This window comes from Thermobia domestica, chromosome 8 (genome assembly GCF_964235325.1).
Source record: "Thermobia domestica chromosome 8, izTheDome1.hap1.1, whole genome shotgun sequence".
NCBI classification, from domain to species: Eukaryota; Metazoa; Arthropoda; class Insecta; order Zygentoma; family Lepismatidae; genus Thermobia; species Thermobia domestica.
In genome coordinates, this window is record NC_137461.1 from 11,206,850 (window position 1) to 11,278,938 (window position 72,089).

General features: G+C 33.9%; 2 protein-coding genes and 1 long non-coding RNA gene across 3 annotated transcripts in view; all 3 read right to left on the reverse strand.

The window, feature by feature from the left end:
* Positions 1-1,964, reverse strand: part of LOC145691546 (uncharacterized) — an 8,354-nt gene extending 6,390 nt beyond the window's left edge. The window contains exon 1 of the long non-coding RNA XR_014132408.1: positions 1,520-1,964. This is a non-coding gene — a long non-coding RNA (uncharacterized LOC145691546). The remainder of the gene's footprint in view (positions 1-1,519) is intronic.
* Positions 1,965-17,883: 15,919 nt separating this feature from the next.
* Positions 17,884-32,462, reverse strand: LOC145691547 (phospholipid-transporting ATPase ABCA3-like). Its single transcript, XM_081766954.1, has 2 exons — positions 32,250-32,462; positions 17,884-18,086 (listed from the first exon to the last, which is right to left on the reverse strand). Exons 1-2 carry the CDS (start codon positions 32,424-32,426, stop codon positions 17,937-17,939), a joined length of 327 nt encoding a protein of 108 aa, XP_081623080.1. The 5' UTR covers positions 32,427-32,462; the 3' UTR covers positions 17,884-17,936.
* A 15,660-nt stretch (positions 32,463-48,122) lies between these two features.
* Positions 48,123-72,089, reverse strand: part of LOC145691585 (phospholipid-transporting ATPase ABCA3-like) — a 159,315-nt gene continuing 135,348 nt past the window's right edge. The window contains exons 15-18 of the mRNA XM_081766991.1: positions 63,160-63,426; positions 58,473-58,747; positions 51,832-51,979; positions 48,123-48,337 (exon numbers count right to left, since the gene is read on the reverse strand). Of these exons, the coding sequence (XP_081623117.1) occupies positions 48,123-48,337; positions 51,832-51,979; positions 58,473-58,747; positions 63,160-63,426 (905 nt within the window). The remainder of the gene's footprint in view (positions 48,338-51,831; positions 51,980-58,472; positions 58,748-63,159; positions 63,427-72,089) is intronic.

Here is a 72,089-nt window from a genome sequence, read left to right on the forward strand (position 1 = left end):
ACGCAGAAACATAGAACCCTTGAACACAAGTTAACAAACACCAAGAATGAAAGAAGAATTTTTCATCCAATACACTGGCAGATAATCAGTCCTTCCGCAGGTACGTGAATAGCAATACTCTAATGCCAAGTTGTAAATATTTATTTAATAAATATCGAAACGAAATGAGACATACAACTCTTTCTTTGCTCATTTATCAGCTGAATTCTCCGAAAATGTATCGTAAGTAGCAGTGAGAGAGATCTCAAATCGAGCAACTCCGTAACATGTGTTTGGAGTATTTACTTAAATCCATATCTTTTCTATAGTGTTGCCACCAACACCATAAATATACTTATAATAGAAGCAGTTTGCATTGGACATTGTACTAAAGGTTAGTTTTTGCTATTTTGCTGAAATCCATCCGTAATAAATTTTAAAAGTTCTACAAGTTATCCAGTTGAAGAACATATGTTGTTAAGTTCAACTTCGCCCCGTGTAGTGACTCCTTAATGAGGGAAATGAAATGAAATCAATAGTGCTGCAAACAGTTAGTTCTACAAATAACTATAGTTCAAGGAATTGAAGAATGTTGAGCGGACACGGATTGGTATTGTTCCAAAAGATCAGCTGCTTCATTATTTCTCTCCACGCGTTCTCCTTTGAGCTTTTAAAGTTATATTACAACAAGGAGAGTTCGTTTTCAAGCACTTGATAATAAATGACAGCAAGCAAGCGACCGTGCATCACACTATACAAGCAATAAAATTGACACGTGAAAAGTTTTCTTTAATCACAATGAAAATTAAACATAAACAGACGATCTAAAATTCAATCTCAGTAACAGAGTTGGTTTATTTTTCGGTAGGTCCCACAGAGGAACTTAGTGAACACATTTTTGACTGGCGATTCTTCATGGTTTCAGTTTCATCACGTAATGGTAAATACTAACAAGGCAATAGCATATCATTTCTCGGCCCGTTAATACTGCGCCTTAACCCAGTATCAATTTTTCTGTTCTATTTAAATCATGACGGAATAAATGTTTCCATATACTATCCTAGGGAAGAAAATATCCTATTAGCCCCAGTATCTGCGTGCAATAATAGTACTATTTCGTATAATGCAAGAAACTACTTTTGAGACATTACGCAGCCTTATGATGTTCTCTCGCAGTATGGGGAATTTTTTTTAATAACAAGAAATTCTTAAAGCTCACCTTGGGCTATTTATTAATAGTGTAGAGGGAAAATATACAAAACATAGATTTTAGGTATGTCTTCTCTTCGGTGTATTATCATTCTAAGACATATATTTCCTTCCTTTCTTTCCTTCTCTCTCTCTCTCTCTCTGTGTGTGTGTGTATTACACTTATGCACACTGTTATAATATCATTCATTCAGCTGCCCACAAAAGAATACGCAAACTGTTCCACTTCGAAGAACGAAAAAGAGGAAAAGGTACATTTTTCGCACAAAGTTAACATTGAAATGAGTGAAACATAAATAAAGACCTTATGAAGAAAATAACAAAAACTGACCTTTATTTGTGAACAGAAGAAACGAGTATTTCTGTTCACTGCATCTATGAAGGAAGTTCTCTTAATATTGTAAAACAGTCTAGGTAAGCTTGCTAACACCAGCACCGAAATTGGAACTGCATTTTCTCTTCGCACATTGTAAGAAACTTCAGACACAATCTCCTGATGGTTCCTCTTAATACAATAGACTCTTCTCTTATCGCATCACAAAGTATTTCATGTATTTCTGTAATATTGATAACTTGTATGCATTAAATAAAAATGCTTCTTACGTGATACATTACTTACAACATTTTTATTTAACAAGAACTACCCTATCAAAGGTGTCCTTACACACACACTTATGTTGGAATCATATAAATGAACAAAGAATTGAAACATCTTAGCGGAGGTTTAAATAACAAGATATAAATTGATAATTTCGGCATGCATTATCTTAGCTTCACCTATTGGTTTATAGTTATTAATGACTTACTATTATGTTATATCTTAGTAGATCAAACTGAAATATTATAAAACGCTAACACTATTTTAAAAACAATTAACTTAGTTTCAGTGTTGTACCAATAATAATATTACTCAAAGCTAAACATTTAATACGATTCTTTTCAATTGTTGCTTTTATTTTTCAACGTATGCGATAAACACGTTTGATATTTTTATGGTCCAATTGTCTTATTCAATGTTTTATAAATATGTTGTAACATTCAATCATTCTACAACGCATAAAGTACAATGGGTATAATATTACTGAATTTGTTAATAGTTGTTCAGTTCACACAAGTGCTGTTCATTTCATTTTTATTGTGTTTTTAATGTAGGTTCTGTTTCAGTACTTAATAAGAAAACATCTTGCGAAAACGTTGTAATAAGATGAATATGTGGATTTTACATTAAAATTTATTATTCTGTGCATAGAGAAAACAGTGGCATGTTAGTATCAGTTACAAATAAAATTACATGAAAATATTCCAAGGCGAATTATTTTAATTAAATAGTAGGTCTCACATGTTATGTGTTAAGTTCACTATGTATTGGTTAGTACTAATATGTGTAAAGAATTTGGATATTCTGCATAACGGGAAGCCTTACAGTTTTACTTTGTAGAGTTTCATGATGAAATTCATACTAAAATAATATACATTAATAAATTGCACAATATCACATTGTATTTTCTAAATTTCCCTTGCAATATATATTCGAAATAGAAAATCAGCCATGCCAGTCAAATAGAATTCGCAACATTCTGGTTTGAGGAGTATTATCTATTATATTTTCTCGTAAATATACTAGTATTAGGATGAGTTTAGAATTATACATGAATGAAGATTTATATTATATTCATTAAGAGATAATTCTCTTACTAGTGGCTTCGTTTCTCATGTTTCAGTGGCATCGTATTACTACAGTTTTGATTAAATAAAAACATTTTCAACTGTTTGGGTTGCTTATATTTATTACTCACGGTAACACAGAAATAATATATTGTAAGAGTATTCAACTAGCAAATGACATACATATATTTTCCTGGATTACTTCTCACATCAGGTTTTTAAATTGTCGATTATTCGAATGATGTGTATAATGTAGTTTTAAAACCAAAGTATAAGAAATTACTAACACACCCACATACTATATATATACTGAAAATACTTCATGATAGTAATTTATATCAGTTTAATAGAAAGGAACAAATTCGTCGCTTGTGGAACATTCTTCTCACAGTAAAGTACTTAGAAGTTTCCGTGATAATGTAAGAATTTATCGTTGCTGATGAAGATGATTGGAATTGAAGATAGATGTTATGTAAGATATCTTATTCTGATATTTATCAACCCTTACGAAGACACTTGTGTGCTGGTTACGAAGTACTGGTGCTTTAATTATTCTTAAAGCTACGTTAGTGATGGTTCACCGGAACGTCCAACCCTACTGAATTGGTCTAAGCGAAATAGCAAGGTGAACGGTCTCTTGGGAAGAAGCAAAAGTTCTCTAGTAGACATGTTTCCAGAAATCATAGTGATCGATACAGCAACTTGGATATTAATCACTGTTATTTTAATGATTCTGATACATCGGAATGGAAGGCATCGAGAAATCACCTTTATATGTTTCCATGATTTTCACACAGCAGGAAGAGATCACAGATACAATGGCCCTTCCCGGGTCAAACTATATAAGTTATTTAAAAAAATATTTTAAATGTAATAACAAGTAATGCTAAACAACAATAAAACACGTTACTATATTGGACTCATATGAAGTTATGTATGACGATTTAAGAGTATATAATTAGTGTGAAATCTTAGTTGCTGCTGTGTTCGACTTCTACATTTTCAGTTGAAACGTTTGGTCTTATTTTTACAGTAAGTGCATTTCATAAATTGTACACAAACATTCGTACGCTTTTAACCATCATTTCAATTTTAACCATACCCTTTATGAAATACAGGAATAACATATTTTTAATCTACGATTTGGGCAAACAACTAGTTGTCTGTGGTACTATCTGAGGGATACTCAATGAAAAGTAGTGTTACTACGCTACTAGTGCATTCTTGTGGTGACCTAGTACAGTTATATTCCTTCATTATGATATTTCTCTCCTTTTCTCTATTTCACCATTTTATTTATTATTATATTTCCATCATCTTATTACCAGCTCAGAAATGCAGATAATAGGCTAGATATTTCATTCTATTTATTCATTTCTGATTAATGCTAACGGAGTGAAGTTAATTTATAAATGTTTCTACAAATTATCTTTTTCTACTATCTTAAATTACGATAAATAGGATGATGCCTATTTTCTTACGATGGATATTTTTACTGATATATTTCCGGTTTCCTGATATCACTGGCATCTGAAGTTTTCTCAAATCACTTTCATTCGCTTTTTTTATGTTTATACACAATGGATAATAAGTTATTTCACATGAGTTAACGAAATTATTGTGCTTATTTCTCATTTTTAAATGAAGAAACTAACAGAAATGTTTACTTTAGTTTTGTTAAAACGCAGATTTAAATATATTATGAATTGTGACAGAAATATGAATAGTATTTTCCGATGTTTTGATTTGATATAATGGAATATTTGGTTTCAGTGATTTATATGTATTGTGCTAATTTTAAGCAAAATAACTGAAGTGAACTTAGTGTGTCCTTATTGACAAGTTACAATGATTATCCATTAGTCAACATTTCAATATAGGTTTTAATATTACATTCTGAAACGAAAAACACATTATTACACATTATTTAGAATGTAGTGGTATACACCTAAAATATACGAAAAGAGGAATTAAACCAAAAAATTTAGTTCATTGTAATTAATTAACCTTATCTTAAATGCACACTCCCCAAAATTGTCGAATATATATATAGTACCAACGTTTGTATCAAATATGTATTTAAAGTCACAATATGTTCGCAGAAGATAAAACTTTGTTTCCATTTATGTCTTTAAATGTATATACCTAGGTGTATAATGCTAATATTTATGTAACTAAGTATACACTGTCCCGATAAATATGTTATTATTGTCCGATTGTTTGCATAACAAATAAAAAATCATGATACATCAGATAATTGCTATAAATCCCATTAGGTCTCGTTAATGAATGAGCAATACATTTAAGCATATTTTTAACAAGTTTCTAAAATATTGAAACTATTATGATAACACTTATTATTTTTGCCCACAAGGAGATCAGAAACAATGCGCTCTTATACAGATATCATTATTTTCTCAAAAAATTGCTTTGTTTCTAAAGCTTTTCTTTGTTTCAAATATTGATATTAGTGTATTTTCTGCTTAAATGTTCCTTGGTTTTTATTTCAAACAACTTTATTTTTCAAAGCATACATTTTCCTGCGGTGTTTATACTCAAAAAAATTGGAAAATACAAGGTTTTAATTGATTATTAATGCTATGAAACACAAGACATCAAGATGATTCACGTGATACTTCTTTGTAATTAGCCAGTTGATATTATGGTAGAATATTTTGCAAATATTAGCAATGATATTAATTTAAATGAACGGAATAAAAACATATATACCTCCCCTCACCATGTTGCTACCTGGTTATGTCCCCCTGTAAGCGTGTCCCTTAATTCTCCTGAATTTACCATTAAAACACCCAAAGTCGTTTCTTTATTTTTAGGGACGAAAACCATATAACAGAAAGTAACTGTTTTAGGCATCCGCATAGAAGCTCCAACAGCTTCTTGTTCAAGTGTTTAATTATATATATATATATATATATATATATATATATATATATATATATATATATATATATATATATATATATATATGAGAGAAACAAATTTTGTGTATTGGTTGAAATAGAAGATCAGAGTTGTTGAACTTTTTATTCAGTGTTAATCAGAGAACGTTTTAATCAGTGAAAATATACATCAAACTATAATGTTTAATTTAATAAAAATCAGCGAATGTAAGATTTATCAAACCAGAAAAAAGCTGGCAAAAAATTTCAAATAAAAAATGTACACTAGTGATCAAAAATCTTATACCAAAATTTGAAAATAAAAATTTCAAACAAACTTTTCAAACTTAAAACGTAGAAAGAAAGTTTTCTAACTAGCAAATAAAAAAATAAACTTTCAAACTGGAAATTAAAGTTTCAAACAGGGATCGAAAAGTTAGAGCAAAAAATTGAAATCCTTTCAGAAAATCAAATAATGAATTGAAATTGATCAATGAATCACAATGTGTAAAAGTAACTTTCCATCACTGACTTTTGGCTGAGTTGTAACTTCATTACTACGGCTGAAATATTTTAAGATTTAAAGACAGATCTAAACAAAGATTTTAAACCGATAACCAATCAAATTGCATCGACAATAACATTCTTTCTATTATCTTTTATAATGATTTGTAAACACTGTTGGAAGTGTGAAATCATTTTTCTTGCATGTAATCGATTTTAGTAATTACCTACGAGGTAAACATTCAGTTTAAAAAAACAACCGCATTATTTCAAAACAAAGATCAGAAAATAAATGTTTCAAGCTAATCATCAAACTTGATCTGTTTTTGCACTACTGCACTAACAATTTAACGGTTTCCAATTATTGAACTCTATGTCTGACCTTTTGTTTATTTCATGACTTGCCTTGTATAACAATTTATTCTATTAAGTACTGTAAAGTTTCCACTACTATTTTTTTCATAAAAGACTTACACTTTAGTTATGATTATAATAGTAGGTTTCGATAATTTCCAAACAAAAAAGTATAGAAATAATTTTTAAAACTTCCATTGTTTTTAGTGTGACCAAATATTTGAACGCCATGAACGAATCACATTTTGCCAAGAATAACTTTTCCATGATGACCTTAGACCAGAAGTGGTCACTAAAATAAAATAAAAAAGTTAGAAATGTCTGAGGAATATTAATAGGTTTGACACCCAATAATTACATATCGGGTTTGAACACAAAATCTGATGTTACAGTTGGAATGCATCAATCAGAATTCAAGAAGATAACTTTGCAAAAGGACATTAAATTGTGCCCTGTTCTCATCCATATCATATGATGCAATAAAGTATTCCATCTTAAATAAAGTAAATTTCCCATTTAAATGTTGGTAATGTTTCGCCCATGCGATGAATCAATCAAATCATTCCAATTTACAAAAGAACCATGTAAGCTAAAGTCATAAAGACCATTTACCCATTGTTTCTTGACAATTTTTCAATTCTAAAGGGTGGTGCTATGTATCCCAAAACTATTTTGAAAAGGAGCCTCCATTTCAGTTTTCTTTAGTAGAATTGACGCCAGAGTGACATTTTTGGACTCTGTTTGACCCATAAAATGTGAAAACCTGTACCATTGAAATTGACAGAAATATATTCGAGTACTAAATATCATTTACCGTATTTTGTCTTCTCAGTATTTCTGAAATTAAACGTCAAACAACGTACACCTCCCGAACGATAACACGAATGTATCAACGTACCTATATTCTATGAAAGAGTATAGACGCCATGTACTTCACTATATAAAGGTAACGCTTCATCACAGATTGTAAATTAGGTCAATAATCAATCACGTGTCGATGAGACGGCAATTCTAATATTTGCTACCTTACTTTCAGAAGTGTTCTGCAGTAACTCCCATATTTTGAGAATTATATTTTCGTGAATTAGAGACCGTTTACCAAGTTTTAGTATTTCAGTATTTCGGAATTTAAGTGTGGGTTGTATCTAATCTACCAAGTCTTGGGAACCGTAATATATCAATGTCCCGTGAAACATAATAGAGCTTTGTGTACAATCATGTAACAACACTTTGTAATAAAAGTAATCAAGAATGATGTACCCCTTGATACGTCAAAACACATATACTTATATTGTGTTTAAATTTTTGTAGAGAGAATGGTACAAGCAGGCCAACAGAACATACATAAATGCTTATCTGGATCATAGAGAGCATATAAATATTTTTGCAACTACCAAACTTAAAGATGAGTCAACATATCCTCTTTAACTTTGAGAAGAAATCATCAATGTACCAATTTGTTATGAAGTACAATGGATAACTGTAGCAGAACATGTGAGTAAATAACTTGCTAAAGACTCATAAAAGAAGAGAAAGTATTTAAATAACAGACCACGTGGCGAACATGTGGGTATATTAATCCTTAAGTACTATGGACGAAAATAATCATATAAGTACTATGGAGCGGTCTGTCAGACCGCATCGTTGTTTTACATTTTCTGAAAAGTAGATTTATTATACAGTTTTAAAAATGCTATCCTACATATTTTAGTTGTTTATAGAAAAATAAAGCACAGTAATTTCACGACGTAAAATGAGCTTTATATTTTACAACAATGAGAAATAGAACATAGTCAAAATTTGCAACAATGCTTTCACTGTTATTCTACAATTTTAATTGTTGAAATATTTAATTTATTTCTTTGTTTCTTTGTAGTCAAAACAACACTAATCCAAAATATATTGTTCTTATAAATGCACTGATAATAAAAATATATTAAAAATAGAGCAAAGAACATGAAATTGTAGCTTTTTCAAACCTACAAGAAAGTATTGTTATATTTTTGCTTAGTGAAAAGGCAATGAATAAAACTAACTTTTCGTTTTTATGTGATAGCAAAAGTTAAGAAAATGCATTTTACCGGTAAAGAAAACACTGCACTAACATTTCTGACCTTATGCTCTTGCTTCGGTTAGCCATTTAAAACTTTTTTGTTGCACTGAAAGCTCATGTGCACCCCACACCGCTGACATGAAAATCTTGCTTTTCGCTTAAGACGCAGTGGACAGAAGACCATGATTTCCTCTAATTAAACTCCTCACTTGTTCGGGATGGTGGAAAGCTCATTTTCAATCTGCAGTATGCTCTTGATTGAAAAACTAAGCCTTTGTGGTAGATGTCCGATGGACAAATTTCATTCCATGAGATGCCTAAGAAGTCCTTTTGCCAATCTTTTCATGAAATCAAGTCTTGTCATCACTGTGGACTTAACCTAGGCTTGATGCAAAACATTCGCATTGATACCATACGCAACATCCAGCATACGCAGCATAAAGAAATTTGTCAATGACCATCGTCTTGTTCGACGACTTGACGTGTAATTTTTAGTTTACATTATCCACTCCGCCTTTAGTCATGTTATAAGATATGATTATTTCAGGTTTTCCAGTCTCTGGCTCATTATTTGATGTGTGGTGCCAAACGAGCCACACGGTAAGACACAACCTGCTAATAACGGGCAGATAACGAAAGACTGATAACCGTAAAATACTCACGTAACTACTATAGTACGTCTGTCAGACCGCGCGACCCCTCCAGCGCCGCGCACAGGGGATCAGCTATAACACAAACTTCACAATATGTGACTATTTGCTAGACAGGAAAGCAGACGAAAAGATCCATTTGTAGTGTTAAGGGTCTAGAAAATATAATGAGAACAAAAGTCGCAGCGGTCTGAAAGACGGTCCATATTACTTACGGGTTAAGATTTAACAAAGTTTTACCCACAGAAGAGGATAAGCTGGACCACCCAGAATTACAGATTTTATATATTACACTTCAAGACAATGTTTTCCGAATGTTTTCTTGAGGATTCCAAGATTTATGTTGAAAGCCAATGTACCCCTAACAAAAATTGATAGGGTAACTCAAAGTATCCATGTCTTATTAAAAAAGAAATACTCAATTATATAACAAAATATTATGACATATCCTCGTCAAGGAGAATAGGTGAAAAACCTCCCAATTTCATTTCCTTATTATTTCTGTACCTACGAAAGGTAATAAGATGGATACACAGTGGGTATATATTAGGACATTAGAGAACATTAGCCAGTGATTATTTCTTCACAATTAATACGTGGAAAGCATTATCCCAGATACTTCTTCTAAACGTTCTGAGGAGACCATACACTATATGAAATGGAATATACTCATATAACAACATAAGGTAATAAAGCTTCGTCAGAAATAAAATGGGTCAAAATGGTATTAGATTTTTTTTTGCTATTGTTCACACAAAAGAGAAAAAAAGGTGAACCATCTAAATATACAGATGTTCATACTTTATCTCATAATGCTAAACTAAATGTGTCGATTTTACAAGTTCCAAATTTAAAGTCGAGTGATCCTATGAGTCCCACCTGAACTTTAGAAGGTAAATCAACTTTAAGAGTTAGGTTGATTCTATTGCCAGAAATTAGAGAGAGATGTGTAATGAGTCGCCCTTGAGAACACCCCCCGGCTCGACGAATGGATGTACTCGTTCCAAGAGTTTGGCGTTGGAGAAGCAAAAATTGCTTTGTAAAAAGAGGAAAAAAGAAAGAATAAAAAAGTGAATAGATATTAGTAATATATCTAATTTTTTAGTTAAATTCATGTTAGTTCTTCTTAAGAACCCATATTTAATCTTTGTTTATTAGTTTATCTTTAGAAAAAGTTGAAAGAAAAATCGAGACTGCGCGAATGCAAGAATGAATATTATAACGTTGCATGCATACACGTACAACCGTGGTTCCGCGATCAACTTGTCTGCAGATAAAGCCAAACCTTACCTAACAACTAGACACAATTCCTGTACCTTTACCCGCATACAAATCAACCACAAGCACACTTAGACGTTAAGTAGACCCCCCGATTCTTGTTTTGGCAGCAGAGTAAATTCACTGAAATTACCCCCTTTTTCTCTAGTAGCAATCAAGATTAATTTTTAGCACTTCAGGAAATACAGGCAAAAGTCTTATTTCAAACTGTAACAATTTATTTTAAACCAAATAAATATATCCAACAACAACAATAAACGCCCAAAAAAAGAAGTAAATTTTTCGAATCAATTTTTCAACTTCTTCAAAAACACATGAACAAGAAATCAGTTGAAAAGTTAACATTAATTCCTTTCAGAACTTCTTCCTAGTATTTCATAAATTTCCAAATAAGTGAAGCATTAATTTTTGCCCGAAAAAGGTATTTTATCTTCCAAATATCCTAAATTTGACGGTGCACTTTTACCTTCCAATTTTCAATACTAATACGTGACTTATTTCTCTTCAAAATTTTACAATCCTTCCTTCCGGTAGACTAGGAATTACTAGTAATACGTCTACTCTATCCTTTACTCGTATGATCATTCCTGTGTAAATCCAAATATTAAAAGGTGCTAAGAAAACAATAAAGCTCTACCATACTCATAAGTTTATTGGGATCCGAACCCGTATTGGGATCCGAACCGAGGGAATTGTGAAGTTCACGCACTACGACGAAAAATATTGAGAGGTGGGATAAATTTCAAAACTCCTTCCACAGCCAGAAGCGGTTAAACAATTCGACATCCCTTCATTCCCCAACACAGTACTAGAATCATTCCCAATTCTTCCAACAGGTAGAAATTGCACTCTACTTACCAAGTACGAATATGGAAGCACAAATAAAAAATTAAATTTACTTATTCAATTAACATAATATTCTACAATCACTGAATTTTTATATCCTCAAACCAATAAGCAAGTAATTCCTAAAAACGTCTCCAAACTAGAATTTACAGGTTTCATCCTACCAAACGAAATTTTCTCATAATTTCATATTATGCCATCGACTACCGTCACCTACCAATTCAGGTCTTCAAGTGGGCGAGCTACGGATCGCTCGCACCTAGCAAGCAACAAACCTGCACCGCCACAAGTGCTGCCATCTATTATCATTCGAGGGAACTCCTCGTAGCCAACACCTATAACTGAACTGGAAGGGCATCTAGCGAGTAGAAGTCATATTACGTAAGCCCTACCTTTACATATAATGTACAATATTGCAATCCATCAATTTTTTTTTCGACGAAAACGCTAATATACGTTACAATATGGAAACAATTCGAACCTGCTTGCGCGTCACGTGGTAGCGATAGGCTGCTTCTTCAGCGTTCGTGCCCGCTGACTTTCACCTAGTGTCCATTATGGGACGGATCTTCTGCTCGAGTTGCTGCGTGTTGCTGTTTTACATATGTAGTTACGTGTGGATGTCAAACAGGTGCAGCGAGCAAATTAGGAATTGCGGCCGAGGTGAAGAAAAGTGTTGGTTACAGTGTTTTGTGGATCGCAATTTATCAAAGTTTTTCAGTAACAAGCTATTTTGTCAAGCTTCTTTTAAATTTGAAGTGTAACGATTCCAGGAGTCAAGGAGCCATGGCAGGATTTGCGGGGGCCAAAGGAGGTCAACTTTTATGCCCGCTTATATTTGGGATTTATACAAATAACCAGAGTAATCCTTTGATTACGGTGCTTTTAGTGTTATTTGTGGTTAATTTTTGGAGTTTTGTGGCTCTGAGGATAAATTATGAGCTTTGGCGGGACGTTCAATTTGAGGAAGAGAGAAGGTTATGGGAAACAGACGAGTTTCTTGCTTTATTTTTGATGCAGAAAGCCAGTTTAGAGCTAAACTGCTATGGCAAGAACTCGTATGAATGTCTAAATTTTATTTCTGTAAGATTTATTTCTTCCTTGAAAATTTAGGCAAAAAAACACTAAAAGGATCTATCCACTCAGTGCCCTTTTTGACCAAAATGTTCCATTGCTCCTTGTGACGTTTCTTTGGTCAGACGTTGAGACCCAGACCTATGCCAAGAGATTGAGAGCGAAAGGTATCAATAAGAAGAAAACGTTGGGTGTGTGTAACTTCATTATATTAAGTAGTAGAAGTGTCACGTTTTGAATGTTTCCTGTTTGGTTGTTTGTAGACTTTCCGCTTTGCTTAGCTTTTATTAAAATTTGATATCTTTTTTCATAGTAGAAAAATGTTCATTGTGTAAGACAATTCCTCCCCAGAAGAGAATTTAATTTGATGCAATGAGAATTCGGGAGAACAACTTCTTAGTTAGTGAATTGCAAAAAGACGATGCTTGACTATTATTCTTTGTGGATATGCTTTGGTGTTATAATTTTAGTACGATTTGCTGATTCGTGCTTGAATTCTCTTCAAGTTGATTGGTTTTGAGAAAAAATTCTTGCTTGTAGACTAAGGAGTAAAAAAATTGACAAGTATTAAATTAAAGGTTAATTGCAGATATATTTATTTCTTAGGTTTAAACGATGTATGTTGAAAGAAATATTAATTCTCACCTTTGAGAATATTGCATTCTTTAATGAAACTTGTACAGTAGGATCAAAGTGTAACTGGACTCGACTCACTTTCAGCAAGAATCGTGCCATATTATTTTATATTGAATTTGAAATTAATGAATCGCGTATTAACTATTTTGAGGGTTTCAGTGTTGCTAATGCAATTTAGGTACATTAGGTGCCAAAAGTATTTTGTACTATAGGTGTTGATGAACATTGTGAATTCTTATACGGAATTTAAGAGAAAATAGACAAATGTTATTTCAGATTAGGAAATATTATGTGAATGGTCTTAATAAAATATTTTTTCTAAATTCCCTAGAGATTTAGTGTAACTTCGAACATTATCATCGGTCGAGTTTTTTGACTCGAAAGACTTTGCGATACCGAGTTTGAATTTGAAATTGAGACAATATTGCGATTAAGTTTATCTGTTAAATGATTTTTTTAAAATCAGGGATTGAGATCAGTTAATTTGAATATTTATATTTGGAAATTGGATCAGATTAACTTGCGTGTTATTTTTATTATTTTAAAATATACATTGTTGTTGTTGTCTTGTATATATAGACTAATATAACGAATTAGTGTATATATACAACCGCTATTGTTATTATAATAGTTTGTTATTTAAAACATTGAAGTTTGGTATTTTTCTTTTTTTATTATTGAATATTTTTCCTGTTACATTTTTGTTGAGCTTATTCACAAGGAATATCGGTTCGGCTGAATTAACTTTAGTGACTTGAGTTGAGGTGTCTGCTCCATCAAGGCCCTTCTTCCGGGTCTTGCTGCGTGAGTTTAAATCGATTGTTATTATTATTGTTTTATTATATTTTTTTCTCTTTTAAGTCTTGATTTGGATTCGGTTGGCGGGATTAGTAGGAGAGGATCGTTACAGATGACACTAGATTTACGTTAACGAATAATCCTTCTTCAGCCAAAAAATGATTGCTGAGTCAGTAGTGTAAATGACTGTTCATACTACACAGCAAAAAATGGGGAGTTGAAATAACACAAAATGACTACCACTTTAGCGTGTTACTTGTGTGTTTTATGTAATTGGTCACAATAATATTTTTGTACACCTGTGAATCATCTGATAACAGTTACACAGATTGCTGTACTTCCATCTGTTTTCTTTATATGTTTTTCTTGTGTCTTATCATATATAAACATCATTTGGCAGAATTGTTGCCTATGTAAGAGTTGTTAGATGATTCATAGGTTTACAAAATATTATTGTGACCGATTACAGAAAACATAGAACATTATTCGTTACTTGGCATAAATGCCAAACATATTTCGCAAAGCTTTGCTCAAATTAAATGTTAAATACCAATGCAAATTCTCTCATTTAGTAACTAGTTATTTCTGGTATGCTTCGAAGGCGATGTCTTGCTGATGAATTAACACACAAATAACACGCTAAAGTGGTAGTCATTTTGTGATGTTTCAGCACCTCATTTTTAACAGTGTAATGTATTATTTTTCTCAGCTTATCTTCCAATCAAACCGAAAATTGTACAAAATAACCTTTTTCGGTCTGGAAGTTAATTACCGTGAAACACAATAGGTTAATAGAAATCGAATAATGTTTTTCTTGGAATCGATTCTGGGTCAAAAACGAACATAATGCTATTGCCCGCAATATCCAACAGAGAATGGAAGTTTTTAAATTTTACTATTAGTTCCTCTTTCTATATTGATTTCTAAATACTGAAAACTGTAAAAATATTGAGGTATGGAATACTTAGTATGATCATCTAACTTATTATTGCAGTATGCTAAAAGGGAAATGGGCTGGCGGAGTAAAATTGAACGGACGGAACTGTTGATAAGAGGGCATCACTTTTAGCAAGACATCAATAGCGGCGTTTGCAAGGGGCATGGGTAGCTGGACTTGAAAACTTATGAGTAGGGCTCGGAAGTTCAAGACCTAAAAGGCACCTATAAAAAGACCTAAAATATCTGAAAAGTGCCTAAAAATTGGAATAAATGACGTAAAAACAATACTAAATTTAATTAGACTTACATATTCAATGAATATAATGCTCAAGAAATTAACCCGCTTCTTGTAGGTTAACGTTCTGTCCTTCCACAAACTGAAGTACAACTAAAATAAGAAAACTTCCCCGCCCTCAGTCCCCTTGCTGGAGGACATTGTTACGCGCCTTTACCTGATTTGTTGCAGATCTGGTCTTATCAGTACGGTCGTTGAAGAATATGTTATCATTGGAATTTTATTTACTAACGAAAATATGTTTAAGAGGTTGTATAGATTCGAGTTAATATCTAGTAAATTTACTTTCCAAAGATGAAGTTCAACAAAAGACGTTAAGACCGGAAAAAATCTTCGAAAAGATCAATAAACAAAGAAACGCGAAAAAGGCAAAAAAATGACAAATAACATCCACCATTTTCTGGCCTACAATAACCCAAAACGAACATATATTATGTTAAACCTCATCTTCGGGCACTCGTAAAAAACAATATTCTTCCTCAACTTCCGGGTCCTACTTATGAGATAGAAGAATGGATAGCCTTCTTCATATCTTAAAACAAAGACTGAGTTCATAGATGGAATGTGCGAAAAAGGTTTGATCCAAACTGCCTCGTTCCACCCTTGAAACCTTTTACAATGTCTGTAATGGTCTCGGACACAGTATCTTAGTTCTCAATGGTTTATAAGGAGATCTTATCGACCGCAACTGGTAGTGATCACATCACTATTTCATGAGACAATATACATTACAAAAATCCATGATTATAATTAGCTCATTAACCCATGTTGTGTTGTTGTCATCTGGTGTAAGTAGGAGTGTTTTAAAATATTTCCTGTTCAGCCAATCTCCAGACATGAGTATACTAGAGCATCAAAGTTTTATTTTGTGAGCATTAATCCTGTATTGATTTCTGTCTCCATTCTCTCCCGTGGAACCCGTCATACGTTGTATACTAAAAGATAGATTATTCACCTTAATATTGCTCCATTCCTCGTTGGCTGAGTACTGTTCTTATATCGAAAGACGCTTTAGTAGAGAAAAAGTACAGATTGTTTTTTAAATTTTGCCTTTATTTTAACCCGGGAACGGTCGAAAGGTGAGCGCGGCCCTCACCCAGGTTGTTTTCGTTTCAAAGCCGCCCTAGTGCGGTCACAGACTTGAGGCGCCGTGTAGCTGACTTTTGATTTGTCTTGTGTGTGAGCGTCAAGTGTAACCTTTTCATTCTCTTCCGTTGGAGTAGCACTGGCCTTATAAATGTGACCATCCGTAATTTGTGATCGCCACGCTCACCTGTCGATGGACGGCGTGAGTGATTTTTCCGAGATCATGGAGAAGAACAAGGAGCAGATTCACGTATAGCTTACGAATAAAAAGAAAAAAAAACTGTACGAAATGCTGCCTGTGAAGTACAAATCTGCGGGGAATACACTGTTAACATCTGCTGGAATGTAATGGGCGATGAGACAGTGATGAGACATGGAGTAGGACATCTTATTGAAATACCTATTGTATGTATCAAGACACATATGTAGAATGTTTACATTAAAATATTTATATCTTTAATTTCGTTTGAAATTTCCATCTAGAAATATGAATAGTATGAACATGTGAAGAGCATATACTGAAAACTCGCTCTAATTGTGTAAATATTTTTTTTAGAAAATGTAATCCTTATGTGATAATGATAATAAAAATGTAATATTATGCGATAATGATAATCAAGTAATTGCATTGTTTAGGGGATAACAGAAATTGATTTCAGAAGAAACTTTGAATGCAAATATAATAAGATATTGTTTATAATAAGATATTGTTTTATATAAACGGATTATAATTTTATTTTATTTGTATTAATAATAATAATAATAACTAGGAATGCAATGTATATACCCGATTGCAATGAAATGAGCTGAGCGAGCTTAAACTACGTAATCACGAAGCGTGTTTCGGTGATTATTCCTCGATGGTACATCGGATTTTTGATTTCGACCTATGTTGTCACTCAGTACGACATACTCTATCAGCGTGCTAAGTTTGGTTGAGATCGGCCAAACGGTCTAGGAGTAAGCGTTTTTCGGTGATTATTCCTCGATGGTACATCGGATTTTTGGTTTCGACCCATGTTGTCACTCAGCACGACATACTCTATCAGCGTGCTAAGTTTGGTTGAGATCGGCCAAACGGTCTAGGTGGAGTTCGCGGACAACCAAACGGCTAACCCGAGTATAAGAGCTTCGCTTCGCTCAGCTCAATAATAATAATAATAAATCTCAAAATGTCAACATATAGAAATGTGTTCCAAATAAATCCATATAAAGCCATAAACAGCTATAGGAATGATTATATTTTCAGAAAGCGCCGCTCTTACCTGTCGACCGATCACATCACAAATTAACACTCGACCGTTTTCGTGTTAATGGGGATATCTTCTGTGTTTGATTATCCTTCTATTTTGAATATTAAATATTAATTATCTTTCCAACTATTTTACAACATTGAATACTCCTGTAACAAAATATGCAAAAAGGAGTAATGTAGTGTTTAAATTTATTCAAAGGTCATGGAAAAGAAATTAAAGCTATAGCCTTTTCAAAACATTTAATTGATTTGGACACTTATGAATTATCATGAAAGCAATTACACTTTTAATTTAAATATTAATGTATAATAGTAAAAATATGAAAAACCAAAGAACGTTATTGATTTAGATCTTTCGTTGCTTCATCCTTACGATTTTCGAAAACATTTTCTTTTCATTTAATTCTTTAAGACATTAATTCCTGGCAAGATACAAAAACATTTGTTCTAATGTAGCCTCTTCTATGGTATATTCAAATCCAAAGTCATCTTTTAAAGCCTCCATTTTGGAGAATAATTCATGCCAAAAATATTTCGAGCTTTGCACATGGTACTGCAGTATGCCCTATAAAATAGAAAATGTATGTGTTAAGAAGTGTGAATAAAATATATTATAAATAGGAATCAGTACAAGATATGTTATTAAGTTCCTTATATACAACTCCAAAATCCGTCAAATGAACGACCACGAGAATGTTAACAAACCATACACAGAAGCATTTTAGTAAATACTGGTTTTCGATTGGAGTACTTGAATTGACAATAGTGATTCGTTTTAAGTCTTAAGATCCTCTTTACGAGCTTGAAGAATAATATTAAATTAAGATAAAAATCTAGGCTAGAATAATCACTAGCTCATATCAAAACAGTTTGAGACGTTGGTTTTGGTAAGATGAGGAGAGATAAAATCGAGACTGTGCATACGTTTTTGTTTCTCGGGTTGTAAAGAAACATACATTTCAGTAGGTACGGAATGAAGGTTATTAAACGTAGGAACACCAAGGGGAATCTCCGAGGGCCACAAATTATTTTTGTTATATTTTGTAACATTTTTAATTGCATAAAAAATCTAAAAATATATATATATATATATATATTGCCAAGCTTGACCCCATTCATTATAAAACGCACTTGCTTAGTTTTAAGTGTTCTGTTTTCCTATTTATAAATAAAGAAAGTTTTGTGGGCCTCAGAGGACCCCCTTAGTAGTACTTAAGGCTTATTCACTAGATACGCTGTTATATTCCAGTGTTTGGCTATTTATTTCATTTTCGTTTGAAACAAATTTGGTATTACAACATGCAGGGTCACTTCGAGCTTTTATTCTGGTGGAGCGTTGCCAACTGTACATTATAAAAGTTTAGTGTATACATTTTTTCATTATTTGCCACATGAATATTTTAATTTTTATTAGTTTATTCCTTCAAGCCTGTAACAACTAAATATGTCACTTAACATTATACCCCCCCCACACACACACACATATATATATATATATATATATATATATATATATATATATATATATATATATATATATATATATATATATATATATATATACAAAGAAAGAGAGTCCCAATCGGTGTTATCAATTACTTTTAACCATATAATGTACAAGGAGCAGCCTGCAAAACTGACTGGAAACGCATCTTTCATAGGAAGTCGTCAGTTCGTTATTCTGTGACTGTGAGTGTATGTGGAAAAATGCAGCAGCATTGGAACATTGACAAGTCGTCAATTGAGAAACAACTTAAAGGTTTTTTTTTAAATGCTTCTGACATAGAAGTTACAGAGCTCGAACTTAGCAAGGTAGAAGTTACCCTGTCAGATTTCGATTCAAAGCGCAGTCATTTGAATATAGTATTTGATAATGCAAATGGAACAAATGGAAGCATTGGTACTTTTCTTTCAATGGATCCCCTCGTAATACTCATGATTTTGTAGTCGTGTTAGTTTACAAAACTGACAAACAAGTCGTAGCGTGTTTCCTTACGTTTTACATCTTCATTCCATAGATGCAAAAGCCTGACGTTGTGCTACTAGAAAAAATTGTAATTAATGTTATGTAGGCAAAACGGCTTCTCTGGTGACATCCCTTGTAGTACTGTATGAACGTCACTCACACTGTTTTTTTCGCGGAAACAAAATTTGAAAGAATTTCGCTATTCCTGAAATTATAAATGGAATTATAAAAGATTAATCCTGAATTCATTGGAAAACTGAAGCATACCCTACTGTTCCCTATTCTACTCCACTTTATTACCCCAGCACCAAATGCTTTTGTAAGCCGCCTTTCTACATATTCTACACTGTACTAAGTTTCTATTGATCTGTTTGGTAGTTTTTCTACACAAACAAATAAAATAAATAGATCATAGTTACTGACATAAACAAGAAATGGTAACATAAACAACTACACACTAGGGTTGAGCATTTTTCACTTTTGTTGGAAATACGATGACGGCTAATGCGAAAAAGGTGTCATTGCTGGGACCGACCTTACTGAATGTTTTTTTTTTATTTTTGGACAACCCCTTATCCTGCCCGAACCGACTTAAGATTTTTAAGTGTTTGGTTAGGCAACACGCACAACACCAATAACAGAAAAGCTACTTGTGGTCGTTTTTAGAATTAGCTGATGGTTATAATACAATTTTCGTTCGAATATGCGGATTTTCGTATGCTGTCATCACTATCAGCAGGTTTTCGTGCTGAGCGTACTATCAGTTTGTTTGTAGAACAGAATGAACTATGTGTTGTAGATTTTCTAGAAGAAAACGTGATAGCTCAATTATAATAAACCCACGCATGGCGCCCATTTCGAACCAAGGATTTCGCCGTATTGAACATCAGACGGGTTCTTATGCGTTAAACTTTAAAGTACTGGCAAAGTAGATACAAACATGAATTAGGTTTATCAGTACTGATGTGGTGGCGAAGAAACCTACAGGCCAATGTAAGTCATCGTGAATATGATAATGTTCCTGGTTTTCTGTTTGCTAGATCGGTAGTTCGCATTCCTGTAGCTACAGCCTTACAAATTTCAAAGAGATAATTCTGGTCGCTGCTTGAGCCATTTGGGTTTTCCATTTCAGATACCCATTCAACGGGAAAGGGCTTAAGTAGACTATCGGTAACAGTTCACAATCCTTTTATTTCTTTCCGATGGGGCCTGAAAAAGCATTGGGTCCGGTCGTCCCAACATCAAATTCGGTAACAAGGTATCGAAAGGCAAATCGTTGGTATGAAGAAGGCAAATGAGATGCTGTAGTTCCTTTCCTAAGGATCTTTGTGTCTGGCTTATCACACCATTATCCCATCATGTGTTCGTGGCTTGACCATCGCTGCCGACTGCCACAAGACTTCACATGTCGAACTGGTTCTTCTCTAAAAGCTCCAATATAGAGCCGGCAATATCCTTGCCAGTGCCTCAATTAGGTGTGACATGACCCAAGTACTCTGAAACGGGCTGCGATACAACTGTGATATGCTTTCCTGTAACCTCTCGTCATCGTAATTTGCCGTTAAATTTTTTCTTTCATAAGAGTTGCATCATTTTTTCCGTCGAAGTAGATACTTGTTATCGCCCGGCCTAGGTGAGCCTTTTCTTTCTGGATCTTATCACCCGGTTTATCTTTTCCTCTTCGTACCTTACATCTGTCAACAATAAGATTTTTGGCCTCTGGCGTTATGAGTCTTGCGAAATGAAATAAGGCAGAAGCGATCAAAGCAACCTCTCTTTTTTAAGTTCCAGTTCTAAACTGACTCCGGTGTATTTTGAAGATAAATGTGCATTATGCTATGTTACCTTCTTGTACTTGCTTCGATGTCAGATTCCGACGTGCTTTCCGATTGAACAGCTTCGCTGGATACCTTTGATTACGCCAGTATCTTTGACCTGTGCCTATGCCTAATCCCACTACTTGAGAGACTTGCGTCAACAATTCCTGTTTCTTTCTTAGTTGTCTGCCCCATAAATCTGCTCATCTTACGGGAAAACATCTTTGAGAGAGATTTGTTTGTTCGGACGTCAGTGTTACCAATGCTCATTTTCCGTGATGTTCTCTGGTCCAAAATAAACTTATATTCTCGTTTTGGTATGTTACGTGTCCTTTTACACCTGCAATCTTCGACGGTTTTACTTTTGGAAGATGCAATGTCAAAAATACACTTTTCCGCGTGTGCAACAAAAAACTGTACGAAGTGTTGCTTCTTGTAAGTACTTGTCGACTGAAATGCTTTTCCTTGGCGCCACACTTATTATAAGGAGTGCGATTTAAGTTAAGGGAACTTTGAATTTTTGTAATAACTTTTTTATTTTTTGACAAATCACATTTTAATATAATAAACAAATGATAACAAACAAACAAATAACAAACAAATCTGAAAAAAAGAAGTAGTTTACTATTTGGCATTGTAGACAGCCTTGCGGCCGATTTCTTGGAGCTTGAAAAGGAACTTCCGGAAAAGCGCTTGTCCACTACTTTTTGCCACTTCTTCTGATATATCCGACCACTTTGTTTTGCATATCTTTCACAATCTTGATGAAAGTAAGCTTTTTAGCCTTTTCGTGTTCAACTAGAGACCAAAAATGCTCAACGTTTTTAGCCTGAGGATGTTTTGGCGCGTTCTCGTTTTTACCGACCAATTCGGTACCAGCATCAGTAAGCGCGTCTCGCACTTTTTCAGATAATGCGAGGATGCCATATCGAGCCAAAATACAATGTCATGTCCGGTGAACTCTTTTTGTATCCATAGAAACAAAGCCTTTTCAATGGATTTTAAATACTGGTCACCGTTGATTGTCCCACTTCGAACAAGAGCAAACGAAATTTTACCTTTTGCCACGATCGCTTGCCAGATCAAAAACTTTTTCGTATACCTGTCTTTAGGTTTAAGGAACTTGCTAGGATTAACTTGACATTTACCAATGTACGATACATACTTGGAAACAGCTGTGAACGCTAAGTTTTGGTAACACTATGTTTCATCATTAATGATCACAATCTTGTTCACGAACTTCTTGTCGGAGAGTTTGCGGCAGTTGATCTTAGCGCGCTTCTTCTGTTTGTCTGTATTAAGTGGTGCACTTTTACATGTTTTAACCTTGAATCCGTATTCTTTCTTGATCTTACACTGAACTCAGAAATTTGATATTTTCGTCCTAACAAACGGCTTGACAAGTTAGGGTTCTTCAAGAGTTCTCGTTAATTGAACGTTTCACTTTTTGTATACATTTGGAAATTGAGCAAACAGATTTTTTCTTTCATGATGATTCACCAGTCTCCATATACTTTTATGCACTGCACTATAAGGATATTCACACTTAAAAAGGTTTAAAGCAGCCGTAAAATCACATGTGGACTGGTTCTCGTAAAATTGGATAAGCCGCTCGCGGACACCCTTGATTGTTCCGCTTTCATTCACTTCCCGTTTATGTTTACGCGCTCACACTTAGCATACACACGTGAGATACTATGGCAAGCAAAGGGCGAAACTTTCATTGAGATCAAACTAGTAGTTTTCATTTTATGCATGATTTTTGCCAGTAGCCTTAACTATTATCGCACTCCTTAAAATGTTTTCAGCATGTCAAAAACCCTCTTCTGAAAACCCAGGAATGCTTGCTTTACCCCAAATATGTACAAATCTTTGTCCTACTAGTTTACAAATGTCAGTCACTGTTAATTTAGTTACGCTTTCGTAAACACTTAAACCACTTCGAAACCAATGATAGTGTCGCATAACGTCAGAGTACGTGAGTAACTGCACTTCACTCATTTCACTTGGCGTGCCAAATAAGCCTCGTTTCACCCTTTCCCTCTTTGGTCTGCTATGAGGCGTTTTCTTCATCTTGCTTTGCATGGCTTCCGAACTTGGAAACCAAGGTATACAAAATGTCTCTGAATCGTATCGAACTAAGAAGACTGTAACTTTAAGGTAAAATGCATAAGTCCCTCTGTCTTAACAGAAATGAATAATTTTGGGTAGTCAAAAATTTTCAGTAAGTACTTTACATTATCTTTACTTATTTATGAATATAATACGTAAATCTAGAAAAGTTGCAAAGCTATGATAAAACTTCGTCTTAGTAATATTAAACTGTCGAAGTACAATTTTTTGAGATCAACGGTGGATTCTGAGGAAAGAACGCATTGAAGTTTTTAAACATTTTTGAAGAAGTGAAGTATCGTTAGATTTTCACTTCATGAAGCATTTTAACTTAATATTTATTACCAATAAATTTTACTGCTAACCAATGATGTACAGATAAGTGAAGTATGTTTTTATGAATCAGAAAATATTCATAACTTTTAATAAATTGAAATTTTAAATAATAGAATTGGATATTTGTACTCTACGAACTCGAAGTATGTTCTCGGCACTTTACATACACACACACACACACACACACACACACAGAGAGCGAGAGAGAGAGAGAGAGAGAGAGAGAGAGAGAGAGTTGAATTGAAATGACTTTCAGTTTAACGTCCATGTCAGCAGACGGGTATATGAGACGGGAGCAACTGATTAACGTGGAATCCGAACTACATGAGCTCCAGCCGGAAATCGAAGCACGTCTCCCATGCCAAAGGCGCATAATTTAACCGCTAACAACGAAGTTCACACATGGAGAGAGAGAAAGAAAGATAAACACTATGTAAATTTTTGCTTCCACACTTGAAATAATAGAAAATTTGTCGTTTTCCGAAAGTTAAATGGAAAATTGTAATTTGTTGTTAACTAACTTTCCTCTACAGAAATTCAATTTTGTAGCTCAATGTGCAGTTAAATGAAGTGGAAAATTTTCCACCTAACATCACTATATACAATATCCAAAATTGTCCGGCTTATGAATGTTTTTTCCACTCCTTTCTACATCTAATGAAAGCTTTACGATCTATAAATATTCCTTTCACTTGTTTCTATAGAGCAATAAATCTTTCCGATTCAAAAAAAGTTGTTTTACTTTCTGCCTCAAACTGACGAAAATTTTCGACTCATAAATAGTTCTTCAATTTTTCCATACAAGACAGACAATATTTCGATTCATGAAAAATTGTTTTGCTTGTTCCCACATGGTACTGAAAATTGTCTCAGCCATAAAAAAAATTTAGATTCTTTAAACGATCTTTCACTTTTTAACATTTCTATACATGATTTCAATTATTTTTATGATTACTGAGGAATTGTTACTTGATTACAAATATTTTTTTAGAACGGACAATTTTCCGGAAAAATGTAGGGCAAAATTTTACGGAAAATTTTCCACCTCACTCCACTACTTCTAGTACACAATCGCTTAGAAAAAAGAAGCAACAAATGCATCAAATTTGGAAGATGAATTTAGAAGAAAGAAATGTCATAACTCAATTGAAAAAAATTAAGATGAATCTTTGATTTATACCTGAACAGTCAATTATTTACTTATTTAGGGATAAAGAATTGTATTTTTTACATGCTAACTGTGGCCGATCATTTGAAGCTGATTATGGAAAAAAAAATCAAATAAAGTGAAAAGATGCGCGTCATTTTCTTATAAAAGTACATGGCGAACGGATTTTATCTGAACCCAAAGGTTTATCGTCGAAAATACAGTTACGGAAGCACTCTGATTAGCCAAGTTAATACCGGTAAGTCCACAAGAATTTATCCCTCTACAAGCGATGTTTTCTTCATCACCTCCGTAGCCAAGTCGGAAGAGCACCTGCCTAGTAATTAAAGGGTTGATGGCTCGCGCCACACTTACGTGGTGCACTTTTTTCAACTTTTTAAAAGTGCTTTTAGACTCACGTTAATGCAAAAAAACTACACATAAAGGCGATTTAACATATTTTGGGGGAGTAATTTTCGCTTACGGTATGGGAAAGTATATACCTTGAACATACTTGGTATGTTCCTCAGCTACATGTTAGGAATGTGCCTAGGGGCGGACATAGACTGTAACTACCACTTGCTGTCCATCAGATTTCTCTCTCATAAGGACAAAAGGCACATAGTGGCCCCATTCCCATGTACCTGAGTGAACATCATAGGCATATGTCTGCTATGTAATTATCCTGTTAGGATTAATATCACTGAACAGTAAGGCATATAATAAACTAAATCTTAGGATATGCAGAAGTAATTATAAAAGCTTTGCTACAAAATACATACATAGACCATAATAAATTCAATGAGCTCTGAAATAAAAAGTAACAAAATAGCTTATAAGTTTCAGTATACAAAGCAATTGTTACTTAAAGAATGCACATACACTATTTCGAGAATAGAGATAAAGAGAGTAATCGTTTTAACTCTCGTCTCAATTTTGTTTGTTTTGTTTCAGAAACGAGAGAGAAATTCCGCTTCTCGTGAGCAACACTAAACAAAACCGAAATATTCTTGGAAAATGATGCACTTCTGGTGTTAATGTTATGCCCTGAGCGATAATAAGCTCCCAACTTTTAATGTTCTATAAGATAATATTACTTATAATAATAATAATAATAATAATAATAATAATAATAATAATAATAATAATAATTATTATTATTATTATTATTATTATTATTATTATTATTATTATTTCTGAAGATTTGACAGTTCAAGTATTGAAACATCCGAGTACTCAAATATCTGAATAACGTAAAACGTGTGCAATCGCCGATCAATCGCCATCAAAAATTCTAAAGTAAAAAAAGTAGCCGTTCGTGGATCCGATTCGATTTGAATACCTTCAGTTTAGTGGTCGAGCGTCTAGACCACTGAACCACGATTATTACGCAGCAATTGATTTGTTTTTAGTTTGTATACGAGAATAATACATGCACCGTACTTGATTTAAAATAAAGGAGTTTTTATTTTGTCTTTAAAAAAATCTGTAATGTTGATAATTTAGTGAATACAATGATATAATGTACTCCGGGTCTTCAATTACATATACCTGACTTTTGCCAAATAATCTAACTATTGACAAGCTACTGTTTTAAGCGACTAAAATAAGCTCCTTTTTTAGATGAGCTGGAAGAAGTAACGATTTAGGTGACTGGTTAGCGTTATAGTTTCCTAATCCGACAACCCGTGTTCGATTTCTGAATTTGCCGTTTACACTTTTTAAAATGTTTCATTTACAAGGCTGACCTCCAGTTGGATACTGCTAAATGAAAGATAACCTCCAGTGGAAAAATTCAGTGCTGATGTATTCCTGAAAATAAAGGAAGGAAAATAAATGGAGAAAATAAGTTACAGAGTTAATTCCATCAATGGTTCTATATTTGATATTAACCGATATTTTCGTGCATTTTTAATTTTTTTTGTTTCTTGACACAATATTCTCCTCTTTCTCCTTGTGTCTCAATGTGTAGATTTGCACAAATAATAAACAAATCATAAACCCTCAGTTATATTTGCAACTAAGGAGAAATACGCTTTGTACGGGTAAGTTCGTAAAAGGCCATTGAACAAAACATTACGTATGAATCAGTAGCGCCGGAACCTAGGATCTCACGTCATTTTAGACTCCCAAAATTTTCATTAGGTGCTGGGTTCTTCTCCTGAATAATCAATCCATACATTAATTGCTTTGCAGGTAGGACTACTGTTAATAGTTTTAAAACTCAGCGCAATTTTTTGTGTTTATTTTTTAAAAAAAAGAAACTAATACATATACCGCATAACCTATCCGTATCCGTATGTTTGATACGCATATATGTATAGTCATTTGAAGTAAGTTAACCTTTTTATATAATCCCTCATTTGAGTTAATTATAAGATTATTTAAGTCCCCTGACTGTTATCTTCTCATTGCCGCTTCTGGTCTCCGTATATTTTTTCTGGTATTGTGCTGTTTACTGTAAATACAAATATCCAAAAACTCCCTTTTGTCATATCGCCAGCCAGCGTTTCTCCTCAATCCTGCACAAAAACACACTTTAGGATTTGTTCTTTTAACAGTTGAGGGCAACTTCGTGCTGCTGTTAAAGCTACTCTACCAGGCGTAATTAATCTTGTAGTGGGCCAAGTTGGGTTGCCTAACTCACGGTCTTAGTACATCACCTATTTTCTATGGCGTACTGTACACGACTTCTCCAGAGCGTTTAGAGAATAATTTAGCTATCTACTCAGTAAGATCGCCTAATTGCTAGAACAAGTCGAGTCAGATGAAGTTTTTGAACTCGTGATTCATGAAGTTAGTAAGGGGCGTAAATATGGATATCTGATGTAATTGGTGTACAACTTTAAATGTTTGTGAACTTTCAAGAACAGAGCCTCGGGAAATCGAGTTGTACTTGATGAGTGTTTTGATTACATCCAATATGGTTTCAAACTTTCTGAACTTCACAAGTATCGAAAAGGTTAGGAGGGCCAACGCTAAATTTTGAAATGGAAACTGTATTTTTGTTCCTCATTAGGATTCTGCGACATACCAAATGCAACATTTACTGGAAGTACTATTTGTTACCCTCCAATTGTTGCTGTAATCTCAAAAAAATATATATTAGAGTACGTAATCTCATGTTGGGTATAAACTAAATACACACTGTATCTCGGGAAATACACTTACAATTTTAAAGTACTTGAAATAAGTTTCCAAGATTTTTGAAACATTATATTCAGCTAACAGGGAGTTTTTGTCCCTGTCCCTAGGAGAGAAGTACAACTTAAGAATTTTAAATGGAAGAGTCCTATTGCTATTACAGATTCGGATTCTGAGAAACCGAAAATACATAACTTACGATCATGTTCAAATTAAATGTTGATCCACTAAAGTTTAAGTTGATATTATTATTTTGTTATGCTCATATATGTGACCATATATATAATTTGAAGAAGCATGTAAATTTGACTGAAAACTGAAGTTGATCAGTGCGTCTATTGGACAATAGGAAAGAGAGCAAGACAGTAAATGTGTAATTTAAAGTTAGTAAAATAAGTAACAGTTGATCAGGGGAGACACTTAGCATGTTTTGTCAATACTTACTTTCGATAGTAAGTTCAGATATACCAATATAGAAGTGATCTGATATTGATATTCACAATCCCACTCAAATACTTGTTTGTATTACAGGTCACAAAATATAGATCTTACATTTTCTGCATTTTAATAAGTAGATTGGCAAAGAAGAAAGAATCGTCAAGTTTTACGAACAAGAAAACCTATCTATTTTGACGACACAAGGATGTGGAGATGGCCAATCATCATATGCTGAACTAAGAGTGATATTTAACGAAATGTTGCGTGATTTCCTGAATTCCATTCCAAAGTCTACTGTAAAGTGAACCATAAGAGATTCCGAGCAAACGGGAACTAGGACGGTTTCGTAACATATCCACGAAAATCGGCAACGGCTGGACAGAAATGGATTGATATTGCACAGTACTTTATTACAGCGTTCATGTTAGCACTCGTAAAGATGCTGAACAGCATGATATTAGTATAATCTCTGTGCAAAATATTTAAGGAAATGAAGTTCCGTTAATACAATATTAATCTGATACACGAGCTAAATGATAAGAACTGATAGCCGTGTAGAATGTTGTAGAAATATCATAAAAAAAATTAATGATGGACCTACTTTTATTATCAGCACTGTATATTCATGAAATCACCTTCTATCTAACTGGCCACAGATATAACTGATAATTTAGGAAGGACATCAATTATCATACCTATTTTAAAACATATACTTAATATATTTAAAAGTTGAATGTCTGATGTTCAGTGCTGAATATATATACAAAATATTATTAATGGCAGTTCAACTTCTAACTGTAGAATAGTGTACTTCGAAATCAAATACTTCCAACAATTACAGAAATTGTATAAGACAATTCCGCCGTTACACGGTTCCAGGAAGATAGTGAAAGACTAACCGAAGGTGTAAATATGATTCAATGATTTAACAATGAATTTTCCCTGGGACAGATTGGCAGGCGAAACACTTTCGATAATTTTCGTCAAAGAGTTATTAATGATGTAACATTCAAAGTAACGGACGTCAGAAGGAATGCTGTAGTTGGCTTCTACCAACGAATTGATTACTCCCAGAATGACAAATGTGGAGAGCTTAAAAACATGATGTGAGACATCGGTTATAATCTTTTCATCTGCAAATGTTTTAGACAGCTCAATCGTGAGAAGCAAAGGGATTCATGGCTAGTAAAGCTAATGTTCAGTTACGCATTCGGATGATAATTCGACAATAAACCAAGATGACAACAAACGAAGACATAACTAGATTTTGTATTCTCGAATTACACGTAAAAGAGACTGTAATTGCCTCAAGAATGTTGGTTATAATAGAAACCAAGTGCATATGCCACCATTCGCAAACAATTTACATAAACTTTGAAAATCTATTCAAGAAGCAACAGGATATAGTGACTCTGGGATGTTCGGAAGAGTGTCACAAGAAATAGACTTTATAGTCATGTGTATCGAATTACAAAGGACACTCATATTAAGCATGTCTGAACCTATTGAAATATAATATTCATGCATTTAGAAACACAAAACTTTTCTATGTTTCTCTGATTTAAGATAATTTACAATACTCCTGCGCATCTGTTAAGATTCATTGTTTTTATTTTCCTTTTGTAAAACTGTTTTCCTGTGCAAATGTTTCTTTTAATTCCGCTTTTACGTATTGGTGTGATATAATAATTTTACTACCAGATGTATTTATGTCAAGTGATATTTAACTAACATATTCGTCTGACCCACTTTTACACTTCTACAAAACATGTTTCTTGATACAAAGTGATAACTTTGCTTTTTCCATGGTAAAAGTTTACTAGGGTTATATTGAAGTATAAATGAAAATGTTTGTGTTCGTTAGACAACCTACAAATATTGAACACATATTTTATGTTTCTTTTAATTCAAGTGTATTTCTCGACATGTTTAGATTATTATCACGGTGGCATACCATGATGTGAACTTTTGTTTTGAGATTGCAGAACCAGCTACGGAGATATTGGAAAAGTACTTCAAGTAAACGATGCACATTTTCGGTCATAGATTTCGAATCTACAATAAGATTTAAGGCTTTCAATGTCGAATATTCAACTGGTCCCTTTTTCCTCCTTAGAAATACAAGAACATCTTCGTTTTATGTTAGTTGTATATTATCTAAATTTTTGGACAAGTGTTGGACACGTTTCCGACAGGGGGCCATACAGTATATGCAGGGTAGTTGTGCTTCGCCGGCAAATGATATATCTAAACTGAAAATATCTGGCAGCAAAGGAACTTCCAACATTCTAACATTCTAAATAGTAGCTTCACTATGTATTTAATTAAACACAAACAAACTATTCAATGAGAGAAACATTATATTTGCATTAAAATCTACATATGTGTGTTGGTTTGCGAAATTGTCACACGTATGCAGTTCTCAATCTGAATATATTGTTTTGTTCACCAAATACTTAGTTTGTGATTAATATATTATAGTTTAAGTAGAAACAGTGAAATTGATTATTATGAATATAACAAAAATAAGGAAGATAATTTTCACAAAATAGTTAGCAATTGTCAGGTTGAAAATTAAAAAAAAACAGAACATAGTGTATTTATTCGTAGTGAACCTGATTACAGTAACATCGAAATAGTCGATAGTAACTCATGTGCTTGTTTTCAAAGAATTCGGAACTAGTTTAACGTTTTTGAATAGCGTAAATTCTCAAAACAAAATTTAGAAAAGAACGTTACCAATAATGGTGGAGAAATCATTATAACCATTCACATTGGAAAGCTACAAGAAATATTTTAAAATGAAACTTCCACTAGCAGAAATATGGAAGCTCAGCATAAACATGAAAGATGTAATTGTTGAGAAAGTTACCCAACACGAAATACATGGTTCATCAGTTCAACCAACTGAAATTTGTGTGATCAGTAAATTTCTTGAAACGATTCAAAGAGAATACAGAAATAAAATAATTGAAATTAACTGCCTGCGATAAGACTGTTCAATCTAAGAAGTAGGCGCTCCACAAAAAATCATAATATTCTTCTTGTGAGAACTATAACTAATAAAATTATAAACTAACATTAATGTAGTGTAGTATGTGTTAAATATATGACCATTTTCAATGTTTACGTTGTTGCACAATGTTAACACAATCACAACACAAGTGTCATAGAAATAAGGATTCTATCTTCGGAATAAAGTAGAATATGCTTTCAATTTTACTGTAGATTGAAATTCGTGGCGTTTACATGGTTTAATTTTGTTATTCATGTATGACTAATGTGCATATCCCATATAAGCGTAAGAGCTCCTTCGTGACAAAACGGTTAGTGTACTCGTTTTCAGCGTGGGAGACGCGAGTAGAATTCCCAGTGGGAGCTCATGTGGATCGGATTCCATGTTACTCAGTAGGTCCACGTCTCATGTAGCATCTCTGCTGAACGGGATGTCAAACTCAAAATCATCATCATCCCATATAAGCGTAGACCTTAGCAATCCTTTTAAATCATTTCCAATAGGGACATTATATGCATCTATTACTTTCTGTATGTATAATATTTATAAATAATTGAGTTTTATTATATCTTTCCCTAATGTTATTTCTGTATGTGTGGCGGTTAAAGAAGAATATTTTTTATTCAAAATGCTAAACTAGATGGAACATATTTCTTTTAAATAACACAGATATAATATTTATTTTGAGAGCACTGGTATTGAGATAATCAATCAGTTATATGTTTCAAATAAATATGTTTGGTAGTTCTTACCATATGTGCGTCCTGTAAGGAACATGGAGGTAACTCTTCATGCATTCTTTTACTAATTTCGTTGATCTCTTCTGCTGAAATGCTGCTATCACAATTAATTGTAATTACGAATCCTTGACTGTATCTGTTTTTTAAATTAGCAATCGGTCCTAGACATCTAAACTTTCCTTTTGTCATAATAGCCAGTCTATTACAGAGTTTCTCGCATTCACCCATGCTAAAATGATAAAAAAAAACAATATATTTGAATAATTAGTCTGGATCTAAAATGTTTGTTTAGAAATGGTATCTGATGATTATATAATTGTTACACTTTTAAATCATTTTTATATTTGTTACATTTGGAGTGAAATAGTTCGAGGATCGTTTCATAATTTGTTCCTTCAATACCATTTATGCTTAATAATATGAAAAATATTAACACAAAACAAATTATAACATTCAAATACTGTTATATTTCAAGACGTTCTAGGTTTAATTGCAAGTGAGTATAAGTGATAAGAACATTTGCTCATCTTTGTTAGCTGTGCACAATATAGTCAAGAACGGCGTACTTTTAATTATCATCTTTATCTTAAAATGTTAATTAAAATCTTCTAGTCATGTTATTATATAATGCCATCCAATAGTACTATTAATATTTTACAAAATATGACAATAACATACGTGCCATCTGAGGTAGATGAAACGGTAACTAATGACTAATTAGCAATACACGCAATATATATAGGTGGACAGATATAGATAATGAGAAGAGAAAGTACTATTTCAGTAACAAGGAAATTGATTTTGTGCTAAATCGGAATTTAGCAACGAGCATTACCTAATTGTCAAATGTGTCCAATTGCTGAACATTATTATATATATTTCACCTAAATCATTTGTCACTCCACTGTTTAAACGTTTGTATATACTGTAGATTTGACGTATTTGTGTGTACAATACACTACAATATAATCGCAGAGTTCGTTCTCGTCACTAGCTGAAATTAACCGAAATAAACTTTAGATGTTTGGAATCTAGATGTAACCATCACTCTGAAGATTTTTAAGTACTTAAGTAGGTAGACGAGAAGAAATACGTTCCAAACGTTGTCTGCTTTGTAAATGAAACAGAACAGATTTAAATTGGAAGCAGAGTTTGATGTTATGGGGTGTAAAGGGTGTAAGAAAATAAGGATATGTTTAGGTTTATATAACCTACACAGTACTTGTCTGACTTTCTCGGCGGCTGTGTTGCATACTCTCCACAAATCGTTGGTCAGATGGCTCGAATAGAAATCCAGGGCGGATATATAAGAAAACTGGCGTTTCAGCGATGGTAATCTTAATCAATTCTAACGCTATACTAGGTGCTGACACAATCTATCAAGTATCAGATAACGTAAAAACATATAAACATTTACTAATGTGGTTAATCTACGTATTTCAAAACTCGAAAATCCTGTGCTGTGATTCTACATATTCGTTGTAGCAATTTTTATCCTCAACTATGTTGTCCTCGGCCAACAGCGTCTCAGTTTAATGGATTGCCACATGTATAATTAAATTGCAGGGTGCTTAAATTGGCATCATATAAGGTGAGTTTTGGAACATAGTTAACGGAAACAATATCCAGTTTAATGATTAAAAACCAATAAAGAAAGAAGTAATCATAAAATCGAAATCATTTTATCTGAAACGTAACTGAACTCTTAGTTACTCTAAAAAAAATACAAACTGCGACCTAACTTAAACATCGGCATGATTATGAGAATGTAGTGTCCGTGATATCAAATAAATCATGTTTGTCACTTTCGCAGAATTTAAGTTTAATTGTTATGTCCACAATCTGTGATCACTATCGTTATTCATCCTGCAAGTCACGATACCTTCTCATCATTTTATTATTTAAAGCATCATATATATTCCAACAGTAAACGAAAATATTCTTGAATTGTCATACGAAATCAGAATAAACTTTTTAATCGCATTTGCTTGTATGATCTCGAGTGAGATTCTGTCATTGTGTGTAACACTATTAGGGTTCACGCTGAAGATTTCGTGTTACTTTCCAACCTTTGTCTGTATTTTAATAATATAATAATCTATCTTTCACCCACAATAATGCGAAAAGTAGAATTAATGGGTAATTAAGCAGTACAAATAACCGGTCTCCACCATCTCCATAACAGTTGAATGTTCTTTCTAATATAGAAAAAATGAATCTTTCTTACTATATATTCGTATAAGTTAAACTTGATATATTTGAATACAATATATCACGAGCACAAACTAAAATGAAGCACTAACGAAATGTTAATACATATTATAATCAATAAAAACAAATATTTGGTGTTATTTTTTTCATTACCTAGAAACAATAAACCTAACTTATTAATTTTCTTCTTGGAAATTATTAATATTTTATTTTTTATACTTTCATTTTTTTTAATTTTATAACCTTCTGATCTTCTTAAGCAAGATTATATATATGTCTCCCTTTTACACTTATTTATAAAGATAATTGCCTCTCTCCTACCTTTCTTTATATTCTTTCTGAATCTGTCTTGTCTTTTGGAAACATCATTCATATCTTGCGAAAAAAGATTTCTATAAAAAATACTCCAGTACATCGGGGAATTTATATAGTCATTTACACATATGTTGAAGCATTTTTCGGTGTCATCTTTAGAATAATTATAATTTCAATAATTTTACTGGTTTTTAAGAGAAGCAAAAACCTGTGTAAATAAACCAGTTGAGAATGCTTCAAGGGCAATACCATTGCTAGAACGAACTTTAAAATAATGAAGAGAAGGAGTGAAGGATAACTGTGATTGTTTCCTCCAATTTTGTCCGCAACATATGTTTCCTCTGAAAAAATCGCAACATATGATCTCTCTATGACTTGCGGTTCCCGTGATATGGCTCCTTAAATTTCCTAAAATCGGAAGTATTTTTGGCCAATAATTCAGGAATGGTAAGCAACAGAGAGATGATATTCGTGTTAAACAAAAACTAAGAGGATGGTAAAAAATGAGGTACCGATACCAATTAGTGACTCCTTAACAAATTAGTGGCCACCAGCTACTGTTTGGTACCAAAATATTCACTATCCTCTTAGGTATTTATAAACACCAATATCATCTCGTTATAAGTAATGGTTCCTGAGATATTTCTGCTAAATCTCCGGAAAGCGAGCACTTTTTGGTCAGCCTTTCAGGGCCGGTAAAAGTAACGCGAAATATTTCACCACTTTTTCAGATAGTTTTTGATGCTCTATCGAATGAATGGGTCCAAATTGAAAAAAAACGGAAATAACGGACAGATAGAAAGACTCATAATCATAGAGAATTCGGTAACAAAATTTCTAAATTCGTCATATATTAAATATTTCCGTTGTCGACAGTTTCTCGTAAGAAATTAAAATGGCTTATAAACAAGTAACTGCAGGTAAAAACGTAAAACTATACATTTGGAGTGCGTGGAGGATACGTCACTTGCAAAAGATAAAACTACTAAACATAATTCACTTGTGATAGTTTTACATAGCCCTTGTTATTCATTAAAGCTTGAGCTGATTCGAGAACGCAGGTGGGCCTGGATAGAGTGTATTGTTTAAATGATGAAACACTCTCGAGCATCTTTTGTAGGAAACTCCTCTTCAGTCGCAGTGACAAAAAGTGAACGTTTTGTTCTTCTGTGACTTATTCTGAGTTATAATTCTATATTTATGAAGGAGGTACGTGTCTAATATTTTATTTTCTCGTTGTTGAATTCCAAACATTTATAAGTCTTTAATCTAATTCATTTTACTTCATGCTATTTCAGCTCAAATGTGTTCCTTTCGGAAAATTGCGTCTTCAAACCATGTCCGTGAAACGATTGTTCTAAAAAGACAATACGCTTTTACTCAGCATTGCCAGATAGCTTAAGATTGCAATGCAATGCTTGCATAATATGTATGTGCTGTTAGAACAGATTAAATGAACAGTCACGTTTCACTTTACAAAAGTCTATTCAATCGGAAAACTAATACAAACAGATGTTGACATAATTCGGTGTCTTATTGTGTTATCAAAACAGAAAACTAGTACCCTAGGGGACAAAATAATAGCCTGGGTACTACACGATATTAATGGCTATTTCATTTGAGGCATATTATCCAATGTTGCTGTTTTAAGTATAAATGCCCATTAAAGCTATGATATTTGAACACAAGATTGGATTTTTTTTAAAAAAATAAAAAAAACTATATTAGCTCCATAAATGAATAAAGTCACAAATACAAAAAGTCATAACTCGTATAGAAATTAAATCATGAAAAACTTAAAACCACGCGGGATCAATTTGACAACTCTGAGCGCTGTAGTATTAAACCACTTAATTCGATTGACATTTATATGCCATTTGGTCAGCTCATACATAAAACGCGTATTCCAAGTACCATTCGTAAAAAATATCCATCTCTTTTCAAAGATGGTAGCTACCTGCTTTGAGCTTGCAGAAATATGCCTGTTTGGGGTTTGCAATCCTTAGGAATCAAGTTGTGAAATCTGCGTGTAAGTTATAGTTGTGAGCACATGCTTATTACTCCTTTTAATAAGAACAACAGCGATTACAATATTGACCAAACGTAGCTTAAGATTTGTTGCATATAATTTTTGCATTGCAATCATCCCCACTAGCTAAAATCAAAATAAACCAATTATAAAATGGAAATTACAAGATCAGAAAATTTAATTTAAAAACAAATGATTTCCAAAATTTACGTTTCGTTGAAAGATCAATGTCGTATATTACGTGAAGTATTTTAATTAGAAACTTGTTATCAATATATTTATATGGTATAATATGATCGAACGATGAAATAAAAGTTTTTTTCACTACTCGTTTTCTTTGTCTTACAGTTAACTTACAGTTAATATTAATTCGCATCGCTAACTAACATGTATACTGTCTTTAATTGATGACAGGCCTTTCAAAACTAGATAGAGCAAATTTTGAGCAACCGAGGTATATATGGGATAGATAAGCTTTTTATGCTAAAATGTGAGCTGTGAAATCGGAATTGGCTAATCTCGAAATATGCTGTATGTATATAATACTAATTCACGAGCGTTTTTCAGTACTCGACTAAATAACAATCAATGACTTAACAATCGAAATAGGATAACTGTAAAGAAAAATGTTTTGTGCACTATTGAGCTTTGAAACAAAAACGCTCCTCAGCTTTCTCCCTAATCGTCCATGCAAATTCAGTCAATCATGAATTTAGCCCCGGAATATAAGTGGAATAATTCAGGTCCCATCAGTAGATTTGAGATTATGCTCTACGACATATTTCTTAAAAGTGATAGAAATTAATGTGATCTTTTCTTTAAGAGTTTCCGTTTACATAGGTTGAGGCTGCTACCCGGATGGAAAAACCCTAACCTGGTGGCTCTTCGCTTGCGTGTTCGTTTCATTATTCACTATATTCACAGCTATCACTTATATCTAGAAGTTTCATTAATCCGAAACATGCTGTTCTGAGAGAAACCGAATTTCATAAACGGATAATAGTAGCAATTAAACAGGTTGAGGTTGTTAATAATAAGTATATTTTATTAATCTTCATGATTGCTAGCGCGACATTTATCTTCTAAAGGTACATGTCGCATCTAAAGATAAGGATACCAATATAAACGAAATATTTTATGAAGGAGTAAAAGGGATATATTATCTATGCCCGTGATATCGTTGAAATTTCTATTAGGGAATTCCAAACTTATGTTGAATGCCAAAATTTTGAACAGTATACAATTTTTTTTATAAATATAATTCGACACTAACGGATGTAAGAACACAATATCAAATTGACAACGTGATAGTAGATTCTATAAGGCAATAGATGGCAATTGATGTTTGGTTACTTAGGAAGCTGACTCTAACGGTGCTTGCTACATCTCAGTATCGCAAATATATGGTATTATGCGAAAGAAAGGGAAAGTTCATCATCTGAAATCGGAAATTTTAAATTTAATAAAATAATATTAAGGTTAATGAAAATGTCAATATTTGTTTTAAATACTGAGTAGATTCTCCGATATTAGCAAGTTCGTTATATGTGTATAATTATGCATTAAAAAAATTAAGTCGATTTTATGAATAGCATTAAAATGTATATAATATAGAAACTGGGCTAGGTGAATAATATGTAGGAAATATACATCTATCCAAGAGTTATTCACTAAACTAAGAGGGAATGGAAAACGTGAAATACTGGTTTAGATACAAAATCAAAATGATGCAACTTCACAAAACTTGGTTCACACCAAGTAGGAAACTTGAAACGATTATAGAACAAAGCAGCGTCAGTTTTAAAAGTTAAAATTACTGATCTTGAATATAAAATAAGAAAAATATGCAACACATGTATAAAAATGCACGGAATTTATGATATAATATGTACATCCATCATATATATTGAAAAAAAAAGCAGACTGCAGAATTCTCACAGATAGAAGCAACATTTTCAGAAAATGTAGATTGTTTGACACTTTTTTACATGTAGCCAAAATGTGCTGGGAGAAGTGAAATATGTACAAGTGACTGTATATCCCAGAAACTAAGAGAATAGCAATAGAAATGGCAATATAGAAATTAAAGATACACACACTCTCAGATCCAGACGTAATTACAGCTGAGTTAATTTTTACTGGGAAGGATAAACGTTTGATACTTGTATACAAAATCATTCGAACTTTAAAATATTACTCTAATTCAAAAGAAAGGCGACAAAACTAACTCCAAATGTTATCGAGATATTATTTTTGTTCACGTCTTATAAAATATTGTCATATATTATTTTAGCAACACTAGGCCCATACGCAGGTAAAATAATTAGAAATTGTCAGTGTGGTTTCAGGTGAAATTGATAAACCATTAATCTAATATTTCCCAAAAACAAATAATTCTAAAATAAATGGGATCTTAATACTACATATCCCTTATTCAAATTGGCATAAACATAGCAAATTATACTGAAACAATGTTATGGAACATCATTTTTTTTACTTTGGAAGACCTAGGACTCTTTTAGGAGGGAGACGTTAAGCAACTCTTACGCAATTTGGAAAATTGAATGAAACATATGGTTTAATTAATGAAGATATTTGAATGAATCAAAAAGTAAAGCCAAAATTTGATAATGTTTGTCCACGGGCTTTTACGTCAAGAATGACCAGAAAAAGAGCATGCGTTTTCTCTATTATTACTGAATGTTGTTCTGGATTATGCTAAAAGGAAGGTCAAATATACTAAATACAGTCCTTAGCTGAGCCATACTCACAAGGTTATCCCTTATGTTGAAAACATAAATGTAACAGATGATATGAAAACAACAGAAATACTGTAAATATCTAAGTTTTATTACACATAGGCAGGGATATGTGTTAAAAGGTAATGGAGAGAAAACTAAATACATAGAAGTTATCCAGTGGTCGTAATACTGCCTAGAATAGACATGTCAATGTATCTAAAATATTTTCGACATAGTAGATACTTTTAAATATTGCATAACGAAAATTTGCATAATTTATACGATTTGCCTGATGATGTAAAAGTTGATCAGTAGTCAGAATAGAAAGAAGTCACTTAAGAATACTTGGTGCAAATGAGGAGACAATATAAATATACACATAGTCAAGAGACGAGTGCAAAAGATGAACTTGACCCAGTTGATTAAGAACAGAAGGAAATGGGAAGTTAGTGATACCGTACCATTAAATCTTCTGATATTTTAACACACAGAGCTGGGTAGTTAGTCACTTAATATAACTAATTAGCCAGCTTTTATCCCTTGCGCGGAGAGGTCTTAATATTTGTAATTTTTAATTAAATTTACAAATATTGCGAGCTCGCTGCGCAAAGGATTCAGGTAAATTTCGGGCAGTCTGGTCATATTCATATTTACGTAACATCTTTATCTGCTCTTTCTCTGTGTTGAAAATAATGTAATATCTTGTGTAGGTAGAGTCAAATATGGATAGAGAATCTAGTCCTTTATCTATTTATTTATATAAAAATACAAAATTGTTTTCGTGTTTTACAAAGTAACTATACCAAAATATTCTTTAAAACCAAGGTTGAAGGAAATACGTTTCATACGGTAACATTTTTGCTTAGGCGCCATCTCAGTGTCATGTAGCGACTTCAGGTCCTAGGAAACATCTTCGGTTCATGGCAGCCTCGTGATGTATGGTTTATGTTGAGGAATCCCCTTCTCTTCAGACCAACCTCCAGGGATATTAGGATAGGTTGAGCTCCTTAGCAGTGCTACTTCCACGGCTGTTGTGGATAGGCGACCAGTGGTCAACTGGTGCCTCCTTTCTCTGTGGTTCTTCTTTTATAGGCCCTCTTCTGGTGCCTCGTCCACTTTGGGTTCCCTTCTTGTCTTCCTGTCCAGTGTATCGTCAGCTTGTTTGTACACGTTAGCACGTGTCGTTCATAAACATGTCCTCATGTTATATGGGGATCCTTACAACAGCCATGTACTGATATTAAAGTTACTCTTTAAATCTCTTACTCTTTAAGTCTAAGTTAGTTAAAACAAAAACAATTTTCAATTTTCTATGTTTTTGAAGTGGAAGATCAAGCTTTATATACCATTTTTATCATAACTTTGTAAATTCTACGTAAGTCCTTTGTTCTCTGAATGTCTTATAAATTTTGTTGTTTCTTTGCAAGTGTTAGGTTTACAATCAATACATGACGAAGTAACTCTTATCTATTCACGTAACGGCAAAAGAATGTTTTGCACTAATAAATTTCATTAAAATATATATATTATAAATATGGTGCATGCACTTAATGTACTTTTCTCACATTTCCTACGCTTGGATTGCAAGAGAATCACGATACCTATTGAAAGTGGTGGGGGTTACTTTTCTGAAAATTACAAACTTTCTCTCAGAGTCTAAGATTAAAGGTAGTAAGAGTGAAAAGTAATCAGTATTTTCTTCAATATTGCATGTAAGTAACTTTAAAAGGTAAGCACAACATAACAACATATTCGTAAAACTCATACCTGCACGAGCAAAAGTAAAATATTGGTACCATTCGTTATAGTATTATATATGATAATGTATATCACATAATTACTACTAAAAGATAATGGTTTAAGTTATTTTTACATCAGCATTAAGTACATAAATTAGCATTCTGTACGTTATTATGAAGTGTGCATCAAAAATACTTGCCATTTGATTCTAAATTCCATATTTCTTTTCATTTGAAATAAGCAACGGCGGAGTCAGAGACCAGTTTTGGTCTCTAAGAAGTGCAAATTTGGTTTACTCGATGGGGTGTGAATGATAGTGCGTGAATGAGTAAGGCGTATTTATGGTACTGCCTTGGAACATGGATATTAAGTTGAAGAGTAACCGGCAAGTTTATTCTTCACCGCAGCTGGACGTTGTGTAGCCGATAATTATTACCAATTGGGGAGTGTTTGTGATGAGAGCGATCTGCACAAAGCACTGTTAAGAATTCGGTGCGTCAGTTGAAAGGAGGACGGATCAGTATGGAAGATAGCAAAAGATAGCGATAAACAACAGCAAAGGCAGAGTTGAATTTTTCATCACGGACGGTGGCACAACATCACGTAGAAGACCGTGATACAGTGGGGCTTCTAATATGAAATAAACGAACTGGACCTGAAAAACTATTCTCATTGGATTCAAAGAATGCTTAATAACCACACAAGATAGGCAAACATTGAATGAATTGCTGAAGTATGAAACACTTCAGAAGAGACGGACGCAATTGTTGAAAATGTTGAACAATGAATGAATCACAGATTAAATTACACTAGTTAAAAAAGGTTTTGTTACATAAAAGGAAATGCCTGTTCTTAAAGGAACTTTTTGCGCTGAATTCGAATATGCACTCGATTTTGCTCCATCACGTACGATTCTCCCGTAACAGAGGGATTTTCGGGAAAATCCATCAAAAATTTCCCTTTTCGATTATTTTACACCCCAAGATCTTGTCCCCTTGCATATACTAACATAAAAATTATACCTAAGTATACTTTGATTCATATTTAACAAACCCTCCAAGTTTCGTAATAATCTCTTTATTCTTTCTAGAGAAATAAATATGTTTGTTTGTATACTGTGTGTACGGTTTATTGCACTTTATAGTAATGCTTTAGAGGGGCTGATTGTGACACTGATCACTACCTGGTAGCAGCGATAATACGGGAGAGATTATCGTTGAATAAAGGTAATACTCAATGTCCGAAAACGGAGAGATTTAATTTAAAGAAATTAGAAGAGAGCCAGGTAAGAGAGGAATACCAGATTGAAGTTTCGAATAGATTCTCGGTTTTAGAAGACTCGGAGTGCACTAGTGTTGAGGATACTTGGATTGAAATTAGAGATAACATTAAAAGTTCAGCAATAGAAAAATTGGAACACGCGGAAATACGTAGGAACAAACCATGGTTCGACCAAGAATGCATTAAACTAGCAGAGAAGAGAAAACAGGCAAAATTACGGTGGTTACAAAATCCGAATCAAATAACTACACAAAATTTCGCAGATATCAGGCGGGAAACTTCCAAAACTTTTAGAACAAAGAAACGGGATTTTTTGAAAGCTAAAATTAAGAAACTTGAAGATAATAGTAAAAATAAAAATATTCGGGACATGTATAAGGGGATCAGCGAATTTAAGAAAGGCTATCAACCTCGTGCTTATATATTAAAGAAATCTGACGGAACAGTTCTCACTGATACGGATAGTCTCTTAAATAGATGGAAAGATTTCTTTAACGATTTGCTGAACACGCAGCCAAAAACTAATGTGCGTGGAGAAAAGGAGATACACACCGCAGAACCGTATATTCCAGAACCCAATCGAATAGAAGTGGAAGCCGCTATAAAGAAATTAAAGAAACACAAACCTCCGGGTGTTGATGAAATTCCGGCTGAGTTAATTTTAGCTGGAGGCGAAAAATTGTGGAACAAGATACACAAACTCATTCTCCTTATCTGGAACAAGGAAGAATTGCCACAAGAGTGGAAAGAGTCAATCATTGTTCCAATTCACAAGAAAGGCGACAAAACTGACTGTAATAATTATCGAGGCATTTCTCTTCTGTCAACATCCTATAAAATCCTTTCAAATATTCTGTTAGCAAGATTGACTCCATACGCAGATGAAATTATTGGAGATTATCAGTGCGGATTTAGACGAAATCGATCAACTATCGACCAAATATTTACCATTCGCCAAATACTTGAAAAGAAGTGGGAATACAATACCCCGGTACATCAACTATTTATTGATTTCAGAAAGGCTTACGACTCGGTTAGGAGAGAAACATTATACAACGTTCTTACAGAGCTTGGAATACCGAGAAAGCTAATTAGATTAATTAAGATATGTTTAAGTGAATCCCAAAGTAAAGTCCGGGTAGGAAAATTTTTGTCCACGAGCTTCCACGTCGAAAATGGCCTGAAACAAGGAGATGCGTTGTCGCCATTATTATTTAACTTTGTGCTGGAATACGCCATAAGGAAAATCAAAGATAGCAACCAGGGCCTAGAGTTGAACGGCATTCACCAGGTTATGGCATATGCTGATGATGTAAATTTAATAGGGGATGATAGGAGAACAGTAGAAATAAATGCAGAGATCTTATTAAACGCTTGCAGGAACACGGGTTTAGAAGTAAATGCAGAGAAAACTAAATACATGGAAGTGCGTCGGGACCGTAATACGGCAAATTGTGGAGCCGTTAAAATATTAAATAATACTTTTGATAAAGTGGATACTTTCAAATATTTAGGATCAATATTAACAGACGAAAATCATATTCACGAAGAAATTAAATGTCGACTAAAAGCAGGGAATTCGTGTTACTATTCGGTTCAAAATTTCTTGTCGTCGCGAATTCTGTCGAGGAATTTGAAGCTTAAAATATATAAAACGTTAATCATGCCTGTTGTTCTGTATGGTTGCGAAACATGGTCGCTCACTCTGAGGGAAGAACATAGACTGAAAGTATTTGAGAACAGGATCCTGAGAAGAATATTCGGACCCAAGAGGAACGAGAATGGGGAATGGCGGAAGCTTCATAACGAGGAACTACATAGTTTATACGGTTTACCCAACATTGTTAGGGTCGTCAAGTCTAGGAGGCTTAGGTGGGCAGGTCAGGTAGCTAGAATGGAAGAAAGTAGAAACGCTTTCAAAGTCTTGACTGGTAGACCCATAGGAAAACGACCATTAGGAAGACCTAGGCGCAGATGGGAGGATAATATTAAGATGGATCTCGCAGAGATAGGAATACAAAGTAGAAACTGGATCCAATTAGCTAAGGATAGAAGTCAGTGGAGAGCTTTTGTGAACGCGGCACTGAACCTCCGGGTTCCATAGGCCATAGAGTTAGTTAGTTAGTTAGTAATGCTTTCAGATCTCTTAAGTTGAGGTAAAACGTTTTGCTTTATTACCACAAACACATATATAAAATATAATACAATATAATTTACAAGTGTGACAATTTACAATAAACAATATTACAAATGTACCAAAAGGTCATGAAAAGACAATCAAAACTATCACAATATATGAAACTTCCATTGGGTTACAAAAACGTACACTACTTCCTTCTTTTGTAAGAAATGTTGCATTCTCTAACAAGACCCCAACAATAGTCCCCCATCATTGAAGGATCCCATAGTCCCTGGTACCTTTTCTCCATTGCCATTATATCTTGGTGGAATCTTTCCCCCTATTCGTCGCTGAGAGCACCTAGGTTAGCAGGAAAGAAGCTGAGGTGGAAGTGCGAAAAGTGGATTTTTAAAGACATCCTACAACCCAACTCTTTGTATTTCTGTATCATGTCCTGTACGATTTCTGTGTAACTCTGAGCTTTGTTATTGCCCAGAAAGTTGCGCACAACACACTTAAATGCTGTCCAGGCAGCTAGCTCAGCACTGTTTAACTTGCTGTCAAAGCTATCATCAAGCATTAATTTCCTAATTTGGGGACCAATAAACACTCCCGCTGAAATCTTAGCATCACTCAGGTTAGGGAACTTATCTCGCAAATACTTGAAACCTTCACCAGATGTGTCCATGGCTTTGACAAAGTTTTTCATAAGTCCTAACTTGATATGAAGTGGCGGTTGTAATATCTTATTAGGATCTACCAAAGGAGCGTATTTGACGTTGCATTCTCCAGGTACGTAATTCACTCTAGGTTCCCATTCCTTCACTTCATAATGTTTGTCATCAGCTCGGCTATCCCATAAACATAAAAAACATTGGTACTTCGTGTAACTGCACTGCAGTCCTAATAAAATACCAACTACCTTGAGATCACAACATATTTGCCAACAATGGTCCTTGTAATTTATAAGATTTAGCAAAGTTGACATGGTGTCATAGGATTCTTTAATCTTCACTGAGTGCGCAAGTGGTATAGAAGGTTTTTTATTTCCATTATGTAAAAGGACAGCTTTAAGGCTGACCTTTGACGCGTCGATAAATAACCTCCATTCTTCTGGAACGTAAGGAATTCTTAGCTCCGCTATCAACCCATTTATATCCGTACATACGCACACATTATCTTGCATTGAGAAATAGCTTGAAAATTGAACATGCCTTTTCCTGTACACTGATATGTTCGTCTCTGCATCCAATAAGTTCCACTGCTGGAGCCTTGATCCCAGAAGTTCCGCCTCTTGTTTTGTCAGGTGCAAATCACGGACTAGGTCATTAAGTTCACATTGCCGGATGAAATGTGGCTCGCGAACACAGTCAGGGATGAACGTTGGATCCTTGGATGTACATGTTGATGTCGATGGTTCATCAAGGTCATGATCATCATCAGAGTCTTTTGGCCATATCTCTTCCCAGTTGGTAGGGTGCTCGGGAAGTGGAAGTTCATCCCCGTGCGGAATAGGTCTAATTGCGGATTTAACGTTGGGATAACTTATTGTGTATTTGCTTTTTTTAGAATGTCCCTTAACTACTGTGAGACAAAAATAACAATCATCCAGATGGTTGGTGGGTTCTCTCCACACCATTGGTACAGCAAATTTCATGAACCTCCGTTTCCCTTTGGCCCATGCAAGTAAAGTGACGTAGCACGACGCACAAATTATGTTGGGTGCCCAAGTTTTGTCCTGATCTCCCACACGACATCCGAAATATATATAATATGCTAGTTTCACCGATGGCGTAATGGATCTACACTGTCCTTTAACTACAAACTGGCCACACATATAACAACAACTATTTGGTGAGTTAACACACGAACGCCGTCCTCTTGACGCCATTGTACTGATCACAAACTAAACTTCTGGTCTTAGTTGGGTATAATGCCGTTAAGATCAAACATGAAAGCACTCTTAGCAGCAAAGACAACTTTGAAAGTGAAGTAGTGTTAAACCACATGTCAATATAAAATTGTACAAAACTCCCTCACCAGGTGTCAAGAACACAAGAAAGAAAAAAATGCGCGGGGGAGGGGGGAAACGATACCGTAGTAGAAAATTCAGACTGCATTAGTTCATTGTTGTCAACAATGAGTCTGTATTCCATTCTTTCTTTCTTTTGCATTCTGTTACATTTGATAACAAATATTAATAACCATTTCATGAACAAAACGAAAAAACTTGGAGAATTGTATATATATGTATTAAGATATACATATACTGTTAGTTTAAAAAAATATACGTTGGAAGTACATTCTATTTTTATACACGTTTCTAATTTACAGAGAGCAATACAAGTGTGTTGTTGACTATTGTAAATATTCATTTTTATGTCTGTGTTTGTAGTAATAAAGCAAATCGTTTTTACCCCAACTCAGGAGATCTGAAAGCATTACTATCAGGTGCAATAAACAGTGCACACAGTATACATACAAATATATTTATTTCTCTAGAAAGAACAAAGCAATTTTTACGAAACTTTTAGGGTTTATTAAATATAAATCAAGGTATACTTAGGTATAATTTCTATGTTACTATATGTAAGGGGACAGGAGCTAGGGGAATAAAATATCTGAAAAAGGGAAATTTTTCAGGGAATTTCCCGAAAATCCCTCTGTTAGGGAAAACTGTTCGTGATGGAGAGAAACCGAGTGCATATTCGAATTCAGCGCAAAAAGTTCCTTTAAGATCAGGTGATTTTTCTCATGTAACAAACAAAAAGTTTAAATTTGTTAACTAGTAATTATTCAACTCAGAAAATAAGGTACTCGATGCAGTGGAAAAACAGTGAGTCAACTCTTTAGAAAATTTTCTCCGGTGGCATCAAATGAGAAAGTTCTTGTACGCTGTCTTCTGCAATTTTCCAAGCAGCAGTGATATTATTCCACGCTTTTCCGAAAATTATGTTACAAAATTCTTTTACATTTTTTGATGCATTTTGGGAGGGGGTGAATTGACTGAGAAAGGACCAGAATCTGTAAATGACAATTACGTCCTTCACATAAATAACTCACTGGACACCGTGCTAATGTTATCACTTCATTCCTAGAACTAAACATTATTAAACTTATCTCGTATCCACCCCACTTAATATATTTAGCTCTGAGTGAGTTCTGGTTGTTCCCAAAAATCACATATGATCTTCGAGGACGCCATTTTGCCAGTAGATTATCCCTGGGTAGTACTGTTTTCAAGCATATGAAACACTTCGAAGAAGATTGAGACTTACACTACTCTCAACGAATGATGTGAGGACAGTTGCACATCAATAAATAGTAAAGTTATTACGTAAGACAAAGGATAAGTTCCTTGTATTGGTTTTTCTTTGAAATGGATACGAATTGGCATGTATTGTTGATGCACACAACATAAATTCACGAAACCAAGTGAATATTTTTAATTACCTGTGAGAGCAAAGAACTACCGACTTCCCTGCTTCCTTCTTCTTTCGAATAACTTCCAATATTCTCATACTCGACATTGGGTCTACACCACTGGTTGGTTCATCTAGTAGAAATACTTTCTTGTTTCCCATCATACCTATAATTGTTACTAGTTTCCTCTTATTTCCACCACTGTAGTTACTACATTCCTTCTTAGCAATAGTATTCATATCTAAGGTAAATACATAACTGATTTTAATTTGTATTAAAATAGAGAAACATTGATTTTCCTTATATATGTGAATGTTCCTTAAGCATTCGTGTTGTACTATATTTCCTACAATAGTTTAACAGAAGCGGTTATCATCGGTAAATTTTTGTCTTGTAATTGATACACATAATACAGAGTATATATTTGTTCCTTTAACTACATCGTACAACTAATTTAAATCTTTCTCTATCCTTCAAAAAATTACATAATTTAACAACTGAAGCGGTGCTCTATTGTTTGTTGAAACATGAGATATTTCGTCATGTGTTTTTCATTGGATAAATCACAATATATTACAAAAGATTTACAAGGAAACATTTCCTACTTGATTTGGGGTAGCAAGACATGTTATACTAATATTCACTATTTTCTTTGTTTGTTTGTGCTTGTAAAAAACATCCATGAATTTCTAACGATAGAACAGGAAATTCAGCAAACATATTTTCAGTTCATTTCCATTGTAGTTCTTCTAACAAAATACAATCTTAAGATGAAGCTGTTCTTCGTGTGTCTCACTTACGTACGAAAATGTTGATGAAGTAACCATACATATAAGTTCAATAGAATATTTCAGTAAAATGTATTTTTCTACAAATCGAAAACTTTGGCATATCACTTACAACGACTTTATAACTTACAGTTTTACAAAAGAATATTAAATTTTACGTCCCATGTTTATGTCGGCTTGGCTAAAGCAGACTGTGATGATGAGAAATCAATGACATAAACAAAGTGTGGAGAAACGGGAAAACACCAAGAAAATCCACGCAAACTGTGTGCCCAACACAAAGCTCACTTGGAGCGAGCTCGGAGTAAACCAGGGACCCTAAGCAGCAGAGATGAACGCTCTACCACTGAACCACCGCGGTACTGAAGCAAATGTGAGAATGTCAAATTAAATGTCAGCAAAGCTATAAATTTTGGGCATATTTAGTTGAAAAAGTCTGCATGACTTCGTAAATACGTAAATAGAGAAATAATTGTTCTTTAATTTTAAACTCGCCTGAATTTTGGAATTTTACCATGAGAAAAGCAGCATGTTTTTATTTTTTTTCTTCGTTTCACTACCTTACGTATGTGCTACCAGTTATTCCCTCTTTTCCCCTCTATCACGGATTCCAAAGCATCAGGCGTCTGAATGGTGTCAACTTATCATAACTCAAAAGAAACTCGACCATATGGAGTTGCTTAGCAATCAGATAGATTGTTTTTGTGATACCTAGACCAAGTACAAGAGTATTTTATTTGTTATAGAAACTGCTAATTAAACAAAGAGCTTGGTGTTTAAGAACTTAACTTGTCTCTTATCATAAATAGATTCGTCAGTGTCTTGATTGCTTTCCTTCGTGATAGATGTGTATGCTCCAAAATTATAGTTGGCAATGCCTTTAAGCAAACCGAGTACAAGTGCGGAGTTTTCTAAAAAGAAAAGAGTGCTACGAAGTCATTCTCGAAGAATTGTTTTTTGTGTTTTCAATTTTTGGAACCTATAGTTATAAATTTACAAGACTCATATTCAGACAGTGACGAACTATTAACTGACAGACGATAGAGAAAGTGGTAGGGAATACGAGCCTTTAGCAGTTTTACTGGAACAAGATAATATGTAAGTAATTTATTTTCATATATATATATACTTCTAGCATGGACAGTAAAAATTTCAGGATGCACAGTAAAAAAATCTCAGCTGCAGAAAGAACGAGAAGGAATAAGGGAGTCCGAGATCCGGCAACACCGCGCGAAATATCGCACAGAATTGGCTACTGCTCGTGATGCTTTACATGTGAAACACATAATAGTAATATAGTCGCATAGAATGTATTTTCTGCTTGTTTGTTTGAGTTAAAGAAATAATGAAATGAACTTTTTTCTGTTTTTTTTCAATTTCTAGTTCATTAATTCAATTAATATATCTTCTACAATAAAGATTATACTCTTGAATCAAGTGGTGTACTAGTATTATTCTCTAGCAGAAAGAAAGCTAAATGACCATAGGTTAGTTAGCATTCGTTCTGAGGTTCTGTCACTGAGTAACCAAAATTCATGGCGATTACCACAAATTCTTCTATAGCAACCAATAAATCTGTGTTTCCACCCAGATATGTAATGTGACTATTGAATATAGAGAATGTAACAAAAAAGAACGGCAAAACTTTAGGTGCGGATACCTTATGGGTAAACAAACAAAAAAGTTCATATGAGCATATGTCACGAAATGCATCGTTACGAACTTAGGGCATTTGTGCCGTCTGATGCTGTGAAATACTCATATTCTTGTCGCTCATTAATGTGACGCAATTGGACCTCAATAACTCAGCCCGTGATTAAACTAGGAAGGTAATTTTGGCATTAATGTCTTCCTGAAGGACGATGCTTCCGGGTGATATGAAGGTTGTACGATGCTTCCGGGTAGTTCGGGTATGAAGGTTGTACGATGGTGCCTGGGGGAGCGTAAAAACGTGTTTTATTTTCACTTTTTGCATCAGGATTTTGGGTATACCATTCATTCCCACTTGGTGTACACTCATATAATTTGTTAGTGAAGCAATAAAGTAGTCCACTATATGGTACCATTAAGGGTGTGGATTGATTACGTCAACTTGCATTTTTGGCTCTGCTAATGCCCAACGTTTTCTATTCGTGCTTGTAGCACTTTGAACAAAATTGTAGACTTTCATACTGGGGGAACTGTAGACACCCCTAATTGTTACATAGGCATCTTTCGTACATCGTTGGAGAGTTTATCAAACACAGATTCCCATGAGGTAACACTTATGCCATTTCCTCCATGTTCGTAGAAGAAGTCGTATATGGGGCCGCCCTGAAAATAAGTGTAATTTACGTCAGAAACTGAGGCTAAAAACTTGTCCAACTTTGCCCTGCACCCTCCTCCCCACATAAGCAACAAGCATAGGGGTATTTGCATATAGTGCACTACTTCATTCTTTAATACTCCAATTCATATGAGTATTCCCCAAAAGGGGGGAGGAATGCCATCCCCAAAATCCTGATACAAAAAGTAAAAGACAAAGAAACAGGTACTTTTCCTCCGCCACCCGCCGTTTTACCCCCACATACATGAAATATATATCGGCGGAAAGCTCCATTCCACAGAAACACAGAAACACATCTATACAAAAATTATCTTCCTATCTTAATTAACGGGTGAGCTTTAGAATTTAAATTAAGTTGCATTAAGGAGCGACCAGAATGTAACTATTTCACAGCATCAGATGGTTCAAGTGCCGTAACTCTTTTTAGTTAAATTTCCCGACATATGGTCATATGAACATTTTTACTTGTCTACTCTTGAAAAATTCCCCTCTAAAATTTTACCGTACCTTTTTGTTACACCCTGTATATAATTACGAACATATGTTCGACAAACCTTTACATTAGAAGTCTAGTTACTTGTAATTGGATAATTTGTAATCAAATATTCCTATTGAACTTACCCATTATATTAAGCCAAGTATCTGCTACATACTTTTGAGTTTTGCATGGATATCCCATCAGACGAGCATATAATAGCACCATGTTTCTTCCACTCAAGGACTCAAAAAGCCAGTCTTCTTGTGGAACATAACCAATTTGCCTCATGTACTACAGTTTAAAAAGTAATTTAAATCAATTAGTTTCAAATTCTAAGCAAATTTATTGAAATTGCACTCTGTTTTTGATTATGATTTTAGATACTCTCGCTTTTCTTGTTTTGGTAGTAACAACGGTAAATCGTTTGATGTTGATTGAAAACAAGTATTGCTTTAACAGAAGATATGAAATTAGTAAGGAACTAAATCATTAGCAAATTAAGTGAATTATAAGCAATATGATACTGTATACTGGATAAATATACAACAGCAGAAAAAATCGGAACTGGAATAAGCAAACTATCAGATTACTTGTGAAAATAATATATTACATAATTTAAATATGCATAATCCTTTTGAATATATCGGTTTATACTTAAGTTTTATATCGTCTTGTATTTCCACTAAGACTATTATGGTATTATTTTTGTTAATTATAATATTCGTCATAGGCTGTAAGTTATTTGAGATTCATATTTTTTTTTAGGTAATGATCAAAATTAATTTTGTTTAGCTAAGCAACTAAGCTATATTGGAATTACTAAAGCTATTTTTTTTATTATTGTCTAGATCAAATATTAACGAGGCACACATTCATGGGTTAAACAAATGATATTATTATAGCAGTGGTCTCACAAGGGAAGAGAAGGAGATTATATATCGAAGTGGTAGATGGTGTATACACCAATCGAAAGCACTAATGACACCTATTACATAACTGTATTAAAAATTTTCCGAATACATATACTGTGCGAGTTATATTAATATACATGGTGTCTAGAAAATCCGTTACAAGCCCCTAGAAATCGCAAACGGTACGACACATGCCAAAACAGGAAAACACGTGTTTGATCAATTTAAAAGTACAATGTATCAAAGCAAAATTTGTTGTCCCAGGGCCGCCCGCAGGATCCCAGGCGGGGTTCTACTCAAAATTTACAAATGGTGACGAGATCAATTAGCGTATCATTGTAAAGCTGTTGGGAAATGAACGAAGGCGAAATGAGTTTCTACTCTCTAAAATTGCCATGTGCAAAAAGGTGGCCGGTAAACTATCAGCAAACGCACCATTCTAAAGTCTATGGCCACCCTCATAAATCTAAAAGGGTACTACAGATGCCACAACAGGAAAAGACGTGAGTCATGATTTTGAAAATAGTAAGATTGAAAGTAACAATATTCGTCCTAGGGTCCTCCACAGGGTCCAGACGGGGTCCTACTCAAAATTTTCATATTTCAAGGGGGGTCATATAGAATATTGTTTGAAAGCTATTGTTAAATGAAACAAATACATGCGCATGGAAGTAGTTATTCATTGTGCATGTAAACTGAACTACGATTTAGCAATTTTATCAAACACAAATGTCTAGAAATTCAGTTTTTGACTTTATTCAAACCATTTCCGATGATATCTGATACAATATTCGGTGAAAATTGGAAAACGTACAATTAAGTATGCATATAACTCGCACCTTACATGGATTCAGACCAATAATAATATTACAGATTCTTAATGAGCATAGTTTGTGCTTTTGATTAGTGTATAAACCATCTTCCACTTAAATATAATAATCTCCATCCCTTTTTGTTTTTTGTTCTTGCCGTTTCTTTTCTTTTTCTTTCTTTCTTTCGTTCTTTCTTTCCTTACACATTAATGGGCCCCGAAGAGCAGAATCTCATAGTAGGCGCATTTCCTTTCTTTACGTTGCGCACACGAATTAAAGTGAAAACAAACGAACACTTGACTACAGAAAAGAAGAAATAAAACGCAAGATGTATTCGTAGAACGTCCAGTCTTCTTCTATCTAATTTCATTTAAAAACAGTTTTCAAATAATATACTACTTGCCCTCCTTGAAATTTGAAAGTTTTCAGTTGGGAGTTCCCGTCTGAGACCCTGTGGAGGACCCAGGCAATCATTCTAAGTTCGAAATGATGACTAACGTGTTTTCCTGTTTTGACATCTGTCGCACCATTTCAGGTTTATGAGAGTGGCCATGACGTTTTTGCTGACTTTACAATGACGTTTTTGCTGACATTTTGGCCGGTTACCATTTTCCATATAGTAAATTTAGAGAGTAGAGACTTGTTTCGTCCTCGTTCATTTCCCGACAGCTTTTCAATGATACGCTAATTGATATCTTCACCATTTCAAAATTTTGAGTTGGACCTCGCCTGGGACCCTGAGGGTGCTCCGGGGACAACCATTTTTGCTTTGATTCGTTGTAATTTTAAAATGATCAAGCACGTGTTTTCCTATTTTGACATCAGTCGCACCATTTGAGATTCCTAGGGGCTTGCAATGGATTTTCTAGACACAGTATATACATTCGGAATCTTTTTTTGTTGCAGTTTCGTATTAGCTGTCATTAGTGCTTTCGATTGGTGTATAAACCATCTTCCACTTCGATATAAAATCTCCGACTCTTCTCTTGTCAGTCTTTTAGATAAGGTTTCATTGTGAGTAAATTTTAAAGAAAAACTCCGGTGACACATTAGTGTATATTGCAGATTTTTTCGTAATAAATATTTGTGGAGTATTTCTAATTCAAAATGAATGAAAAAGAAATAATAAATCGAATAAGTGAGAAGAGAAGTGACATAAAACCACCATTTAGCTGATATTTCTTTAAATCCGGTTGAGTCGAGGAACTGAAAAATAAAATCGAATAGTATCAGTTACAATTAAGTCTGAATTATTACAATAAAAATATTATAGTATATCGACACAACATATGATACATGTCGTTCTATACCTTACAGTGGTGAGCAGTACCTCTGCTATACTGTAAAATAACTAAATTAATATTTCAATTACAAATACGTTTGACTATTTAAATTACTGTGTTAAATTAAAACCATTTCTCTTTTTAATCTGATTTTATTCATTAATTTTGCCAACAAGGACATTTCTTTCCGATTGTGCATTGCAAGATAAGTATTTGTCAAATCTTCACATTCATTCCAGCATTGTAATATTACAAATAAACTTTAGGCTAGTATTCCGTTGCACATTTTTCTAGATTGATGACCCTTCTACTTGAATGATCTACAACGTCAATGCCATTTAAAAAAAAATATATATTGACAAAACCTCTCAAGGTGGTAGTTGTGAGATGTATGTGGCTTGTGTGACAGAAACAGAACAATAAACAATTACAATATGTCTCCAGGCCGTCCCCAAGTTACAGGACTCCAGAATTCATTGCAGTAGAAGCAGTCTATTAAGTCCATCATTAAGATATTATCATAGAGTAATTCCAACTACCAGTTCTTTGCCCTTGGCAGATTTGATGGGATACGAAATCCTGCTGTCAACATTAGTTGCCAGCCAAGAATAGGAACAGTATTTCGGAGAACCAACTTATTATTTGCAACAAATAAATCATGGCATCATAAAAAATAATTAAGGCAAGTACTTATTGCCAATCCTAGTACTTGAATCACTCCTTCTCTTCCCCTTTTGCCTCCCATCTAATATATATGTTACTTTATTAATTTGAATTAGTTGAGATTAATTTAAGAATTAAAGCATAACCTCTGGGTATGACTCTTGGGTGTGAGGGGTCAGTTTTCATTATCATCTACATCCAACTGTTTAAGTAATTTATAATAATTCATGATTGATTTATAAACTAGGTATTGGTCTGAGCTATTGGAACTGGCGATCCTCAAGAACACATTATAGGGTGCTACAGAACATGTAACAGAAACATTCGTACAACCATAGTTCCTGAGCAATGGAAACCTGCTTCTCTAAACCCAATAACGAAGCTTTCTTTCCCTGCACTGATCTCATATTTTAGACCTGGAAATATTATATAAAAAGTATGTAAAAAATTCATGATCAGATAACAAATTTATCCAAAAAATATAATAATACGATGAAATCTTTGGGTCGGGTTTCAGAAAAATCATAGCACTGTAACTATTAGTATCGAATTATCAGATGACATAAGTTATACATTAGAAGAAAGTGAAGTAAAGATTATAATATGTTTCGAATATTGAGAAGGCTTTCAGATGTATTATTAGCTGAACTAATTTCTGAATTTAACTTTTGAATAAACGCTAATATTTAGACATATTTATATATATTCGATTGTGAACATGGAGTAATGATGTTTAAAGATTCAACTCAATGAACAATTTACAACAATTGATGCTCCAAGGTAAAGTACTTGGTCCTCTCTCTTACGTATTGCATATTCATAATCTTTTGAAAGTTATAGATGAAGTAAAATATAATCTATATGTGCATGATTTTCAAGTTTATGATCCAGCAAATCCGTCAATTATTCGTGAAAGTTGAACTAAAAATTAAATTATTACCTGCAGAACATTGAGATATGATTAGAACAAAACAGCCTCGGAATAAACGCGAATAAATCTTACCCCACTTTTCTCCAAGATGGCTGGAGCAAAAACATTTTTTCATGATATCGGTGAATAACGAAATAAAACTTGTTTTTGATAAAGTCAAGACAATAGGAATACTTTTTCATAATCATTTACACACTGTAAATGCAACTTTGACTACATATGCTGACAAGCTTACTACTTGCTAGTATACAACTGTGGAGTAGAGTACAACCAACTCAAACTGTATAAATCCGTTAATATATTAAACGTAAAACATTTAGATAATTTCACAAACTACTTTGGAAAGATCATGCATATGATATTAGGAGGTGGGATATGAGTATTACTAACTTAGAACTTTATTTAATGTATTAATAAATATATAAACTACTGTACCTAATATCACTTTATTAATATCAACATCGTCTTAAGAATGAAATGCCAGAAGAGCAGATTTGGCACTACTTTCTCTCTCGAACCACAAAACTAATAATATGACAAATTTGTTCACTGTAATGTGCTTGAAATTTTGAATTGACGTATAGAGCGGTATTCAAATGTCAACGTCGATAGCCATACTTTGAAAAATCAACTCAAAAGTAGTCTGAGTTTCCAGCACAACAAACAAACTGAATAATAATTTTTGTCTGGTGTGTATTAGATCTAACCCACTGTCTGTATTATATTATTTTCCATTTGTATTTTTAATTCTTTTTTATTTTAAATGTTTTCAGATGTCTTTCTTATAGTCAATCCATTACTATTCTTTTATTTTCTATTCTAGTTAAATTACTTATTGTTGAGGCAGGAACTACGCACTATATGAAGTGGTGTATAAAATACAAACATTAGCTCAGGCTTTAAAAATTAAATGTATACGTATTCAATAAGGAATGCCATTTTGTGCAGTATGTTGTTTTACCAACACCAAACACCATATTATAGTACTTCAGGCATAATATTTTCAAAACGTTTCGTTAAATTCTGCTGATTTCTTTCTAATAGGACTAGTCTAAATTAATACATATATCTAATCTTGCTGTTGAACGGAGACATTCATTACTACATTTGATTATGTAGTATAGGAGAGTAACGATAGTAACATTTCTTAAACGACATATTTTTCGTATCCCCCACAACATTAGAGGTTTTCGACAACGGGTTTACGAGCATTATTTACGTCATGGGCTGGACTATCAGCAAATTTATTTCCTGAATAACAATTATGTTGTAATGTGATCTGCTTACTTGTGTGGATAAAAGTACACTCGGGGTACATTTGTACCCCTCTTGGGTATTTACGTTACTATACTTGTCTCAACTATTTTATTGTTGTGTTTTATTATTGTTATGAGCAAAATAAAGAATAGGTAATATTGGAGCGTATTGCAATAGATCGTTGCAATATTGCATTCATATTCCAATTTTGTAACCTTTCTTGCCACAAAAATATTACGAAATTATTAGTTCTATAGCGTATAAACAAATTTCGGTAACCCAACCTAAGTAAATTTACCGTAACCTAAGCAACACTAATAAAACCAACATAACCTTCCAAAACACAACCAAACATAAAAATATTTTCGATGCCGGAAATAAGGATCTTTCTAATTGCAAAAAAAAAAAATGATTGGGTACACTTGTACCCCTGTTGGGAAAACGGAATTAAAAATGTCATGGGTATCCAAGGGTTAAACTAGGCATATATCAAAATTGAATTTTGTTTCCAATTAGATTTATTTTCTTTTTTATAGTACCATGAAATGTATCAAATATACTGACACGGGTAGTTATAATAAAAGTGGAAATTTAAAATTCTTTTCTTAAATTTATATTATAATAAATAAATGTACGAACAAGAACATTTGAGTGTGTTTGTTGCATAATGAAATATATTTACATATACATCTAATTTCAACTAACGATGGTAACTGTTATAGTATTATTAAAATGGGTCACTCGCCTTTACTTTCTCGAGGAAACTCGTAATTCTATAGGATAATTTTTTGCTATAAATACACCATTTTGGACTTAATCACTTTCTTCGTCATCTAACTAATCTTCATACTCATTTGAGGGAGATGCATTACGTATTAATCATTACGTACAAGTTAGGGTATAAGGAAAGAACAAGAATTTCATTACCTTTCTCTTCTTTATCTTCAAACTATATTCGTCGATATGAGCATTGCCTGACGTAGGTATTAATTCTCCCGTAATCATCTTAAATGTTGTTGTTTTACCAGCTCCGTTTGCTCCTAGAAGACCAAAGCACTCTCTAGGCTTCACGCCAAAGGAAACACTTTTGACTGCCACGAATTTAAAGAAACTCTTAGACAACTTGTCAACCAATAAATTGTCAGCTTCAATCGTCTCCATATCTTTGGTTGTAACTTTTTCTAACTCAGTTGTGTTTCTTTCTGAAATGATGCATTATTTTATTAGCGATATATTTAAGTGTACGATCTCTACTGCATGATACTACCAAAAGTCAGAGATCTAAAAGCTCTCTAAAATTTAAATGAAAATCCGTCACAATTAGAATTGAACACGTTTTATTTTAGTTGTAATTACAGATATTATCTTTTAAACCAACATAACTTCATCTCTTTTCTCATTAAAGTTGGCCATTAGAATTTAAAGCTTTAGATCTCAAAAAATCAGATTTGAAGGAGAGAAAGATCTAGAAAGCACCTTAACACTTATAATTTTCAAGGTATAGTAACTGTGTTATAGACAATAGAAGAATTCCAATATATAATTACAATACATAATTACAATATATACTTTTAAATTTGCACGAGAGTATTTTGGAGTGTCACAAACATACGCTATGTTCGCGGAAGATCTAATAAATCGAATTCATTGTTATACAGTATACCGCTAAATTCGTTGTACAAAAGCAGAGGAGTGATTCCTGAGTGTAAAACAAACAAAAATGTTCCAATAAACATATGGCGAAAACCCCATCGTTTACGTGTTATAGGCTTCCGAAATCATGATAAAATTGATTTTCAAGGTTCATAGCTTCAAAACTGTGGGACCTACTTTGGTCGGTTCAATACTTCACTTACGAACTAGTATGTACCCTATCCAAAAATGCGTGTCTCAGAATCCTGAAGTGCTTCTACAACAATTTTTTATAGAGGGTTTGACTACGGGTCTATAACATAAAGTACTCTCCAACTACCTCTAGAAAAATTGTTGCGCTATTACCTTATTACTCTAAAACATGTATTTTTGGATAGAACCGATACTAGTTTCTAAGTGAAGTCTTGACCCGACGAAGGTAGGTCCCATAGTTTTGGAGTTATGGACCTTTAAAATTCATTTTTGCATGATATCGGCAGCCTATAACACGTAAAAGATGGGGTTTTTGTCCTACGTTTATTGGAACTTTTTGTTTGTTTTACTCTCAGAAATCACTCCCCTGCTTTTGTACAACGAATTTAGCGCCATACTGTATATCGTTTTATTTACGAGTGTGTAAACGGAAACGAATTTAGCGCCATACTGCATATCGTTTTATTTACGAGTGTCTAAACGGAAGTTCAAAAGAAGCAATCATATTACAGTACCAAGTACGTGGAAAAAGAAACTGCCTTTAGATACTCCTAAAGAAAGTGGTCATACTTTTACCAAAGTGAGATATTATTCAAACAATGGCGGCTGTAAGTGATTCATCAGTACATATGATATGTCTTAGTATTTCCAAAACTTACTATTTGATTTTAAGAAATCATTATTCTTAGCAATATAATATTTACGATAACTTTGATTACTTTAACACAATATCTTGACTGATTCCAATACATTGTCTTAAAGATAATACTAAAAGATTAATAATGTAAGGTATTTTGCATTAGAAATTGTTAATTTTAATGAACATTTATTTCAATATGTTGTTATATAAACTCCTATTTGCAAAATTAAAATATTGTGTTACTTCTAATTCTTTGTTCTTAACGGATGTCAGTCTTAAAGTTCAAGCTTATTATCTCAGGCATTAAATAAATCACGTGCTTGGTTTAATAAATGACTTAAAATGCTTCACAAGTCTAACATGGAAAGAGGAAACTGGCAGTATGTTGGTTCAAATTAATGTTTGGTCGAAGAAAAAGATTTCGCTACGCTTGGTTTAAACACATACATAATAAAAGTAACAGCTTCGGATGTTTAAGCATATACTGTACATTAAATAGCTTTGTCACTTCTTTTAAATGTATTTAAAATTTTATCTAAGTTTGAATATAAATTGTATTATGCATTGTGTCTTTTTTCATATCTTTTTGAGTGTAACACAATATGATTAATCGATACATACGCTCTATATACTTCACTTGTTTACCAAACTGATGTATTATTCAAACAATGACGGCTGTACGTGATTCATAAGTACATTTGACATGTCTTAGAATTTCCAAAACTTACTATTTGATTTTAAGAAATGATTATTCTTAGCAATATAATATTTACGATAATTCTGAGGAAAATATTCTCACATTCGTATTTCCGAAAGAAGGATGCCTTCGATAAAAGTATAGGACGAAAGATAAACAACGTGGTAGATACAATATAGATAGGCAGACATTGTAGATAAAAAGGAGGAAACAAGCGAGAGAAATGCGTTAGGATAGAAACATGAAACATATGAATCAAATTACAGGTAGGTATGCTAGAAATCTTAAAGAAGACATTAAACATCGACACATTTCAGTAGTTTGTAAATTTGGGAGAAATGGTACTGGGGAGCTTAAGACTAACGAATATTTAATATTTTGCGTAATGAAAAATGGCAGGTAAAAGGTTTTGCGCGTAATTTTTGATAAGTACTTATAACAGGAGTTATTAAAACTGATTTTAGTGATAATATAGTTACGATATTAAGGTTTAAGGCAAATAAAAAAAGAATCTACTTGCAATATAAACATATGCACCCACAACTTTATATACTGCTGAGAAAGCAGGAGAAAATTAAGAGAACATGGAAGAAATTTTTGATAAGCAGAGGAGATGTATATATGTATTAGTAATTCACATTTTATTGGGATATTTCAATGAAGTTGTGGGGGGAAAGGAAATAGATACCGTTGTAGACAAATGATGTTTAAGAAAATGAAATAAAAGGGGAGAGGAAGAAGTAAATTTGTGTAGGGAAAATTCAGTAATAATCGGTTTCGTTTTGGCTAAAGCAACACAATAGAAGATAGTAAAAGCAAAAGAAAAAAAGACTTTAGAAGGAAGAAATGTATATATCGTAGAAGCTTGCAGAAAGAGTTGATAAACTCAAAATATCATTTGATGTGTATTGTACTGCAGGGAGCGGAAGCATGGATCTTATGCAAATGTGACGAAAAGCGACTAGCAGGTTTCGAAACGTATGTTTGGAGAAGAATTAACAGAATTATCTGAGTCTAACGTAAACTAAAGAAATAGTTGCAAGGCATGGTGAGGAGAAAGAACAAATTAAATATTAAAGAAAAGAGAAAGATAAACTAGTTGAGACATTAATCCAATGTTCTCGGGATTGCTGCCAGAGTAGGTGTTGCTGTGCTGAGCTTTCGTTACCATACAACGGCAACATCTTCAGAGCTATGTGTTGAATTGTGCTGATCGTACAGATTATATAGTGGTCTTTAAGAATAGCTGTGTTCCTATTGGTTGTTTTGTTGGCCAATGGCGTGCTCTGATTTTGCTGGTGGAAACTGCTCTCTGATTGGCTGATGGTTCTTTTCGTACTGAGAAGCTGGAACCAGATGTCAGGTAGATGATAACCTTCGTCTCTGTTGATGGATGGCTTGTATGTACAGATGAATAAAGATTCATGTATTTTCCTGTCCCAGAACTGTTTGCTTTTCTTTAGTACTTCAATTTGGTCCCACATGACCGTATGATTGTATTGTATGCAGTGTTCGTCTATTGCAGATTTTTCTGGTTGTTTAAGTCTGGTGTGTCGGTGGTGTTCTTTCATTCTGTCTTCAATGTTCCTTCCTGTTTCACCTATGTAAGTGGCGTTACATTCACAGGTGATCCTTAGATGCCTAGTGTCTTTAATCCCAATGAGTCTTTTGCACTTGGTAGTAAACTCCTGATCTTCGGTGGGGGGCAGTGTACAGTCTTGATGTTGAATTTCTTCAATAGTCTTGCTTAGTTGAGACATTGTCTCAGACGGAACGATATCATGATTCATGTATTTTCCTGTCCCAGAACTGTTTGCTTTTCTTTAGTACTTCAATTTGGTCCCACATGACCGTATGATTGTATTGTATGCAGTGTTCGTCTATTGCAGATTTTTCTGGTTGTTTAAGTCTGGTGTGTCGGTGGTGTTCTTTCATTCTGTCTTCAATGTTCCTTCCTGTTTCACCTATGTAAGTGGCGTTACATTCACAGGTGATCCTTAGATGCCTAGTGTCTTTAATCCCAATGAGTCTTTTGCACTTGGTAGTAAACTCCTGATCTTCGGTGGGGGGCAGTGTACAGTCTTGATGTTGAATTTCTTCAATAGTCTTGCTTAGTTGAGACATTGTCTCAGACGGAACGATATCATGATTGACATAGTATAAGGTACAGTATACAGGAAGAGGGCGGAGGATACTTTAACTGATGGACAGTGTTAAAACAGAAATATCGGAATGAAGAAGAAGAGGTTAGAGTAAGACCATGGAGCATGGAAGATTTCACTTGCAGCAATGACCTGTAATATAATTGTACTTCTTTTTTGTGAAAGTTCCGATGAAATAATAATCTTTAATACATCATTTCTTTTTAATGCAGTATAGTTTACTTTTTTAGTTTTAAATAAAATATTATATTTATATTTATTATCTCTTACCTGCAAGTTGATTTTCTACCCTTAATACTTCTTCACGGATGTCCACAGCGTCTGCACCAATTTCTTCTGAAGAAACAGAACTCTCCTTCGAAAAACATTTATCTATCCATTCCAAGAATATATCGGTAAATTCCATCTCAACAAGGAACAAAATTATTGTGAACACAAGAAAATCAACAAAATACATCGCTATTTCTATTTTTAAGGTTGATAGAAAAGCTGATTCAGGTGGTTCGTAACAATCATTATTTGGCTTACACAAGTTCTCTGCAAAAATATTACAATAAGTTCTAATATATATATATATATATATATACAGGGTGATTCAATAAGAGCGTACCAGACCTATATCGCAGCTAATACTGCACGTAGAGCCTTCAAAAAAATGCATTAACAAATCGTATGTGTAGAATGCAATAAAACTAGTAGCGAGGCCAGTGGTGTCTCGTGAATACCTTCAACGGGGGCAACTTCAAAATTTGAAATGGAAAGTGGTATAACTGTTGGAATCGTTCGAAACTACATTAAATGTCATGGGACTTTTAAAGGACAAACTTTGTCATATCCTTTCCCATTTAGCCACTAGAGGCGTTGTTGCAGACTTGCATCTGACTGTCCGTACCAGGCCTTTGTCTCAGATAGTAATGCCAAATAGTATGCATAGACATGATTGAACTACCAAATAGTATGCGTAGACATGATTAAAAATAGTAGCGACATCAGTGGCGTATCGTGATTATCTCCAACGGGGGTCATCTGCTAAATTTGACAAGGAAACAACGGTTCTTTGTGCCTCCATTGAAACAAGCTCACAATTTGAGAAACGTCGAGAGGAAATACGTTGGCATATTTCTTCCTCATTGGCAGCAACACAGTCGCATTATTAGATGAAAGTCAGATAGTGCAAGAGTGTCCCCAGTCACACGAGCCGAATGCCGGGAGGGTACGTGCAAACCATGTCCTGGCAAACAACCGCCGACGCCTTTGCAGGATTAACTCGGGGCCTAAACCAAATGTAGATCAGACCCACGCGCGATGTATCTTGTGTACCTACTTACAATATGAAATATCTCCCAAATCCGGGAGAATGAGTTGTGGGCTTGTTTGTCGTTGTTTCGAACAGCACACTCTTTTATCGTTGTCAGTGTTTCTGTGCTGGTACTCCTGTAGATCCAGTAGCTAAAACGTACATGAATCTTCTCAAGACAGTCTATGCGGCCTCGAACAGGCGATTGCTGCTATGTCAGACGGAGGGCAGAAGGAGCAATGCTGTATCCAAAACAGGTAACAAAAGCGTGTAGAGTCTGATAGTGATTAATTTCTGCAGTGAATTAAAGTGTTCCGTGTACTGGATAAGGTGTCAAGCATTGAGTTTCACTACTCCTGTGCATTAGAAGCTCGTGACGGGATGTATACGAAGCTTCCACAAGCAGTAAAACCTCTTTGATTGTGTTGATGTTTGAGTTATTGTAGTAGGAAGTGTCGGTAGTAAATAACATTCATGCGGTATTCGAATTTGGAGGCATTCCAAATGCTCATGATTTTAAGGGAATGCCGTTAAAATTATAGCGCTGCAGCTCGATTTTACGCTGACCGCTATCCACAGTGACAAGCTATTTCCTACAATCTGCTGCGGAGATTAGCAGCAGAATTGCGGAAGACATTCAACATGTGGCGACGCTATGGTGTCCGGAGAAGAGTCTTACAAAATGAAGACGTTGCCATTGATGTACTTGCCACTACTGCAGTAAGTCCTCATGTATCTTCGCAGTAGATCGCATTAGATCGTGGTATCAGTCAAGTTAGTGTCTTGTGTATTCTGCGAATATCACATTTTCGCTCGTACCACCTCTCTCTGCATCAAGAACTAAGTGATGCGGACTGTAATTTACGGCTTCTGTTCTGCGACTGAGTGGTCAATCGCGTGAGAGAACATCCGAATTTCATTCACTTCATTTTATGGACTGATGAAGCGACATTTTGCAGTGATGACAACGTTAATCTCTACAATGCATATTATTGGGTAGCGGAGAACCCTCCCTGGATGAGAGAAGTCAATCGGCAACGCCTACGGGGTGGCACTCCATGGTTTTTTGCTGCTTATTTAACAGATGAAATGTTTCGTGATTTCTTGCGACACCATCTACAGCTGCTATTGGGAAACGTATCGCTCCATATACGTCAGACGGTGTGGTTTCAATTAGATGGCTGTCCCACCCATAACGCTGCCATGTGTAGGGAAGAGCTGAATGTTCTATTTCCGCAACGCTGGATCGGAAGAGGTTCCAATTTACAGTTTCCTCCACGGTCGCCCGAACTTACTTGTATGGACTATTTTTTCTGGGGTCGAATTAAGGATCTTGTTTATGTTAATCGACCAACTACAATTCACAACATGCAAGACTGCATTACAACCGCATACCGGACCATCCACGTGGCCGAGTTGGAAGCTGTTGCTCACAATTTCGTACAGTGAATAAATCGCTGTATTCCTGTTCGGGGACATCACTTTGAACATTTGTGAAAGCTAGGGGGCGTCGACTACACTCCGCAAAAGTAAGCTGATTATTTAGCTCTTTCCTCATCTTTCTCCGATGGTTTGATTCCAACGCCTCAGCTTTCTGTCCCATATTTTGTTCCATGCTTTGGCAACATCACATTCGGTTCGTCTTTCTTCATTGTAACCAATAGGTTCTTCTTACGTTTTGTTATAGCATCGTACATTGTCCCTCATTGTAGTTCTCCCATCCACTGCGCTTCTGTCGTAGCCATACGAAAACCACTATCTTAAAATGTTTCGATTGTCATTAGTTAACTATTTACAGCTTCACTCAATAACAGCAAATGTATCTCTCCTTACTGTTACAGTATGTACCCTACCCCCGTCGTGGTCACTTGTTGGCGCCATTGTTAAGGACACTTACACGGTGTGATTCTGAGTATGTACAATTGTACATCCCGTTCGTCTCAGACCAGTATTTACTCTTCCCTATGGTTCCGAATGCAGAAACCCTCACATAAAACTTTGACCTCGCAATACGATGTTTCCCCACAGAGGAAGAAATATACCAACGTGTTTTCTCTCCCATTGTGACCTTGTTTCGATGGAGGCACAACGAACCACTGTTTTCATGTCAAATTTTGCAGATGACCCCCGTTGGAGTTATTCACGATACGCCACTGAGGTCGCTGCTATACGTCTACACATACGATTTGATACTTTAATTGTCTGTTTGATGGCTCTATGTGCATTATTATCTGAGATAAAGGCGTGCTACGGGTAGTCAGATACAAGTCTGCAACGACGCCTCTAGCAGCTAAATGGGAATGAGTATGACAAAGTTTGCTCTGTAAACGTTCCATGACATTTAATGTCATTTCGAACGATTCCAACAGTTATGCCACTTTCCATTTCAGATCTTCAAGTTGCCCCCCGTTGGGGGTATTCACGAGACGCCACTGGTCTTGCTACTATTTTTATTGCATTCTAAAAATACGATTTGGTAATGCAATTTTTTGTTTGAAGGACTGGTACGTTTTTACTTTATCACCCAATATATATATATACAACAAATGATAGAATTTAAAGTATCGTCATTTAATAACTAAATAGAGAAACCAGCAGTGTGTTCAGTGTATGCCCTGTAGTCAAAGTGAGATGGATGTTTAAGTCAAATTAATGATGATGGAACAATTTGTGGAAAGAATATGAGGGAGAAAATATGAGTACTATGAGAAAACCCAGAGACACGAATTTTGTCTCCCACGAACATTTTGGCCACGGATCGGTTCAAGAACCCCATTAACCGCATCTGAATCTCTTCCACTGACTTAGATTATGATAATATTTGTTATTATTAATGCATTCCCAACAACTACGTACTGTACTTCCTTTGTACTTATCATATTGTCTAAGAAGTAACTTTTGCGACATCTGAATATGCAGAGTCCCGAAGTATGTAGAATTATCTCTGACCTGAAACATCTTCATAAAATAGTGAATGGTGACTTAAGTTTGGAAATAGTAAATCAAGAACTATCCTTACGTGTCCCTTTCCGCATCACCCGAAATACGAATCTATTCCATCTTACCCGCCCTAGGTTGGCAATTATATAGAGGTCTCTTTTTTCTAGAATACCAAAATGTTATAATCAAGTAACAACTAATGTGGACATTTTCTCGAGCTACCCGATGTTTGATAAATCAATTAAACGAGTTTTGTTGTTGTTTTGTTGTTGTTGTTGTTTTGTTTTCTTTTTCTTTCTTTTGTTAACACTTCCCTGTGTAAAATGGCAATGTTATGCTGTATCTGGTAATTTGTTCAATAATTAAAATAAAATAACATAAAATCTAAGATTATACTAAGTGGAAGTTTTGATAATCATTTAGTTAATCATTCACATTTACATCTGAAAAAATATAAAAAAAATCTTATGAATACTTCACTGTATTTTCGCAGATCTATTAAATGACTGTTTGGTGTTCTATAGGATACGTTGCTGCCATGGTGCAATATGTTCTCGAAAATGGTAATGTAGATTCTATTACCGTGAACTCGGAGCTCTATTCAAAATTAATCAACACTATCGTCTTAGCTGACTTTACGAGAAAAAAAAACATGATCTCATTCACCTTGTGTGGTTTCAAACGGATTGTGCTTTAACACAAAGGTCATCAATGCGATGTCACATTGTCTCTCCCAAGCTCGCCTTATTTCCAGATTTTCGAAAATTTAATAGAATCTTCACTCTTTTCAACTTTCCAGATGCAATTATTTCTTGTGCAAGTGCATGAAGGCATGCATATAAAATTAGAGAACCTACACATTATAAAATCTGAAGGAAGCTATTAACGTCGATGTGGCCCAAATCGACAGGGCTATCTTAGGAAAATTTCACGCAAACTTCGAACATCATTTTGAGTAGTTTTCTACTATACATTTTTAAGGTGTCATTACATCACGATCTTTTATCTCAGAACATATTTAAAAAAGAATAACGATTTTGATATTTAAAAAACGATTGCCCTTACTGCTTTATCTGAATAATTCTTAACACAAAGGCAAATTCGTACGGAAATTGTCAAAACATAAGTTAGGTCAAAGGACTGATACAAACCAACTATAAGTTATACTACTAATAATAATATTACCGACTGCAAATTTAATATGAAACTTATGTGACTATGTTAAGTTGTTAATTAATTATACACTTCTGAAGTGTAGAAATGAATGTGGTTTGTAGCAAACCATGAAAAGAGAATAAAGTCTTTATGAAAGAGTATGCAAATAAATTATTAAAATATCAATTAAGGAGGATACATTAAACTAAGAAGGACATATTAAATAAAACTTCCGCCGAAGTTTTCGTTTCTGCTCTCAGTTATTAAAATCTACGATGCAGTTTGTGGACCAATAGCTTTTCCTGAACCTTGTGGGCTTTTACAAAATAATGCATTTCTAATACAAAGTTTATTCTGGTATTGAATGGTAAATTTATAGTTATTTTCAGGCCCTCCTTTCAAAAACCTTTCACGTTCGTACTACTTGTCAAAAATATATTTCATTTATGTTAGACTCTCGTACAAGGTTATTCTGACAATTCAATAACAATATTCGCACATTCATCACATTTTGGCACCCCACACACCCGTAGTTATCTTGTATTTGGGACTTTGCGAAAATACTTTTCCCGTCTTTTGCCATACCACATTTAGTAGGTTTTTATTTCTGCAAAGTAACAGTGTTACTTTCTCACCTTATTTCTCATGATAGCCTTTGCATTCGGAAGGGACTGTTACGTTGGTCCTGTGACAGATGCCATTGACGAAACTAACTGCTTACTCTATAACACCTTTCATACAATGTTGTACTGGTGTCGTACATTTTGATGAATGTCTCAGTGAATCTTATTACCATACTAGCATTCACAAACACTTCCCTAGCACCTAGTAAAACTTAAGTGATGTGAGCTGCATGGCAATCTTATACTATTTCAAAGATATATATTTTACATGGACACATTAAAAGGGCACAGCAAATTGTAACATTGTATGGAAACGAAGGTTAAATATTAGAAGATGCAAAATTAGTTTTACTAATATAAACTTGTAACAGAAATGAAAATGTTTTAGTTATAATATTCATCGAAATCGGATACAAATGAGTAATGTTATATTAGTATATCTAACGCAGGTATCTTTATTCGTATAACTAAAGATATTCACAACTAAAAATAAAATTGAGCTATTCCCATAGTCACTTTCGCCTACATACAATTATTGACAGTAGTAGTTAATCCTGAGAATAACATATTCTTATACTATGCATTAAGTATATTTTAATACTACCACAATTGGTCCAAAAATTGTGAAAATGGTTGCTAGACCATCTCCGAAAATTATAAAAATGTCAGTGTGACCAACCCTGTACATAGAAAGGTAAATAACATTATCTACGTTTTTGTATGCACAAGTGTTCCTGAACGGCGGCCATCTTTGTTGTCGGTGGGATGCCAAGTTTTGCATTTGAAAGTGTTTACGAAAACTACAATTGCTCAGGACGAACGAATCAGACGAACACCAAACACAAATTAATGTTTACAGTAGAAACTGAGGAACACGGAGAACAGAAACTTTTGCGTCTAAATAAATACGCAGGATTGCAAACCAATACATGAAATCACTGGAAAAACTACAGAAGACTACATTTTAAAGGGGCTGTATTTTGGAATGGCATAAAGTGGGGGTACATAAGTTTTGTGGTGAACACTATTGCATAGAAAAAGACTGCCGTAGTATCCACAGCAATCATACTACTGGCACCGTAGATTTATGGGGATCCAAAAGTTGAAGTCTGTGATTTTGATGCCATGTTTGGGGCGTAATATCTCAGGAGAGCAAAGTGCTAAAAATTGCTACTTATGCTTATGCTGTATGTGAACAAACTACTGCAAAATTATGACTGATATTATACGAAGAAAAAAGTAAGGACATGATAAAAACGCGAAGAAACCACGTGGGTGACGATGGTCGTAGCCCGGAAAAATTTAAATGTTTCGATATGTTTCATGTTAGATCTCAAAAACTATGCATGGTCCAGCAATTAGGTCCGCTTTTGTTTGTGTTTAGTTGTGGAAAAGCTTGCGAATGGCACTTTTTTCCATCTTTCTCGCTCAATGATCATTACCACGTCTATGTGGTACGTGGATTAGCTACCCCTTGCACCCACGACACCCATTGTCGAACTGGACTGCAGTATTAACCCGGGAACGGTCGAGTGATTAGTGACGTGAGCGGTCGACAGGTGAGCGCGGCGCTCACTTACAATATAATCGTTTCTATGGCTCTGTATGACTTTACATGAGATTTATTTCGAAAACATTTCTATATGTTGACATTTTGTGATTTATTATTATTATTATTACTATTATTATTATTATTATTATTATTATTAGTAGTAGTAGTAGTAGTAGTAGTAGTAGTAGTAGTAGTATGACATACACCAATAAAACTCAATATTATGTCAGTAAATATGAGGTCAACGGTGTACAAATTGAGAAAGTAAGCTTTATTAAAGACCTAGGTGTTACATTTGACAGTCAGCTAAAGTTTTCTAATCATATAAATTGTATTGTACAAGGTGCCAGAGGGATAATAGGTTTTATTTTTAAACAGTCGCCTGTATTTCAAAGAGATAAAACGTATGTATTTCTATATAAATTACTTGTGAGACCAAAATTAGATTTTTTTTTTTTTGGTAATTTGGAACAGCATTTCTAAAACTTTGACAAACAAGATTGAATCTGTGCAAAAATGTTTTATTCGACTCCTATGTTTTAAAATGAAAATGAGCTATTACTCACATAGTTATGAATATTGGACTGATTATTGGGGTTTAGAAAGCCTTATGAATAGATGAAAAAATTTCGAGAGAGTATGCATGCAAAAGTACTAGATAACATTTATATCAGTGAATATTGTTTACAAAACATAGGTTTTAAAGTGCCAAATCATAGCACAAGAAACACCATGATTTTAGTTCCTCTGAATTGGAAATGTGAAATTTTGAAAAGATTGACATATTCTTTAAGCTCATTTTAGACTTATTCTATCAAACAATGTGAAAGTTTTATGTGATCTGACTGATAGTTTTTAATCAAAGACGTTTAGAAACATTAAGCCAAATGTAATTTTATGACTGCTGTTCTTAGCTTCGTGTTGTTTTAGATGGATGGAAAACTTGATAAGTTTTACTGCGTTGACAAGGAATTATTTGTGCTTAGCTGACTTTTAGCTACATTGTGTTTTATTTTAGTACCCTTCTTTTTATTGTTTTCTTTCTTATTATTTATTTTTTAGTAGTATTATTATGCCATCGCATACTCCGATACCAAGTGCTGTATTTTTGCCAAAAGCTGTTCGCGGCACTAAAATAAAGGTTATTATTACTATTATTATTATTATTATTATTATTATTATTATTATTATTATTATTATTATTATTACTCATAAAATAAAATCGCAAATAAAATTATAATACGTTTATACAAAACCATTTCTTATTATAAATTATATCTATTTTATTATCAAAGTTTTTATGAAATCAATTTTCGTTATCACATGAACAATACAATCAGTTAATTATCATAATCACATTATCACATAATATTACATTTTTATTATCATTATAAGAAAAGGATTACATTTCCTTAGAAATATTTGTATAACTATAGCGAGTATTCAGTATATGCTCTTCATATGTTCATACTATACATATTTTGAGTTGGGAAGTGTTTATTGAAATTAAAGACATAAATATCTTAGTGTAAACACCCTACTTATGTCTCTTGATACTACAGTAGGTATTTCAATAAGAACCAGTTCTTTTCCAGGTCTCATCACTGTCTTGATGTCACCAATTACACTTCCA

Bases quoted from the DNA above. Each gene is read 5' to 3' on its own strand.
- LOC145691547 (XM_081766954.1), bottom strand. From the start codon at position 32,426: ATGACAAAAGGAAAGTTTAGATGTCTAGGACCGATTGCTAATTTAAAA. The intron at 18,087-32,249 runs GTAAGAACTACC...TCTATTTTATAG, and splicing joins CCTTACAGGACGCACATATG to GGCATACTGCAGTACCATGT.